Source organism: Hemiscyllium ocellatum (genome assembly GCF_020745735.1).
Source record: "Hemiscyllium ocellatum isolate sHemOce1 chromosome 27 unlocalized genomic scaffold, sHemOce1.pat.X.cur. SUPER_27_unloc_4, whole genome shotgun sequence".
NCBI classification, from domain to species: Eukaryota; Metazoa; Chordata; class Chondrichthyes; order Orectolobiformes; family Hemiscylliidae; genus Hemiscyllium; species Hemiscyllium ocellatum.
Genome location: NW_026867509.1, coordinates 798,941 through 871,029, shown reverse-complemented (window position 1 = coordinate 871,029; position 72,089 = coordinate 798,941). Strand labels below are relative to the sequence as shown.

Sequence of the window (72,089 nt, the reverse complement as noted above, 5' to 3'; positions counted from 1 at the left end):
CCATTAAGAAATCGGGATCGAACTCACATCTGAACAGCGGTAAAACAATGAAAGACGTTTTGTATCGATTGATTAATGAGTCAGAGCCACCGATGAAAGTCTCAGTCACATGACATTTCTTCTGGTGGCAGGGCGTAAATGAGCATTTTCCATCCTCTGTGGAAATGCCTGATCTGGATATATAAGTCGTGTAAAGACTAATGAGTTCCTCTGCTCCCACTGGTGACATCTGAGAAAAAAAGGACAGGTTCCGAGGTCGAAAGTGAGTCATAAAAGAGATATTCCTGACTCTCCGTGATCGAATAAAGTATAATCTGCTTCTTCAGAATAGGGAATGCACATAGAACTTGGCATCCCTCAGGTGTTACTAGATTCTGCACACTCAGAATAACTCTTTCGTTACAGAAGATGTGTACCCTGTTGATGAATGTCATGAGCAGTCATGGGAGTGTCTGATCAGCAGCTACACGACAATGTCGAAAATTGCACAGGTATGTCCTGTACACAACAAAGAAGGATAAATCCAACCTGGCCAATTACCATCCAAACAGTCGCCTCTCCATCATCAGTAAAGTGATGGAAGAGGTCATCACCAATGCTATCTAACAGCACTTGCTCAGCAACCGCCCTCTCAGTGACGAACAATTTGGCTTTCACCAGGGTCAGTCAGCTCCGGATCTCATTACAGCCTTGGTTCAAACATGGATGAAAGAGCTAAATTCCAGTGATGAGGGGAGAGTGACAGCCCGTGACATCAAGACCGCATTTTACCCAGTCGAGCATCAAGGAGCCCTAACAAAACTGGAATCATTTGATATCAGCGGGCAAAGACGCCGCTGGTTACAGACACCCCTGGCACAAAGGAAGATAGTTGTGGTTGTGGAGTGTCAGTAATCTCAGTTCCAGGACATCTCTGCAGCAGTCCCTCAGGGGAACGTCCTAGATCTAACAATCTTTAGCTGGTTCATCGACAGATCGACGATCTGTCATAAGTTCAGAAGTGGGATGGTCGCTGATGATCGCATGGTGTTCAGCATCATTCGAAACTCTTCAGGCACTGAAGCAGTCTGTGCTCAAATGCAACACAATCTACAAAATATCTGTGCTTGGACCGACAAATGGCAAGTAACATTCGCGCCGCACAAGTGGCAGACAATGATCATCAATAATAAGAGACACTCTAACCACCGCCCCATGACGTTCAAGGGTACTACCATCACAGAACTCCCCACTGGCAACATCCTTGGTTGCCATTGACCAGAAATTCAATTGGACTCACCGCATGAACACAATAGCAGCAACAGCAGGTCAGTAACTAGGGATACTGCGACGAGTAACTCACCTTCTGACACCTCAATGTCTATACAATATTTAAAAGGCACAAGTCACGAGTATGATGGAACAATCCACTCTTGCCTGGATGCGTGCGGCTGGATCAACACTCAACAAGCTTGACATCATCCAGGATAAAGCAACCCACTTTATTGGTACTACATATACAAACATTGAATTCCTCCACCACTGATGCGCAGTTGCAGCAGTATGTACCATTTACAAGATGCACTGCAGAACTACACCCTGCATCCTAAGAAAGCAACTAGAAAACCCACAATCATGTCCATGTAGATGGAAAAGGGCAACAGGTACTTGGGAACAACATCAACTGCAAGTTCCCATCCAAGCCACTCATCACTCTGACTTGGTCCTTCACAGTCGTTAGGTCAAACTCTTTGAATTTCCTCCCTACCAGCATTGTAGGTTATCCTACTGCAAGTGTACTGCAGCGATTTAGAAGGTAGCTCATCACCACCTTTTCAAGGTCAAATAGGGACGAGCTATCAATACTGGCCAGCCAGTGACACCCAAGTCTCACATGTGAATAAAGAATTATTAAAAGAAATTCACAGTCTATAAGAGTGCTCTGTCTTTGTGTCAGTACACCATTTGTACAGTGGTACACGTCACTGTGTGACAACTCAGGACCACCAACAACGATAGTGGCGTAACTTCTTGTTGAGTCAGTAAAGAGAAGCAACTTGCAGTCTTAGTCAGTCATAGAATAGCACAACACAAACAGTCTGAGCAGCCTATAATTTTTGTGCTGACTGTGCGATGATGAAAACATTCTTTTGTAATTGCACCCTGTTCAACTCCACTGCAGCCATTGTCTCCACTTTGTGCATTATACTTTGTTCATTGAAGTCATTATTCGATTGCTAAGTAGATAGAAAGATCATTACAACAATGAATAATTAATGCCCATACAATGAATGACTACATTAGTTGCATCTGTCTTAAAGCTGAACACATTGTCGAAAGATTTACAAAAATCTGCCAGAGTTGAGCTGTAATGAGAGGCTGAACAAGCTGGAACTGTTTTCTTGAAGCTTTGGAGCTCAGGGTTACGTTTTAGAAGTTCATAAAATCATGAGGATCATTGATAGGGCGATCAGGCCAGATTGCTTCTCCCGGAGGGAGCAGCCCAGTCATAGAGGGCATAGGTTTAAGGTGAGAGGAGAAAGACTTCAAAGGGATTTAAGAGGCAACTTTTCCACGAGGGGTATTGCAGACGTATGGAATGAACTTCTCAAGGAAGTGTTTGAGGCTGGTACAATGACAAAATTCAAAAAGAATCTGAACGAATATGAATAGGAAGGGTTTAGATTGATATGCACAAAATTCTTTCAAATAGAGCTAGATTTGTTTGGGATATCCGGAAAGCATGGACGAATTGAACCAAAAGATCTTTCAGTTCTGTACATCTCTGTGACTGTATGACGCGAAATTGTGCACTTCCTCTGAACTCAATTATGACTGGCTGCCACTAGAAGGCAGCAGTGGCATGAAGATTATTCACATGCATATGTAATCAGTTTACAGTGACTGTGTGGGGACATAGAGTGTTAACTTTCTATGTCTATAAACATCAAGCAGAATTTCATCAATAACTGTTAGAAAGCAATAAAGTATGGGATGTATGGGCAAGCTATTGGACATTAAGTCCATTTGGAACTCTGCTTTTCACTGGCATTATGGATGATTTAATGATCTGAATATCCATTTACTGCCTTACTATTATATCCCTTGGCTCTCTTATTAATTAAACATCTGTCTAACTAGCTAAAATATTCAAGGAATTGTTCATTTAACATTTGGCCAATTACCCTGTATCCATGTTTGGATGAAGGAATCAGTTGGATTTTCCAAATTTGCCTTCATTGCAGCAGTGTTTCAGTAACAGACCAACGAATTCACTGAAGTGACACAATATATTGTTCAAAACACACTAATGGGAGTATCTTGGCATTTCCAATCACAAGGCTCTAACTACATATTATGAGAAGTTCACGCCCAAATACCTCCAGATGGAATGATGGGATCCATGAACAGTAAGACATAATCTGAGCAGCTGGATTGCAAGCCACTGACGTTGCCACGATGCCACCGACTGTCAGTCTAGTGAGTGTGCACCCCAATGATATTAAGAAGGGACGGCTAGGATTTTCAATTGGCGGATGTGCAATAATCATTATGAAGTTCAAACTCGGAATGGTATGTATGCTTTGGCCTGGATTTTGAAGCTTCTGTTGCTCAGGTAACTTTGATTCTTTGTCCTGAATTGGAGAGTTTGTGAGTTTCGAAGATGATGCGGAAGGGGTCGTGGACGGAATTTGTTGACAAAATAAATCGGATTAACCTGTAAGCCTGCAATTCTGATAAATAACTAATAACTTTACAAGAGCGCTGTTACTTTTAAAGTATGTATAATGTGAATATTCCTGATGATAACTTCACCTCAAGAAACCTCACGAAAACTGGCGAGTAAATAGCATTAAGATCCCAGAGGAACCATTGTTAGAATGTATCGACTGCATGGAACTCTCGTAATGCTGTTTTAAATGGTGCCCTATATCTGAGACGAGACAAACATCGCTGGTTTGTCTCGTCTCTCTCTCTCTCTCTCTCTCTCTCTCTCTCTCTCTCTCTCTCTCTCTCTCTCTCTCTCTATGTCTGCCTGTCTGCATCTTTCTCCGCCCCCTCCCACCCTCCATATTCAACTGATTAAGTGCATACTGAATCAAGCAGATGAGATTTTGTTTGATTCTTGGAGTAGAACTCCATCTTCCATTGTAATTAAAAAAGAATCCCCAATCCTCTCTCTTGCCTCTTAACCTCTCTTTAAGTTTTTGAGTAAAGCATGGTTGGCTCAACTCCTTACTAGTATCATTCTTCTTCACTGTGGTACTTTTGCTGTCAGCCATGAATCATTTTCTTAAGTAACTGCCATTGCTATTGACAACCCATTCCCGTAAATACTGTACAGTAGTTGAATGGTATGGATGGGTCCTTGGAGGACCAAGTGTAGTTGCTGGGTCAAAGGGCCTGTTTCCTCATTGTAGGGATTATGTGATTTGGCTGTAATGAATTTCAGCGATCGACACAGAGACAAACATGTCCAGCTCAGTTCTGATAATATAGGAGTCTCAGAATAAACCGCTCTGATTAAAGATAGACATTACCACCAACGTAACTGTTCACATAAAAATGTTGCTGTTGGGCGGCATGCTGACTCGGTCATTAATAGAATCAAAGTCTGGGCTCGACTCTATCCTCTGACGACCGACTGTGAAGTTTGATTAATTTCTCCGTGTCTCTCTAGGTTTCCTTCAAATGCACTTGTCTTCTTCCACAGACCAAATTATACCTGTTGGGTGTATTAGCCATGCCATATTGCCCATAGAGCCCGGGGTTGTGCAGTCTTGGTGAATAGCACGAGCCACTGAAAATACAGGATTAAGGACAGATGGAGTGGGTCTGGTAGAAATGCTCTTCGGAGTATTGTTATGGCCAAGAAGAGCCACATGGTCTGCCTCTCGCTGTAGGGCGTTTATGATTGTTAAATGCATCTGTTTTCTGCGAGTCTCCATATCTGACCATTGTTGTGACTGACGTCAGCTAGAAAACTAACAAAATGGCTGGGATTCCTCTTCGATGGTGAAACCATATTCAATTGCATGTCTCACGGGCACGAAAAAAAAGTGTCCTGTGCTTCAAATGCAACTTAGAAATCGTTAATGTCGTGCTGCTCATCGAACTGTCGAAAGCTTTTGAAAGCAATATTTCAATTGCAGAATCTTTCAATGACATTATCAGAACAAGCGTTTATTACATTTCCTATCATTGATTGCACTAAAACAATAAAACAATGAACTGGAGATCTGAACTAAAGCACTTTTTGCTGGCGAAATTCAACAATAGCGATCCTGGGGAGAAACCAATGCTGTCATTTCCATTTCAGTGACTGTCCATGACAAATTGAAGATACAAGTTCAAGTCAACCTTTGCATTCCATTTTCATACAATTTGGAATTTGGAGTTTCTGTGATTAGAAGCTCAATTTCAGTACGAACAATAGGCAACGAATTTATCAGAGATATTGAATTCTTAAAATTCCAAAAACATTATGTATTTTTTTTTACATATTTAGCATTTTTCAAAACAAACAACTTATAATTCAGGGGCCACAATATTTATCATGGAGGAGGGCGAACTATCCTCATGATAACATGGCTTTCACTGAAGAATGAATCACAGATATATCACATTTCAGTGATGGAAACGCGACGCACCTAATTTATCCAAATCCACCACAAGGTGGCGCACGTAACCCTTATGGATATTCACAGCCGAAGACGAGATAACTAACAACCAGTAACTGGCAAATGTGACTTAATGATGTGAAGTGGAAGTAAAGCCTCGTGTCTGATTACCTTGTACAATATTGAACGAAACAGAAACTAAAAGAATCACGAAAATAATCTTGATCTTTTTGTGGAAGGGAAAAGGTAAAGCACGACTTCAGGTGTGTTTGGGGTTTGGTGGTTCGTGCGAAATGGGCTGGAACTGCTGAGACTGTGAAACACTTCAACTAAATCGGGACTTAACCTCTAATGGCACGGATTATACGATCCAGAGAAATCAAAAAAAAACTATCGAGATCATTGTTGAGGCGTGTTAATGGGGACCATATCAACGTGAAAGACAACGTCAGAGATTCAAACATATCAATACAACAACCCTGAGATGTAAATGAGAGCGAATCAGGTAGTGAGTCATAGAAGAATGGTGACTGAGAAGAAAGGACAGAAAGTGGTGAATATCAATTGAAATGAGCCGGATCATTGGAAATCTGCATTAATGATCACAGGTACGGACCTTGTTTTAGCATATCTATCTTCGGCGCATAACTTGTGTTTTTTTCAAAATCCGTTCGTTTTAGCGAACACGGGTATCAAGGCTGTGGAATGCATTGTTCGTATCTCCATCAGAGAAGCAAGAACACACAATGGTATTCAACTTTAAGAGAGCTATCAAGATAGAGAGAGACAGGCAGGGCGAGACAGAGGGAGAGGTGTGAGTGCGTCGGGGGTGGGGAGAGTGCCACACACGGATCCTCTCTGATGGAAGGAAAACAACATAACAAGATTATATGTAACTAGCCAGACATGTGATGGAAGACACCAACACGTTCTTGAGTTAGCCTCGAAACTACTGGGGTATTCTCAAATGAAGATTTTGTTGCTGGATATGAGTCTCTGTAACTTGTTGTTCGATTGTTGAACCAGAAATTGTTGGTCTGTGAAATCCAAGCCACTACAGTAGGACTCACCCCTAACTGAACATGGAGGAAGAGCATGGCATTGATGGTCCAAAGAAGATGAAGATGAGCGAAATGTTGAAGGACAGTAAAATGGACCTGATGAGGGTGGCCATCTCTGGGCCTCCATGGTTTCCCTCAACATATTGTCTCATTCAGGCACAACTGGACACCAAGATGTATCTGACTGTCAAGGGATTGAGCAGCGGAATGAGGTGGATCGAGAGAATAGGCGTCAAGATGTGGTTCAGCCAGTCACAGATCCTCCATGAAGGTTATGTTTTCCATGTTTCTATGAAGTCACAGAATGAGGTCATTCTGTCTACTTTGTACAAGAGTCAGTCTTTAATTTAGAAAGGCAGGCTCTGGATGCAGGTAAGGAAACAAACCACTCCGATGAACAGCAAGACAGATTTAATGATGCAATATCTTCTGTTCTAACTCTGGCAGCATATCACCACGAAATGGTGGATGCTGAATAGCACAGTCAGCCAGGCAGGGCAATTTCGTCTGGTATAGATGATCACTGTGCTGTGTGCATAGCCGGAGGTCGTGGACCGAGCACTGTGCCAGAAGTCAATACGACACATCCAATTCAGGATGCACCCAATCACGATAAATCACTCACTGCTATCCCCATAAAATAAATGGTGGTACACCAAGAGAATCTACACCATCTGCCTAATTGTATGATAACCGTAATAGTATCGTCATCCCCAAACAATGTGGTTGTGGTAAATTTAAGCATATTATTGAACTGTCTTGATTAAACACTATATGTCATTCTATTGTTTAAAATAAAGAGAGATCTGCAATAAATTTCTTCATAATAATCATGAAATCTGTGAATGGAAATGTCGAACACAATGATAACAGATTATTCCATCTTACACCAAAAACATTGAATTGCAATTTCCAGCATTGAAATAGAAATTAATTTTGTATAGTTTATCTGATTAATATTCAGGCAAAGCAATCCAATCCAGTCACATGTCAATAATCTAATAAACCACTGTTCTCCACTTGTTCAAATTAGCAGGTAGAATATAATCGTGCTGCTTTTTGCAAATGGGTGCAATACACTACTACTCAACATTTTACATTCATATATAGCAAGTACACCACCCTGTTCTTTGCCAACATTCTTGTCTCAAGGTTGCTGCAATGCTTCAGTGAAACTCAGCGCAAGTGGTCAGCACAGCACCCCGTTTTCTGCTAGGGGAATTGGTAGCTCCCTTGACTCAATATCGAATTCAATTGAAATTTCCTATGTCCGAGCCCCTTACAGCATACACCAGGCATTTTTATTATTTAGTCTACGATTGCACACTACCTATTGTTTATTAGTAACTGTCTTCATTAACAGTATTAATCTTCCTATCCAGAACCTTAAGCGATTCTTTAGTCTTTCCAACAGATCGCTCCCTCGGTTGGTTCTATGCCCATCTCCTATTTAGTCTTTGACCACTCCCCCAACGTGGCTTTTGCATAAAAACTGACGTTTTACTAGCTAACATCAATTCCGAGCAAGGGTGACCAGAATGCAAGTGTTAATTCTGATTTCTCTTCACAGAAGCTGCCACACCTAATAGCTTTTACAACAATTCCTGTTTTTGGATTGAGTAGAACAGCTGGGTAACAGAATAGCCAAGGCTCCGATTTTAAGAAAAACAACATGTTTGAACGAAAATGAAAAAAAAAATGTGACGGGCTTTGTAATGCTTTGTTAACTCTGAACTGCCAGGAATACACTATAGTCAAAGGAAATATTGAGTAACAAAACCTTCACTGCAAGTAATGTAAAAGGGCTGGCTGGGATCTTCGCAATGAATGATCTGATTTTGTTTCTTCGGATGCTCTTATCTAGTTCTTTTGGGTATTTATCGACCTGTTCTCAGAGCAGTAATTGATGATCTGTCTGTTAATGAACATAAACAGCTCTAACTGGGCAATTGTCTGTCACCATACATGAGATATGTGTTCCCTGTTAGTTCTTCATCCTCATTAGTTTATTTTTCCACGATCTTTTCCACAATTGAAGGAACATAAGAGTGGTTGGTAATCTCACGTCCAGATATAACTAGCACATTAATATGCTTCATGTAAGCCTTTCAGAGGCAACACATCTCCAGAAAAATGCTTATAGATTGCTCATCTGGTCTACATCAGGGGCTCACTGTGTTACTTCTTGTGGTATTCGTTGTCTTTCGTATGACTATCAGATCACATTATTCCACTGAAATGTAGACGACATGAGTCATTCCAGTTCACACTTCGGGAGAGATTTCCTACTCATTTTAATCTAATTGGGCCTGATGAAAGAGATAAGATGCTTTAATTTTTTACGTGAATCACCCAGCAGAAATTGTTTTCCCCCTCAACTCCCCCTCCTGATGTATATCCGAAGTGCTTGAGGACTCCAGTGATGCTGTTGCACTGTAAGAGGTATGGAATTAAAGGAATTTCATGCTAATCCACCTCCTGAGGAATCTTCTGAACATATTACAGGATTCTCTGCACGAACATTGTTGTGTAAAAGGTGTTGTTGTAAGACCTGTCTGATGGGGACGAGCTCCCTTTGAACGAGTTCGAGCTCAGGTGTCAATAATGTCCTCATAACAGAAATGCTTATGTTGTCTGTGTTGGGCTTGAAGCAACAGTACAGTCATTTTGGATGTTAAAATTGGCATACGAATATCATCAGCACACAATGAACAAATATCGAAAAAAAAATGACAATTGAGGGAAGTCCATGCTCGAGACTGAAATACCAAAGTTTTACTTTGTGAAATGTAAATCAATAACAAATGTAAATGGACAGTAAATTTCAGAGGTATATGAAAACAATAACATGACTGAACATACATAAATGTAGCAGGCATTAATTTATTTAAAAAATGAATTTTGCAAGTTAAATTAAGAATTCAGACGATTTCTCCTGTATTTTCCTTGCATGATCTTGTTGAGTGCTTTTATTGATTTCATTAATGATTTTGTGATTCTCATCCTGGGTGTTGTATTATTGACTGAGTTTATTGGTCCGGGAGGTCCCTCACGTGGACATCACTTGGAAGTCTCAAAGTAGGTTTTTGTATAGGGACTGAAGTATTTACAGCAGTGTAGGTTCCAAAGCACAAAACGGCACGCGGTGTTGGAGAGAAGAACTCGAGCGACTTTGAAAGGAAATACGTTGTTTACTTTGAACAAAACAGGAGAGAACCTGTCTTGAAAATATTGCGAGGTTTCTCCCTTCCCCCGAAACATATGCTTTCACTAAATATCCCACAGTGTCCCCAGGATGCTGAATGTATCAGAACACAGTTCGAACAGAAGATGTCGACTTACTGCAGTTCAGCGTTATATTCTGTCCTTCCAGGACTATGAATTCGTGCAGATCCTGGAATGTTGCATCTTCGCTATTAGTCCCTGCAACAAAACACAATCTATCAAACATCTGTCAGAAAATATAACTCATGTAACATGCATTGAATATTTAAACATAGACTCACCAAGCAGTACGGACATAATTATTAGTAAGAAGCGTATGGGACACATGACACGCCTTCTAGATTTGTACAGTAATAATTGAATCTACAAATATATTGAGAGTTAAAATCCGATATAGAACAGTGAATTCAGATCGGGGCATATTTCACTCATGAGGAAACGCAGGGGGTTTTCTGAAGAAATAAGATTGGTTGATTGCTCAGATCTGATGAAGGTCATACACCAATCACGTTTGCTTGTCGACGTTCTTTGGTTGTTTCTCTTTATCTATGTTCTGACTTTCCCTGCAACTGCAGACTTCCCTTCTGCTCAATGCCTGTCTGCTTCTGTCAAATGCACTCTCTGCAAATCTATTTACATACTCGATCTGAACATCAATATCCTTCTACCATGTTGCTGGAACGATAATGCGTAGAATATCCAATTTCCCCGATTCTCTCATTTCAACCAGTACTCCATACATGGGAACAGTTACAATGGACGAAATGCAATCATCCCACCTCAAATGTCGAACTAACATGGAAGCGACTGCAGCTAAATTCGCAGCATCGAGAAAGAGAGTGAATCCGGTTCTTATCTACATAAGTTAATTTTGCTGTAAATGAAGACCATAACATTATCGCGACTTTGGTCATTTTACTTGCTTTAAACCACTTAAATTGACAAATGTTTTTGAACAATTAATCAAAAATGGGGGGAAATTAGCTTACAGTTTGAATTTCATATTATTAATCAGTTCATTTTTTACTGTACTGAAGTATGTCCAGATGGCAAGAATGAGACATAAATATCCAGGAAAACATACCAGCAACTTGCAAATTTAGAGATTTTGCACGAAAAAATGGTTTCCCTCACGTTATTCAAAGAGGGTTCTCAATTCTTGTATTTGTCTCTTCACTGCAGAAAATCGGGGATTATTACAAGTTCAGAAATCCACCCCAGGTGGATTAATAATTTGACTTCATGGTCTGGATTTTGAACACAGAAACGAGGACTTTGAATTTAGTTAATCAAATAAACATCTAGAATCAACGCTAGTATTTGAAGGCAGATCTGGATGGGGATAAACCGTATTCGATTCAAGTGCTGTGTTGGAAAAGAAATTTCAAGTTTTCCTTAAAATCGACTTAATTCGAACATTAGATCCTCAGATACAGTGAAAATGAAGTTTTCAGTGTAAATTCGTCTTTTTTTTTCCGCAGTGAAGAAAAAAAATATAGGTAAAACTGAACCCAGCGGTTCAATGTTGATTCATACTATCAGAAATTCATACATTTCAACACTTATGTCATGTTTTTCCTTCACATGATCCGTGTATTTTCTTGGAACAATTCGACTTTCAATAATTGAGATCTTCTTAGAAAATAACGACTTGATTAAAAATGAAATGCTTCTGACTTGGCGAAAGATCTGTGATTCATATTTGTTTTCTGCAAATGACAATTTCCTCAGACATCAGAACATCAGAAAGGTAGCAGTAAAACAGCAGAACTGGATAGATTGCTTCACCTCCACAGACCACAATGTCGAGAGGAAGACAAAAAACAGGTGGGAAAGCATCATGATTTGGGGAGGAAAACAAAGGGAGGCTCGAATGATGTGAAGAATGAAGAAGTGACAAAAAACAAAAGAGAGGAACAGAGACACGGTCATAACACAATACATAGTAGAGATCAAAGTGTAGCCAAAGGTCAAGTAAAACGGAGAGAGGGAGAGTGAAAATCTGAAGTACAGATGTGAAAGGCAGAGGCAAGGAAGGAGATAAAGGAAGAATGCAACATCACATGGAACAGAATTGGTGTGACAGTGAAAACTAAAGAGCAATAGGGAGAGAGAAAAATAAAGAAGTATAGAGCCCGAGAATACCGTGAAAAGAGAACCAAATTTCAATTTATATAAAGGGAGATAGACAAAGAAACACGGAGAGAATGAGAATGTACCTAGAAGAAAAAAGGTAATGGAAAAAGCGTGAAAAATAAAATGCACTGAAAAGGGAATGTAGCATTCTACTGGTCAGAATGGGAAAAACACAAATTGAAGGAGACTAACATTGACTGACAGAGAGGGATAGAGAAAAGCAGAAACATAAAGAGAGATGGAGGGTGGAGGGAGAGAGAGACACAGAGAGAAAGAAAAACATGACAAAACGTCAAAATTAGAAATATTATAAATCGGATTTAAGGAGATATTACAACAGCACAATAGATAACCATAGAGCAAAAGGGGCTGAGAAACATAGATCTGGAAATAAAGTGATCAAAGCTTACAGGAGTAAGCGAACACAATAAAGAGATCATGAAGTTCCGGAAAAAGTGAATAGTGGATTATGAATACCTGTCAGGAGACGCAAAAGAGGCAGAAAACAGTCAAACATCCACAGAGAGAGTATAAACGAAATGGAACAACCTACAGATGAAGAAAAATGTAACTGGGATAACATGACGCTTAGGAGAAAGACGTGAATAAATGAAGACGTATCATTTGCAACAAGGAAGATACTTTGGAAGGATAGAAGAAACGGATTGACTATGTTTCAAGACCAAACAGTGGATTGAGTCCACATCCAATTCGCTACTTCAACGAATCACTTCAACATCATTGTAAAATAAATGCTATATTGGCAATGTTTTCTGTTTTGCATGTTTCAGGACAGATTCAAAAAATGAAATGAAATGAATAATTCGTCCCACTGCAGAATTCTGTGTCAATATTGCTCCGTTTCACCACGCCTTTTGCTAACGTCAGTAATTTCGGAACAAGGAATGTAGAGCTGATGGCTTTTTTGTGCAAAACAATTAATTTGCCACTTGCTTGGATGTTACCCTGTGTCCCCATCAACAAGAAGCCAATTAGCAGAGTGACAGATATCAGTACATATTTCATTTCTCGACGAATAACCATTTCAGGTGGAATCACTTTCTGTTCAAATACATTATCATTTCCCGGCAAAAGTGTTTGGGTTTATTTTTAACTTTATCGTTACCACTGTAGCTATCTTAACTGGTGCGTTGAAAAATATTTGGCAGTTCAGCTCACTGATGCTTCATTTATGACATGGAATCAGAGCACATAAATGTCCATAAATTGAAGTGAAATGAAGAAAACAATTTGAACACTCCTGAATGTCTGAGGCGAATGGCTCATGGACGGAGCCCAGCAGATCGAATTCAAATTTGGTTTGATAGGCACTGGAAAAATTAACGTATTCACATTCATTTACAAGTCTCAGTGGAGAACTGATCATCGTAGAAGCCAATGAAAGTACACTAAAGCAAATTAAATTGTTTGTTATAGAGTATGTTGTATTTAATACGTTTCTGCATAATTCTCAAACTAAGTATCGCAGTTCTCTGACTGATTATGGATGAGAAAGTTACAGTGATATGTCAATGTTTAACTTAATAACCTTCTTTGATTTTCTAGACCATTGGCGAGGAGACCCTGTTTCTCAGGCGCCCGGGGAGACCTCAGTAAATGTAAGAGTTGATAATCAATTGTTCTGCAATTGGTCTAATTCAATCAATGATGTACGTTACCTGTTTTGGTATCTTCAATATTCAAGTAGATGTTTTGGGACAGAGGAGCACATAAAGTGGGAATACAGAAGAATTTCAAGAACAAAACGTTTTTCAATGAAGTTCAATGAATCTAATCGAACTGTGCTTCTAACCGGTAAGGCGGCACTGCTGACAGACTTGTCATGTATGACTGCACACTACGAGCCACATAACTGCAGGATCATAGAGAACTTGTACACAAACTGCCAGGCATGTCAGCGAATGTACAGATTGAGGTGTTGACAGGAGGTTAGTTAGCCGTCAATCCCACGTTCGTGACGATATCATGTTCTCCTAATTCAGATAAAGTAATTGTTTATTTCTGCATTAATATGCATTTCTATTTTTTTCAAAACAACAAAGTATGCAAATGTAGTCATCATCATGAACAACTAAAAATGAGGAGCCAACTGCAATTTATGTAAGGAAATGTTGGAGTGGAAATAGAGACAGGCTTGATTTCTCAGCCAAGGGATCACAGGCACCAGTTAAACTGCAGTAAGAGCAAAACGAATGTTTGTGCAGCAGTCCACCATTTATAGTTGTTTATTGAACAGGTCCGAATGGCATAAAAATTTGCAAGCATTGGCTGTGAAAATCAATACAACAATTGGATATGAAACAGAAGTAAGCCTTAGGCCCATGTATTCTGCTCTTCCATTCCAGTGAGATTATCGTTTATCTGAAAATCCTCAACTCCACTTTCGTATCTTTTCTCCATAATCCTTAATTACTTAGTCATTACAACTTTGTCTGCCTAAGCCTCTACTTCCATTTGCAATACTTAATTCTGCCTGAGAGAATAAGTTTCTCGTTGTCTCTGATCAAGCTGGCTGTCCATTTACTCTGAGGTTGTGCCTTGTGATCCTCGACTCCCCCTCTCCAAGCGTTTATGCTTATACCCGATCAAGCACACGAAGAATTTACTATTTTTCAATCAAATCGTATCTCATACCTGCAAACTCCAGAGAAATCAGTTCCAATCAATATCTTCTCATAAGACATATCTGTGATCAACCTCGTGATATCTGTCTTAATACATCAATTGCCCATATGTCTTTGGAAAGATTGCAGCATCTGTCCCGGAAATGGAAACAGGAAATGTGAAGTCAGGTGTGATGCTGCAGATAGAAGCACACTGCCACATTTACTTTCATGGCACGGAGACAACGTGGTATCAACCTGTTCATAAAGTCGACAAATTAAATTCCAGGCGTTTGTCTTTTCTAGTTTCTCTTTATCCCAGTACCTGCACGATTCCTGATGCGATTGCAGTTTGGACGAATGCACTATGTACAATGTGGATGTTCCTTAACTGCAGTTAGTCTGTACTGATTCCCCAGGCACAGCTGTTTGGAAAGCGAGAGAAGAGAGGATATCTTCTGAGAGACTCGAACTGTGTAGAATCAAATAATGCAACACCCAAACATTGTACATATGTAACCACACGTTACTCACACACAGACAAACAGACATGTAGGCATGCATGTATAGATATGCACGCAAATACACGTGAAAACATACACACTCACAGAGGCTACAAATTCAGGCATGCATGCACAAACACAGACATATCGATGCACATATAGACAGACATGCGTGGATACACACATACACAGACACACACATAGAGACTCAGTCTGACATAAACATACAATTGCAAGCATGCATGCGCACTCGCAGATGCATACACGCAGACATGAAGACACGGAGTCTCTGAACTTACTGAGCACAGCTCTTGTACATTTGTGTTAGCAAAAGTCGAAAGGAAAATGAGAAAAAATGCACTTATGCTGAATAAGACAGCTTTTCATTAACATTCCGTCGTCTTCATATCGTGGGTTTTGGAAGAGAAAACCCAGTTTCATTGTACTAGTTTATGTTCTAAAATGCATTACCATTTTCCCCTGTTAATTGAACATGCTTTCTTTCGTCAATAAGTTTAGTCTGCAATGACCACAGAGAGATATGAAGGAAAATTGAAAGTGTTCCATTCGCGTGCCGCTGCTTAGAACGAACTGGAATCAGGGAATGGATAGTTTGCGGATAGAAGTGCGAGTTTATTCTCGAGGCAGTGTACTGCGAACTGAGCTTATTCCAAATAATTGGAATTACCCAATTAAATGTCACTCAATTTAAAAAAACATTTTCACAATTACAATTAAAGATCCCTTAGAAAAGTGATTTAATGCAGTTATTTTCAAGAATTAGCTAGAAGTTGACGAACGGGCTTGAAGAGCTGCTCACAGATTAGTTTCACACTGTCTGGACTGGCTTCAGTTCCGCACTCATGCGTCTGTCTGTGTTGAGTTTGTACATTCTCCCCCTGTCTGCGTGGGTTTCCTCCAGGTGCTGTGGTTTTCTGCCACAGTCCTAAGATGGATGTTTGGTGGATTGGCCGTGTTAAATTGCTCAATGTGTGCAGGGAAATGTAGGTTTGGTGGATTAGCTACAGGGAATACATGTTGACAGGGACAGGATCGGGAATCTGTCGAGGTGGGACGCTCTTCAGAGGGTCACTGCTGACTAGAAGGGCTGGATGGCTTGCTCCCCTCACTGTAAGACGTCTATGATTCTATGAACAGTGATTAATGGATACAAGAAGACTAAGAACAAAGTTAACTCCACTGGTACCACAAAGCAAACTGAACGTAAGATAAACTGGTCAGAAAAGTAGCAAGAAGCTCACAATAAACACAAGCAGAGATTTCAGAATTCTGAAGAGAAGGGTTGAGGCTTTATGGAAATACAAAGTTCAGATCCATTTTCTCTCCGTTCCCAGGCATTATGCTGCATTTGCCTTTTATGTTTATCACTTTAATGCTTGGAATACAATATAAAATAATTTTGTCAGATTTACTGATCAGATTGTTACATAATGTTGAAAAAGAATTCGATCTTAAAGATATAGATGAAATCTTTCCAATCTTTCACACTTGCATTTTCTCTCTTTGGACTAATTTTAAATCGTCACAAGCTGCTGAAAGTTTAGTCAATCCACACGTCTATTCACTCAGCCCCAATCCATTCACTTCATCCGAATGATAGCAGTAGTTTTGTACAAGTCTCCCCCTGTTTCTGTCACCGTGTCTCTCAGCCCGCAGTAATAAACAGCGCTGTCAGACAGCTGCAGCTCATCGACGGTGAAATTTCCCTCGCTTTTTGAAGTGTCCAGAACTGCAGAAAATCAATCAACAACGTCTTCTGCTTTAAAAACGTCTCCTGACTTTGGTATGTAAATCACGAATGTGGAAGATTGTCCACCATCCTGATGGTACAGTTGTTCAGAACAGAAAGCAGAAGAGATCGATTATTTGAAATGAATTGTCGCCGAGTTTCCTTTCATCTGTGTCTCTGCAACTGGCTCCTGTGAAACCCAGTCCATAAAATTAAGGGGTAAATGTAGGGGTATGAGTGGGTTGCGCTTCGGCGGGTCAGTGTGGACTTGTTGAGCCGAGGGGCCTGTTTCCACACTGTAAGTAATCTAAACAAATAACACCTGCTGGAATTTATATCCGAAAAATCTTATGTTTTTACTGTTAAATTTCACAATCAATGTAGCAGAGCCTGTTGCAAATGGAGCTAGTGCGCAATTAAAGAACAATATGCCATTTTCATCTGCAAATGTGCTTTCTTACATTTTGGGGAACTTACCAGTAAGGAGAGCTGCAGCAGTGAAGAACGAGTAACTAATAATCATGGACATGCTTTCAGAGCTGGTTGCAGGTTTGAACAGAGGGATCTAAGATGACTGTTTCAGCTCAGCGTTTAGATGAGGAGTCACATCGGTCGTGCTGCATGGCTAGCAGCGTCACAGTTGACATCCACTCAAATTTCTGCTGTTTTGTCTCACAATCCATGAGGTCTGGGTAAGGAACGGGCAATGAGCTGAAATTGTTCTCACTACAATGAATGGCACAGAATAACGTTTATCAGAACTCTCCGCATTGATCGTATTATGCAATCATGTATCATAATTATTATTAAACCAAATCGGGGCCGAGAATTGACCACTGCCTGAGTGAGGCAACATTTCTAAGACATGAATTAAAGTGATTTTTTTTTCGTCGTTTAACAGAGTGAATCCTTGAGATGAGGCAATGACTGGAAACATTTAATGTTGTGCTGAAGATGGTGGCACAGGTTGCCTGTTACAAATGCTTGTCACTGATCATGAAGAAGGGATTTTTCTTTTAACAGAATGTCATAGATTCAGTACCAGTGAAAACGATCATTAGGTCAACATGGTCTTAATATGAGGTTGCTATTATGTTGATAGTTCACAGTTTGAATTTCAGATCTGATTCACTGAGCAAAGCTGACAATTGCTGCTGCTTGTACATACTGACTATGCCGGTGGGGCCCAGTAAACGGCAATTCTGTTGAGCCAGAGACATGAGATCCAGCGACATTTAAGGGGATCATTTTATTCTCTTGATCCAAGTAAATTCATCAGAGAATTCTGAATATGGCTTCCACCTTGATTCGGACTTTAACTCTTCAGTAAACATCTTGAAGATCCCCCACGAGAGAGATTGTGGAAAAAGAGAATCTGTTCTCTTGCAATGTCATTATAGATCAGTTTTCGGGTCCACACCTCCTTAGTCATTAATTCTAGCGGCTCTTAGGAGACTGCATGTAGGCCATTCGTTCATTGAAGAACATGCAGAATATCTGAAAAATATTTTTTGCGAATCTCAACCGAGAATTACATACTGATGGGTTTAGTTCACCGAACAGCATGATCATCATTCCGAGTAAAACACGGAGAGTACACATGATTACAGTTGACCTTATAAGCAGTTCACCTTTACAAATATTTTGACTCTTCTAGTCTTCAGTTAAGGATGTAACTCGAATCAGAGTCAGTTTCGAATTCTGGAAAGAAAATACGTTTCTCTACTCTGATTGTCTGTTCTCTCTGACATGGCAACTATTGTGCACCAAAGGTTCACTTGCTGATGAGTAAACACAGCTGACTTTGCCCAACCACTTTCTGCTGTTTCCAATTGCTATCTGTATGCGTCTCCTTTCCTTATTTCTTCTTCTTACTTTTCTGAGTCTTCCTCACTTAAACTTTCTTTCCTTCGATTTCAACTGTTCTAACAAGCGACAAATGCATTATTCTTATTAATTAAGACGAATCGATAAGTACCACAAAATCTGCCTCATTTTCAATTCAGGAGAAATGTCCTCCAATTTATTCACGCCATCAATTGTTACTCAGTGGAATCCCATGCTTATTATAAGTTGCTGCACATTTCCAAATCGCAATTATCATTTTTACGCTTTTGTGGACTATGCGTGCTACGGCAACTACAAACATTTGATTCGACTGAACCATGTTGCTAAGTTCACCATTTCAGAAGGCAATTTCGAGTCACGCACATGTGATTGGAGTGACATGCGTGCCATTCCAGATAGGGAGGTATCTCCCTTCCCCATAAGTCAGAATCTGGACATTCTTGTATTTTACAACAATCAGTCATGGTTATCATGGTCACCATTCTTGGACTTTCTTTTCCATTCTAGAATTGTGATTTGAATTAAAGTTCCAACAGCTGCCCTTGTGAGATTTGAACACTGGACAAACTGGTGCATTGTCCCATTGGCTATCTGTCGCACTCAACATATTCATGAACAGCTGAAAAGTATGTCGTCCCGGATTGAGATTCCCACTGAAATGTTCAAAACTTGGAGCCGTTCAGTTATATCCATAACGACTGGGTCTGAACAGATAGTGAGTGACTTGTCATGAATATCGACAATAACAGTGTAGTTCATACTGTACAGCTGTACAGGGTAACTGTGACCTATCGTCGACTCTTGACTCGTTACTGCTTTGGCCCCTTGTTCTGATTGGGACACTTTATATATTACTCATCTTTAAAAGTAATCAGCTAACGCCCAGTTAATCATAGAATATCTACAATGTGGAAACTGGTCCAACAAGTTCACAATGATCATTCGAAGAGTTACCCACCCAGAACCATTCCCCACATTTAGCCCTTACTAACGTACCTAACCTATACATCAACGAACATTATGGGCAAATTAGCATGGTCAATTCAACTAATATACAAATCTCTGAGTTGTGTGAAGTGACCAAAGCACCGAGAGGGGCCCTACGCAGACGTGGGGTGAATGTGAAGACGCCAGACAGACAAGGACTCAAGGCTAGAATCGAACACGGGTCCCTGTTGTTCTGAGGTAACTGAGCTAATTATTGAGCTACCCGCTGTATCACTTGCTAGCTAGGAGGAAGGGAAGATAGTTAATCACATGGAAGTGGAAACGGGAAATGTGCACAAGGATATTTAAGATTTAAGTAAAGCAGACCTCTTAACGTGGAGATGACCAGAGTCAGACAGAGATTAATGTTCAAGGTACACGTCTCGATACCATGAGCAGAAACCGAAAGAGCAATTACCGTTTGTCACCTGGAAGCAAAGAGTTTAAATCAGAAGTGAAATATTATTTGATCGACTTGAACTCAATTGCGCCATCTATGTTAAATTTTCACCAAGTCACTTTTTGAAGAAGAGGCACCTGATCTCTATTACGTTTTCAGATAGCGCTGACCCGTGGTCGCAATGAGATGGATGAGACGCCAGAGCCTGTGAAGTGGACTGACCAGAGCTGGAAGTGGGATGGTAGGGAATATTGTTCCCATCTCATCATTAGTCTCTTCTTACTTTAAATCTCACGATTTTTCTTGTGGAAATAATGGAGGCAAGTTCCTGATGTTCATGGGTGAGTTGTACCCGGAGGCTTGAGGTTTGGGGCTGACAAAGTGCATGGTGTGCGAGAAAATCGTTGTCATTGGCGGGGTGAGTTGCTGTGCCTGGTTATGAGATACAATGTTTGAATCATAGGATTCTTACAGTGTGAAAGCACACCATGCTGCCCATTGAGTCCACACTGATCCTCTGAAACAGCAGTCCATATGCAATAATAGATCAGCATTCCTCATAGGTAACCCACATAGCCTGCTCATCCTTGGATTGTGGAAGGAAACTGATATACTAAGAGGAACCCCATACAGACATGATGAGAAGGTGAAAACCCCACAAAGGGAGTCGTCAGAGAGTGGAATCAGAATGGAGGTTTATGGTGTCATGAGGCAGCAGTGCTAACCACTAAGCCACCGTGGCTCCCGAGTTTACAAGCTGTACGAAGGAGTCATTTATTTGACAAAATAAATGGAGCTACAGAAGAAAATTAATAGATTTTATTAATATTTTTAAAAATGAAGGCATATATATGTATATATATATATATATATATAATTTCGTAAAGCAATCTGATACTGCTATTCTGAAGAAAAGTTAAATCATTCACTTGAATGGAATGTGACTGTTGAAAATATCCAGCTCAGTTGTGATTAGTTCCAAGATTAATAGCTTCTGAATTTTAACCGAGCTGAATCTGAAGATCAGACTGCACATCTTCAAATGTCTTCAGTCAAATTTGCATAGTCTTTTCTTACCTCATGTACCTTGCTGTGATCTTTGTACATCATGTCTGTCTCATTCTGGTGGCAGTTAATTTAAAATTCTATCCATCCGGCTAGGCCCGAACACGAGAACCATACTTTCATTAAGCATGATTATGCCATCAGAAACATATTCCAGTTTCTGCAACAATTTCTATTTTTCGTTTGTATTTCTCTTTTATTTTCAATGAAGCTTTTGATATTTCATGCAAGCATTTTTAAAAATTTCTCACGGTCTTCAAATGTAATATTACAATCTTCAACTGCAACGCTCTTTATTTTCCAAACTCTTTGTTAATTGATGTGAGCTTGAGCAAATATGTTGGTTTTGTGGAAAAGGCTATGTGCTGTGCGATGCCAGTTGCACTTAAATCAGTCAGTGATTGATTCCCTTTGTGCCTCGTGCATGTGCGGAAATATTGAGTGAGCAGGCAATGGATGTAGTTAGGTGCTACATGGTTAATTCACGATTTAGGAGGAGACGTTTTACACTTGTTCCTCTCAGTGTGTTCTGCGATTGTCACAAGAGGGAGACAATTTGAGTTGGAGTTGGAGTGACATCTTCACCATTTGTTCTCTGTATCAGCCGTCATACCTTCTGTATGGGAACTGACTATCCCTTTTCAAGCTGTTTGCATTCGCTGAGATGCAGCTTCTGCCTTCCAGTCTCACTGAAGTAGTGGCGACACAAGCTAGTGAACTGACTGCGTGCTGGGAGACCTCTGTAAATTGCGACAGCGAGGTTTATGAATATCATGTTTCAATATCCAGCAGTCATTTGACAATGCAGTTTTTTTGTCGTTTGACTTGTTTTGGGCACACTGCACCGATGTTGGGATTAAAGTGGCAGTAGTAACATGCGTGCGAGACTGCATAAATGTCCTTTATAGTATCTTGACATCGATAACACTCAGAATTCCGGGCAGAATTTATATTGATTGAAACTTCCACAGGTGTTGAGAATGAAGAAGAATTTGTGAAACTTCACTTCATAATGGAGCTTCAGAAATCTCACCTGTTTAACTGTCTCGCGGCTGCATTTATCAAAGCCATTTTGTATCACTGTTCTTTTAGAAAGATGATGATCAAATGCATTCCCAGTGATGTGCAAAATTGTCAGCTGGCGATGCGATCTGTTGGGATATTTGTGGAATCGCAGGCAGACATACTCAATTCAAACTTAAACCATGAACAAATCAACTTAACCTCGAATCAAACAGTCAGCAAACTGCTTGTAGTGAAAGCTCAGAAAATGAACTTCAATCTCCATTCCTTCTGAAGTGCAGGCCAACGTTCTGTGTAATTTCCCTGTTCCCCATTGTGTCAACATTCCAACTTTATGAGACCGATGCAATAGGAGCCACAATAATGTCACCTCCTCCATCCCCGAAAATCTCTGCACGTTTCTGAAATCGTCATCAATTTGCATAATATTCACCTTTGCTGTTATTTCAGATGTAATATTTCAGCTGCCAAGCTTTTGCCCTTTCACTCTATTTCCTTCCACAGTCTCGTTGTTTCATCATTACAACCTGTGTTCCAATTATTTTTCTGTCACTCGCCAATTTGGCGACAGTAAATTCTCTTTCCTTATTCAAATCATTGGTACATGTTCTGAAAGACTGAGGCCCCAGCATTGAGGTTTGTCGCACTGTAGCTCAGATTCGCATTCTGTCAGGGCACGCACTGTCTTTTTTCAAGCGTTAGTGTACGAATAGTTAAGACACTGTCTCTCCATGCTAATATCTGCCTCTGATACTTTGACTCTTATTTTATTAAGTATTCTAATTTGTGGTCCATTCTCAAACATGATCTGGAAATGCAAATGCATTTTCGAGCCAGCCCTTTTAGCCATTCTGCTTGTTCTCTGCTGGAAGAATTCCACCAAATTTGCCAGGCAGATTTTTCACTTCATTTAGCTCTGCTAACACTGTATGACCAGCTACTTGTTACTAAATATTCTGGTGTTAAGTTCTTTTTAATATATTCTAGCATTCTTGGAATCACAAAACTGCAGATCACATGGAAAATAAAGTGAATAAGGGCATTTGATGTGTTAAACATGAGGACTGGGTGGAATGTTGCAAGGATTTGTGAAATGCTACATCAATCAGAATACTACATCAATCGGATATAGAGCAATAGTGGGAGAAACATGATAGTTAGGTAGTATAATTACGTTACGTACCAATGGCAGCATAATCAGGTTAATCAAAGCATGTGACATGTAAGTAAATGTTAGCGTGATGTGATTGGGTCAACCTTGGGCTAAAGTCCATTGTGGTTGATGTAATAGTAAATATCTAACTGTAGCATAATAGAGAAATATTAAGATTGGAGTAGGGAGACCATTGCGGCAGACGAAATAATAAATAATCATTGTGCTATGAATTAAGTTTGACGCAGAAAAAAAAATATAGTGCAAGGAGTAGAGAGATAACATGGACTAAAATCATTAGTTTGTTGCATAACTGCTGAATGATATCCCTGACTAACACAATTGGATATGCTGATAAACTCGAAGAAAGCATGATAAAATAATGTAAAATAATGGACACCGAGGTTCGGGGGCAATTGAGAATTCGCTCCCTGGTTGTCATGACTTTTGTTTGCAACTAAAAAATCATTTTCTTGTAGAACTCTCCACGTCCCCTGGTAATTCTGTACTACAATCATTGGCCAATGGCTGCATTTGCTTTCTTTCCCCCATTTTGAATAAAGATCTTGAAACTGAGTCCAGAAGAATATCAACAAATAACGTTCGATGCAGTTACAGCTCGCAGAAGCGATGTTCAGAGATGCAACCATTTCGTAATAACTGAAGATGAGAATTAAAACAATGTGCACTGAGAAACATTTAATTGTTAATTCAGGATAAATTGAACAAAGCCTTTTAAAAGTATTCTGCAGGGTTTTGTTCTCGCTGCTTTGGAGCTGCAAGTAGTCAATGCAGAGTATTTTAAAATTAAGATGCTAAATACGTGCAGACATTTGTAAAATCTGTTTCTTCTATGTTCCTCATTTTTAAATAGACTGTTCCATACACTTTTCCATAAACTGACATATTTCTTTTCTTTTAAAAATAGTTTTCATTTTTATTTCAGCCCTGGAGTATTTTTTTCCCCAGGAGTGACAGCAAAGAGTTCACATTGACCTTATGCGTGATGTGATGCTGCCTTCAATTTAAGTTGCCCAATGATTGAAATCCTAGGAGTTTCAACCTGCGCTAAAGCAATTGTGAATTTTGGTCATCAGAGGGTGACACTGTATCACTCGAATCATAAGACAGAGAAATCAGGATAGAGACTGTGATGCTCAATAATTGATTAACATCCTTGCAGACAATTTATCTTCCACTGAAACTGCCATCCCTTTTTGTAAAAGGTTTAATTAGATTTCAGGACGCTGCAGGCATACATTTAGGAATCGGGAACTGATATCTCACCTGGCATGAAGTCAGACAGAAAAGAAACATTGACGGAAATATATAAACATGGAAACAAACTTACAGAGACACCAAAACAAATGTGGGCAGCAACAGAAGCATTCAAATATGGGCATTTAAACTAGAATTTGAAAGTGCATGTTTTGAAGGATATGCAGTTCTCAGCAATCGTATGTTGAAGGGACAGCTCAGGCCTGCAACACATCAGAGAGCAAGAAGTGCCTGTTGCATTAATTTGCATATATTTCAATGCAAGAGGGCTGACAGGTAAGGCAGATGAATTTAGGGCGTGGATGGGGATGTGGATTGTAGGTATGGCAAAGGGAGTTTCATGACTGGATGCTTAATGTGAAGTAGTACAAGTGTTTCAGGCGGGACGGAGGTGGTGGCAGAAGGAGAGTGCCAGTTTCATTTTTAATTAAGGTGAATATAACAGAGGTATTCAAAGATAGAATAACTGAAGGATCATTCAGTGAGACGTTGTGGAAGCAACTAAGGAAGAAGAATGGGATGATAACGTTATTTGGATTATAATATTGGCCATCAAATGTTCAGCAGGCATTGGAGGAACAGATATGAAGGGAGACTGTGTAGACTTGCAGAAACAAGAAGGCTTTCACAGAGCTGAGAACATATACCAGTACAGCACAGTGGAGACCCTTCGGCACTCGAAGTTGTGCCAAACTTTAATCCAACTCCAAGATCAGATTAACCTACACAACCTTCATTGTGCTATCTTCCATGTGCCTATTGAAGAGACTTTTAGATATTCCTAATATATTTAACTCTACTACCACTGCTGGCAGTGCAGTCCACGTTCCCACCACTCTCTTTCTAAAGAACCCAACTTTGATATCTCCCCTAAACCTTCCTCGAATTACTTTAAAATTATGCTCCGTCGTGATAGACATTTCCACCATGGGCAAACAGTCTCTGCCTATCTACTCTATCTATGCCCCTCAATGTCTTGTATATCTCTATCACGTCACTTTACACACATTTTTGCTCCAATCAGAAACGCCCTAATTCCCTCAAACTTTCTTCATAAAACCTCCAGTGCAGAAATCAACCTTGACAATCGCTTCTGCACCTTCTCGAAAGCATCCACAGCATTCCAATATTGAGGCGACTAGAACTGAATGCCATATTCCAAATGTGGTCTGACCAGAGCTCTATAAGACTGTAGCATCACCTCGTGGCTCGTAAACTCAATCCCACTTCTAATCGAAGCCAACACATCGTACCCCCTCTTAACAACCCTGTAAACCTGGTTAGCAACTTTGGGGGATCTCTGGATATAGAAACTGAGAGTCCGAAATTCCACCACAGTACCAGCAATACTACTTTTTACCCTGTATTCTGCATTCAAATTCGACTTGCCAAGGGGAATGACTTCACACTCTTCCAGGTTGAACTCCACTTGCCAATTATCAGCCCACTTCTGTACCCTGTGGTAACAGAGGAATTTGGCAAGCTTTGAGAAGATTTTTAGCTCAGGTAAAGATTCTGGATGTAAGTGTGCTCATTGAGCTGGAAGGTTCATTGTCATATGTTCCGTTACCATACTAGGTAATGTTACCAGTGAGCCTCCAATGAAGTACTGCTGTTATATCCCACTTTCTATGTATGAGTTTAGACTTCCTTCGTTTGGTAGTGTCATTTTAGCATGGTGAAGAAAGTAGAAAGGAAGGAAGGAACACGTCTGTCAGCCATTTACCGACGTGATTTTAAAAAAGAGTGCTTCTTGTTTTGGTTTCCAATTACATTAGTATCATGATTTATTGAAAAGATGCAAAGTTATAATTTACTTCTGATTCTGATCTATCTTCGATTAGTTTCACGTTTGATTTTGAACAATTGCAAAGTTTTCCTTTCATGCAGGATTCTGGTTTCTTGGACATGCCGAATGCATGTAAAATGTATATGAAGGAAATTTGATTCTGTCCACGCAAGCTGGATTGAAACATTTCTCTCCAAATTATCAGTGTTTTGACTGTCGTAAGCCTTGACTAATGTCAATTCAGCCACTTCTTACAGAACAATATTAAACCTGTATAATTGGAGTCATGTAACCACATAGTTATCAAGTCTGATATAAAGCACTCTCAGATATTCACACTTTTAATTTGCAAAGTAACAAGCAAATCGTGTTTCACAGATTCGTTTCAAAATAATCAAATAAACCACAAACAAATAAAAATCAAAAGAGGCATTCCCGTGCCAACAAGCAGGAGAATGCAATTGGAGTAAGTTCTAAATGCGTGGTTTTTCAGTCCATGAAATATTATGAAACCTGACCCGACTGTTTTCATTCTTGTAATCTTGCCTTCATTATCATCACCACCATATATCGACATCACATGCGAATAGTGCAGTGCCTTCTAAAACTGCTGCAGTACATAGAGTCATAGAGATGTACAGCATGGAAACAGACCCTTCAGTCCAACCGTTCCATGCCGACCTGGTATCCCAACCCAATCCAGTCATACCTGCCAGCACAGGCCTATATCCCTCCAAATCCTTCCTATTCATCAACCCATACGAATGCCTCTTAAATGTTTCAATTGTACCAGCCTCCACCACTTCCTTTGACAGCTCATTCCATACACGTACCACCCTCTGTGTGAAATAAAAAGTTGCCACTCAGGTCTCTTTTATATTTTTCCCCTCTCGCCCTAAACCTATGCCCCTTAGTTCTGGACTCCTAGACCCCAAGGAAAAGAATTTACTATTTACCATATCTATGCCCCTCATAATTTTGTAAACCTCTATAAGGTCACCCCTCAGCCTCCGATGCTCCAGGGAAAACAGCCCCAGCCTGTTAAGCCTCTCCCAGTAGCTCAAATCCTCGAACCCTGGCAAACATCTTGGGGAGGAACGAGCAAATGCCAGCAGAAGACTTCGTAGGAACAGCAATATTGCGTGCCATTCGTGGTATTAATGCCTTGATTTGTGCCAGGTATTCCAGCCAGTAGTCACTGTTTTCATTTAGCTTAGCAGGCATTTGGTATATCTTACTGTCTGATCTGTCCTCTTTCAGAGTGGACCACCTTGCTGGTGGAGTCACTGTAGTCATGTGCCGAGTCGGTCAGTGGATGAGTGCAACAAACAGGGTCTTTTGTCAATTGTTTCATTGTCACAATTGGCTGAAAATTTGAATTCATATTTATGAATTAAATTAAAGTTGCTTTCTCTGCCATGGAGAGATTCGAACCTTAGTTCTCAAGCATTATCCTGGATCCATGGATTTCCAATCCAGGAAAAATACCACAAAGAAATCGTGTAATTAATGCATGCATGCTTTATCCCTGCTCCGTTCGCCACATCACTGCAACACACTAATGGACACTTTTTGGGACACTCTCTTGCTTCAGACAGACACATACACACATGCACATGCACACGTGCGCATATGCAAACACATCCTCACAGCCTAATGTTCCTGAACATAAATCTAGACTGATTCACTATCACCAAGCCTGAGTCACTGAGCAAATTCAGCAGCACGAGCATTAGCCTAATTTTCCGACAATAACCTATAGACTTTGCGTAATGATGAAAAGGAGGATTGTAGGTTGATTGATTTGCTGAACTAATCTGGTATTACTGGGTTATGTTCAACAGCAGGAATCTTGCTTGCTTTTGCCATTCCATATCATGCTTAATGAGGCAATATTAGAAGCAGGACTTGGGTCGATATTACATAATAAACCAGGAGCCACTGTGAAATTATCAAGGGAAACCAAACTTATCATGCTGCATTATTTTCCCTCATTCATCCGGAAATGATGGATAATGAATTGAAGCAGGATTTGGATTGGTGCCTCACAATATTCCAATGGTAATGCGTTATGTAAGAAATTTGTGTGATTCCCTGGTAATCAATGAATAATGATCAGATGCTTGAACTGAGTTGATGTCAGATCATAGCTACGCACCATATTCTGAACGATTTCACGGAGATCATCCAACTTCTTTTACTATATTTCAATTTGTTTGTTGCTGATTGTTTCTGCTGTACTGCAGGCTGTAAGCAGGATACTCATTACACTTGATTACCTGAAGTGCTGTTACTTCTGTGCCAAATCATGCTGATTATATGCTAGGTTTTGCTAAACGACGAATTATTTTACCTAGAAAAAATGCTGAGCAACATGTAAATATTTTAATCATTTTCTGATCACATTAATGCAGACAAAATCTGAACAAATACTCAAATTGGAACTTTTTTTCCAAGCTGATTTATAATTTATTTTTGTTTTCTTTTCTTGGCAGACACCGTACTGACAATTTTGATATTATCTCATGGAAAATACGGTCTGTCCAAATGTATTACCCAATACCTTTTTACGATGGCTGCAGCGGATCTAACGGTTGTAGTTCTTGACGTAACATTGAGTCATATTCAAACTGTTTACAAATCATAGTTGATTTTCCTGTAATTTGGCCGTGTGTGCAATATTCATGCTATCCTGGTTTACGTAGTCACTGATTGTTCTCTCTTGTTCACTGTCTCTTTAACTTTTGATAGATGTGTGGCTATTTGTTGACAGAAGTTGAAGTGTAAATACTGCACCAAGAAGACAGCTTGGGAACAGTTGACTGTATTGAGTTGCATCAAAGGCAATTTCTGGTACTTTGTGCTCATGGATGTTTCCTGGCTGGAGAACAACCCTGGTTTTGTGGCAGAACGACTGAAATTCTTGAATCTTCTATTTGGGCATTAATAGAGTTCATTCGTACATTATACTCACTGCAGTTCCTTTTGCCCTACAATTCTCCTGTTTAATTATTTAAAAATCCAACATACTTTGATGAGCAGAAAAGCCCGGAAGAATCTGCATCGTCAGAATGGCGAGGAAATGCAAGAGACCCAGACATGGAGATCCAAAGGTAGTGTATAGTTTTACTATTTATTATCTCAGGGAATTTCATCCTGTGATGGACAACTTTCATGTGATACCTTTTTTTTTATTTATGAAGCTATATGGTTACCATACTTCGTACGGGAAATTGGATTTAAGCACCATATTTTGAGTTGCTGTACAAATACTTGCATTTGTAACTCAGGCTAAGTTGAGAGAGCAGTTCAAGAATATGTTGCTTTGTCCATTTAGAAACATTGCATTATTCATTCAATTATTTTCATAACTGATGCACTTCAGCAGCAGTACTCAAACTTTTTCCAAATTATTTTTGATGCACAAGTCCCTTCGGATTAGTGTTATACATTAATAGGAAAATTGACTGCCACATTGCATCAAAATAAACACATATTGTCAGTGGGTTACATATCACAGAAACAGCCACACAACATATTTAGCTTTGGTAATGATGATGATGATAAACATGATGATAATAATAATAGTGATCTGAGTAGTCTGTGGTATTACTTGCTGTACACATTCCCGTGAGTTGAAGGGGTGGTGGAGTTGATAATCTCGGGGCTCATAGCAGCTTTAACATCAGTGAAAACATTTGATGAGTGGTTCCAGCTGACATGCACAAATCGTGGTAAAAATCGATCACAAAGCGAGCTCCAAGTGAGTAGCAATTTGATAATAACAAGATCCACGCTTTTTGGAGATTTTCAAAGGAAAATGGGGCAATTCTTTGTCATCTCCTTTGAAAAGTGGCATTGAAATTAATACTGAAAACAATTAATGTTGGAGATCGCAGCGAGTCAGACAGCATCTATGGAGAAACAGCAAGTTGACAGTTCGGTTCGAGATGACTCATCATTAGAGTAGAAGTGGACTGTGGAGGGGGCAGCATCTATGTTATATTTACGGGATTGGGAGTTATGCGATGTAGAGTGCTTGTTAAAAAAAGTTATATTTCAGATTAAGCGATAATAACATCGGAATGGCCAGAGAATTGTGTATTTAACTGGCAGACTTGAAAGGGCAGACATTACCACTGAGTAGGGGTTGGGGATGTGGAAGGGGCGGTGTGTGGGCGGGGGGGGGGAGCGGCAAGAGAACATGGTGACAGAGAATGCAACAAATAAAGCTGAAAATAATGGCGCTGGTTCACATTTTCTATGTGTTGAGCTCAGTATTAAGTCCAGAAACACAACTATCTTAATGAAGACTTCTACCATCTCATGGTCACTCTTCCTCAAAGGATCACTCTCCACAATGTTGCTAATTAATCCAATCTCGCTACGCAATACCTAATACAATATGGCTTACTGTCTAATTGGTTATTTGACATATTGGGAGAGGAAAAAAAATCCTTCATACATTCAGGAAATACTCGTCCAGCGTATTGTTGCCAGTTTTCTTGGTCTAATCAATAAGTAAATTGAAGCAAATGCAATAGATATACGACATCCATTTCCAATTTCCTTTACGATACAGTGCCCAATATCGGAACAACTGTTTGGTAGCTGCACATAACGCAATTTCTCTTTGGTATTCTACATTTCCACCCATACAGCTTTCACATCGTGTTGGCTCCCCTTCTATTTTACTAGTGTGATAATCGAATCCACCTCACCTCCCTTTAATGTCTTTCCTGAAAATTGAATACTCCTCGATGTTGAGTTCCCATCCTCAGTCATCCTGGAGGCAAGTGTCTGTGATCGCAATGATATCACATGCATAAGTAAATGTTTACGCGGTTAATTCATCCACGTGATTGAAATGTCAATCGCATTGAGGTACAGACCTTTCAGGTCATTTTGGTTTGAGATATATTGCGATTTCTGAATCACTGCATAATGTTGCTCATTTTTATTATTGTCTTTCGTGTCTCTGCCTTCAACTTTCAATTTTTCACATTCTGTCGTTGTTTCTGTCCGAACTTCACGTCCTTCCGAATTGTGCATTGTTTCCCATTCGCCTGCCATAGTATTTTAAACGCTACCCAACAGCAATAGAAATCACTTCCCCATGACATTGCTTCTCGTCCATCCCAGGTGCAGACCGTTTGGTTTATGCCGGTCCTATCTTCCCCTGAACCGGATCCAGTGTGGCATCAGTTTGAATCCCTCCATCTTGCACCAGCCTCCAAGCCATCTGTTCCTTTTAGTTATCTAGTTATTCTCACTCTGGCTTGCATGTGACACGAGTAGCATTTCCTGGATGACTACTTTTGAAGTCCTACATTTAACTTTCATACGTAACTCCCTAAATTCAGCTCATTGGACAACATTCCGATTTTTGCCTGTGTTGTTGGTGCCTATATGTATCATGACAGCTGCAAGTTCACTCTCTCCCCAGCTCCACGTCCCCCCACCCAACTCCGCGAGGCCTCAGAATGTCCTTTAGCCGCTTGGAAGCTTCCTTGACGCCTACATCACGGAGGCAGCATACGATCCTGAACTTTCTTTTGTGGAGGCAGAAGCATCTCCCTGTTCCACTAACAAGTTCCTCCCCAATCACTCCAGCTCTGACAGGTTTTATCCTCCCTCCTGTGCAAAATGACCAGCCATCTTACCATAACCCTGACTGCTGCAATTTTTTCTTGGTGAACCATCTCTCCCACCAGTGTCGAAAACTGAATACTTGTTCTGAAGGGAGATGACTGCAGACGACCCCTGCACTGCCTTCGTGCTCTTCCTCTGCCTGTTGTTATAGCCTAGGTCAGACCCCCTCAACATATTTTGAGAAGGTAATCTGGAACGTAGCGTTTCCTTATCTTAAGGCAGATGTGAGGTGATGTTCCGGGTGTGATGCAGCTGACTGATCCACATGGCTTGAAGCAAAACAGAATTCATTTAAACGCTACAGTTGAAACACAAACAATAGGAAATAGAATTTAGTAGATCTTAACTTTTGGAAACTTAAATGACCGACACAGAAAATTAGCTAAGGAGCTGTTCCATTTCCTATAACATCTAAAAAACACACATCACGGCAAAAGTTAATTTCATGCACAGAGCCTTACAGGAGAAGAGATTTCAAAAGGAAAATCAGTCAAGCATCATCTCCTGAAGCATTGAACATTATTCACTGCCTCAGCTTCTGTTGTTATACCGAAAACCAGCAGCTTCTGACTGATACAACAATAGGAAACTTATAAAATCTTGAACTAGGAGAACAGAACACTCTCCTGCTTTTGTTACACTAGGATATTTCCCAATATTTCTGTATCTCTGACCATTTTTAAAAATAATCTATGGACAAAATAACTTTTTAAAGAGACAGCTTTGCCACACTTTTGATCACTCTTCCTAAGTGTTTTTTAATCTATAGTGTCACCAAGTTACTAAACGTGCTAACCATAGCTTTTTCCATCTCGCTGAAGCTCCAAAGTGAGTCCACCCGCATCTACCGAGCTATCAAAGTGTCAGACAGGGGCTGCATCTGGGCACACATCCTGCACATGAAGGAATCAGGGATATGGGAACTGTCCTTGAATTACCAAATTGCACTGGAGGCGCATAGGATCTCCTACCATGATTTAACGCTGAAGTTAACAACAGGAGCAAAGTTAAGCAAAAGGAAATAAGTAACTTTCATGTCATTTCGTAAAACAGGAAAAGTTAGCGTCGGTGTACAGGAAACAAAATGTAATCATGCAGTGAGAAATACAAATGAGTTTCGACTCATCAAAGAAAACAGAAGCATCAGCGACAGAAAAGGCAGTTGTGATAGTAACTTGTGATGGTGAGTTAATAACTGTTTGTAGAGGTGCCTGTTGTACTTAACGAGGAGTCTGAGAGCCTGGTTTATGTCTGATCTGTGCTGAAGTAATCAGTATTCATGCAGTAAGTAATCAGGGTTACTTCGATATTTTCAGCTTGAGCAGTCAGAAGCTGATTGTATTCCCAGAAGAGCTGGACGCTTCAGTGAATAATTCTGAGTTGCTACTTTTTGTGAAATCTCTCTTGATGTTGTTCCCTCTTGTATTGGAGAAGTACATGAAAAAAAAACTGTCTTTGAATTGACCTCTTTGCCAAGAGGTGTGTTGAGAATACAATGTAATAAATCAGAACTTAATGTAACAAAATAGAATAGAATAGCATATTCGTTATTGTAACATGCAATCCTTTGCAAGAATTTAGTGAAAATGTTTTTAACTATCTGCCTTCTGAAGGCGACATCTTAAGTACAAGTACCTTGGTAGAAATCTTGCATACAACAGAGGTATACAAGTAGTTGCATTACTTTACAGAGTTTAAAACTAAGATCGAAAAAAGAACATATTTAAAGGTTTGACATTACAGCAAGATAAGACATTATAAATACACATGACATCGTTGCACCTCAGCATAGCGCATCCACGTTGATTCTAATCTACCAGCCGTCTATACTCCACTGCAAGCCTCCAGTCCGCTCCATTCTGGCACTCAGTTGCTCCAAGGTAAGTTCAAGTATTGCTTTCCCCATGCCAGTCTCGGTCCAGATCTCGCTAATACTCACGTGACCGAGGCGACCTCCCGTGCTGCTCTAGGTCTCACAGCTCACGTGATGATCAGAGACTTGCATCCCTGCGCTGCTCCAGGGATTCTGTGTCGTTGCTACCTACAACGATAATTTAGAGCTTGCAAACCAGATTCTCTGTCAGGCCTCGTTGCTCTGGTACTTGTGACGCATGCCTGCTGCTGCAAAACGATTCGGTTTTGGGGTTCAAGGGAGAACAAGAAAAAAACAGAGAAAACTAACCGAAGGAAAGAGAAAGAATAGGCGGGGTAGAAGAGCTCCAGCAGGAATGCTTTTCTCGAATGCCGTCTTTCCAGGGAACTGTTATGGTAGTTACTGTGTTCGAACAATTAGTTAGGAAATTGTACTTTATGTATTAAGCGGTTATGTTTTTCACTCGTTAAGTTATTCTAAATAATGTTTTCTTTTGTTTGCATTTTAACTTCATGACATAAATTAGTTGTGTTTTGTTTAATGTTGTGTTATTTCATCAGTCTCATCATATCTGGAACAATGAGTTCGCATCTATTTTTACAATAAGAAAATGTTAGGGTCTTGGCACCCTTCTTAAGATATTTTTACGTGCTCTCCTCTCGTCCATAAGAACTGTAACACCGGGAATGAAGAGCTGATATTATAAAAAAAATTCAAATTCCGCGTGTGTTCAAAGAGGCAGGATTAGAAATTCCTTATTTAGTGGATTGGTGAAGAATAAAGAACGACCAATCCATCAGTTCAATAACAGCACAGCTCGAGAAGAAATATTTTTGTTACCGAATCACATCAGACCTCATTGACAGTCGATTGCATGGAGTTCGTGGAGGTGATGTCAATTTTAGAAAAATTACAAGGGGGAGAACGGAAGAGAAGAGCACAATGCCTTGGTGAAACTGGTTTGCTGTGGTTAGAGCGGTGAACCTTTATTGTAGAGTACAAAGTTCTGTCATTCTCCAGTTGACAGTTGATTCGCCCACCCCTGTCCTGAGCATTGTACATAATGTAAAACTCGTGGAGTTTCGTGGAGCACCGGACAGAATCAGGAAAATTTTTTTCGGGAATTTAAGTTTTCCAGGACGTAGAAGTTGCACATGCTAGTGAGTAACAGTAAAACCACAACAGAACCTGCACAAACAGAATCTAACTGACAGTTGAGTCTTCTGAGCAGTTTATCATGATGGTGTAAAACCTCAAACTAACCAAAGTTATTTTATTCAAGGAATAAAATATGACAAAATAAAATTAACTTCTAAATTCAAATTAAGGTGAAGTGGAAAAATCTACTCCCTTGAAGGAAGAATACACCTTCCATGACAATTAAAGTAATAAAAGGAAATGGTTAGTTGTTGATGATGGAAACTCAGCTGAACTGAATCTATCGTTTTCATCTGATTTTTCTGTGAACATTAAGAAACACAGTTTATGCATTCACATAAAATCTTGCTAGAAAGTACTTGTCTAACTGGGAGTTATTTCTCTCCAAAAATGTAAATACAAATTTAAAATCAAATATTCATGCATTTGCCATGTTGTTATTATCACTGCTATCTAGAGCAGTGTTACCCGGACTCTTTCTGCTTCTCCAGAACTCCACAAATTTGAAAAAAAATCTGTAAGTGTTCATTGAATCTGCTTTCTCTATTCTCTCCCTGCGTAGAAGAGAACAAACCATCTTCCCCAAGTACCAGTTTTCTAAGACAAGTATTGAAAAATGTAGAAAGTAATATCTAAAATTAATTTTCAGGAAATCACAAACTCATTCATAAAATTATAATCTTTCCATTCTGTACGATGGATTACCACACAATGAATGAAGTTTCTATGCTGCAGTCCGAGATTTCAAGTTTCCCATATCCCTCAACTGCAAACCACTTCATTTGTTTGTACAGCTGTCTCTGTTCTCTGTATTGCTGTTGCTGCAATCGTCAGGACGTTCAGGTTTTTGTACAGCTCTGTCTGTGTTCTGTGTCACTGTGTCCTAATCGTTAGTCTGGTTACGTTTTTGTACAGTTCTCTCCGTCATTTGGATCATAGTGTATGCTGAGCGCCGACTCAGTGCACAGTAATACACAGCAGAGTCACTTTGTTGTATTGTGGCGATATATAAACGAGTAATTTTCGCTGCAGAGTCAATATCAGCAGAAATTCTTCCTCCAGCTGCATTTTTGTTATTCTGCTGTCCTGAAGTGTATCTCTGAAGCAGGTATTCCAGAGCCTGTCCTGGGGCATGACGGTACCAGTAAACTGTGTACTGACAGAATCCTGAATATTTACAGCTTAAAGTAATGGTGTCAACTGCAACTGAGGTTTTGACAGTAGGGCTGTGAGACACCAGGGACGGGGAATCTGGAGAACATATTAAGAAAAAAGGTTTTAGAGCACTGGTTGTGCTGGAAACCTGGAAATCGTGCAAACATTTCTGTCATTAAGAGATTTTTTCTTAATTTAACACAGCTTTGACACGGTCTTCATCATAATTAACAAATTAATATCCAGATGCTGCAATTTCTTGCTGTTGGCAGAGTGCGTTGTTATTACCAGATTCAAACATCAGAATGCATGATAAGAATTCAGAATTAAGACTAAATTTCAAACGGAGTTTGCAAATGAACTGCAACAGGGAAGGATCCCAGGAGAACGGGCAAAAACTACAGAATGGGAGGAATTGGTTTTATTTGAAGAATCTACACATGCACTACCGATACTGTGTTGTCTGCTTCAATCGATTTTATTAAAAATCTTCTTCTGTATTTCTGTTAAATGTACATCTGGGAAAAAAAAATAGTTCATGCTCCTCTTCACTCAGATGTTCACTCTGCAGATTTACATAACAGACAATTACCCCCGCCATGTTACATCTTTATGGTCAGTAAGATCCAACAGAACGTCATAAAACTCATCAGCAGTTATTGACCTAGATGAACGGTAAGTATCTGTAGGCCACAGTATTCGGGAAGATAATTAAGAACAGTACTGGCACAGCAGAAGATCATTCGGTCTGACGTGCACATACTGTGTCTCTGAATGAGGAATTCAACGACTACCACTTCCCACTCTCTGCCAGCGGCTGACACACACTTCCTTCTTAGATAATTATGCAATTTCCTCTAGAACACCTTGGCCAAGTTTGCCTTTCTTGCAGTCTCAGGAATTACATTATACATCACAAACATTGAAATTAAATTCATTTTGCTTAAGTCGTCATTGATTCTTTTATCTATTCAATGTGTTTGTTTCAGTTCTGGAGCTTTCCACCAATTGGAGCAGTTTGACACTATCTGCTCTGTTCACACTGTTCATGAATTTGATTAACTTCATTAAGTATGGAGGAAGCGAATGGTTTTGGGCCCATACTAAAACTGTTCGACAGGACTTCCCTGGTATGGAGGAGTTTACCTGTGAAAAATGTTTGGGTAGAATGGGTTTGTTGTCACAGGAACGCAGGAGATTGCAGGGCGATCTGACAGACGCCTGTAAGATTGTGAATTGCATGAAGAGGATGGAAAGTATGAGTTTTTTTTCCCAGGGTGGAGGGATGAATTCCACGGCGAAACAGGTTCAAGGTGCGAGGCGGGAGATCATAGAAGAGGTACGCGATCCAAGTTTTTCACACAAAGAGAGGGGAGTGGCCAGAAGGCGTTGCAAAAGGAGACGATGTAAGCAGGCACAGTAGCAGATTTCAACAAGTACCTGGACGAATACACTGAAAGGAAGGGAATGAAAAGATACAGATCATGTGTGGAGAAAGTTGTGGTATGGAAGGGAAAATGTGTCAATGGAAACTCAGAGAAATGAAGGCCCTGATCTTGTGCTGTATTGTTCTTTGTTCTCGATTTTTTTTCACACTTCACATCTTGAAGAAAAGTAGACAGAACATCTTCAATCCATCTCCAGCTCCAAAGTCCTTGTACCATGAAATAATTCATGTACATGTTTCTGCATGCTCTCTCCTGCCTTCCCATCCGTCCAAAATGACGTTTCCCACTAACTAATACAATGTTCTCGTCGATTTCAAAGCGTGTTCTTCAGATTTAACAGTCTATTTGCTTTTGGACTGAATGCCCCTCTTAGTACAGCTTATGAGACTGATTGCATTATTTTGCAATTTATCACGACAGTTTCATTATTTTATGCCTGTATGTCAACGTTCTGCAACATTCCATAACCACACTGTAGCACCAGGCTAACTTTGGAACTATTCGTCTTTCCATATACCAGGGAACTAATCTCGCTTGATTTCACTTCTCTGATAATTGCTTCAAATAATTTCATTTCAAAATCTATAACTCTCATTTTGTGACATTGGCTTGCTGTTTCCCATCCTGTGAATTGGTCCCAAAGTCGCACAATTGACATTTGGGTTCAGGCATTGCCACTTACACAGTAGATTTTCTGTCACTGAGAACTAGATTATCAGAATATCTGACAATTTCAAGTGCTTCACTCCATTGATGAACAGTTCTACACGATTACTGGCAAGGTGTTCTCTGAAATTTGCATCACATGGAGACATCAGATCAAGAATAGTCCATTCAGGGCAATTGACTGCATCTGTTTTTGTGCATTCTAAATGCCTTCTCCCTCCCGAACTGTAACTAACACGTTTCTAACTGATTCCCGTTTCCTTACATTCCCTTCCAGTTTTCTTTCTCTATTTTGCAATGACGCCATCACCATAATGAACCATTCGTTCCAACCACTCCACTTGTCAGCCAGCTTCATATTCTGAACTGTCTCAGTTCAAATAAATTCCCCTGAATATATCTATCTATTGTCTTGGCGCTTCATGTATTGTAAGGCGCTTTCGCATTGAGTGATATACAATTGGACCAATCTCCACATGCATTTGGTTTCGCTATATGGTTAATGTAACACAACCCCCTTTAATACTATCGATAACTGTGAACCTGGGCTTGCAATTGAAGTTCAGCATCATAGATTCAAAGAGATGTGTAGCATGGAAACAGACCGATCAGACCAAGTCGTCCATGAAGACCAGGAATCTTCAATTAATCTAGTCCCATTTGCCAGCATTTATCCCACATCCCACGTCAGCCTTCCTATTCAAATGCCTATCCTGTTGACTTTCAAATGTTGCAATTGTAACTGTGTCTGTTCCTTGCTGTGGCAGTTCATTCCAAAAACACTCCACACTCAACATGAGAAAGTTAACGTTTATGTCCGATATAAATCTCCCACCTCGCATGAAAGCGATGCTCTCTAATTTTCGACTTCCTCACGCAGTGGAAAAGGTATTGACTATTCACTTTATCTATTCTGTTCATCATTTTGTAAACTTCTGTCATGTCACAACACAGATTCTGAATCTCTAGGGAGAAAAAAAACTCAGTGCATTATGTGTCCGCTTTTGCCTCAAACTCTCGGAACATACGTGCAAATATCTTCTGATTCCCTTTTAAGTTTCACAATATCTTTCTTATAGCAGGGATACCAGAATTGAACGCAGTATACGAATGGCCTATCCAATGTCCTGTTCAGGTGCAACGTGACCGTCCTACGTGCTATATTTAATGCACTGACAAAGAATGGGAACCTTCGGAAACTCCTTTTTCACTATACTGTCTACCTGCTACTCCAATTACGAAGAAACTGCATTACACCTCTTTATTTGTCAAGGCTCACTAGGTCCTTACCACTAAATGTAGATGTCTGCCCTTATTTGCCCTAAAAAAAGGTTGCATCTCATTTTTCATCGATTCGAAACACTGTTTGCCATTCCACAATCCATCAACCATCTGACCAAGATCCAGTTGTATTCTGAGGTAACTTATTTTGTCTACTATATCACCAACTTTGGCGTCACTTGGAATCTTATTAACTAGACTTCCGTTATTCAAATTCAAAAATCAGTTCACCCAGCACCGATCCTTGTGACACACCGCTGGTCACAGTCCCACAGATCTCAGAGCAACACTGCACCACCACCCTCTGATCGAAAAATAGATCCGCTTACTGTGAAAGGAAGAAGCAAAACGAAACACAAGGCCTTAGCAACCCACTGATATTAAAGGTTACTTCGCCTCTGCATTTAGACTGACTCAACAGACAGTGGATAGTTATGTCTCTTGTTTCCACGACTGTTAAATTAACGAGTTCAGTTGTATAAGAGGGTTGTTCAAGGGTGGCATGAAATCAACCTGGAAAAAAATGTCGTTATTAAAGAAGGACTTTGGAGACGTCTACAGTGACAAATCGGGCAACATCTTAAAACCAGACATCACTTGGAGGGGTCCTTGAGTGCGAAAGTCAGAAAAGACCATGAATTATCAGATTGAAACGAGCCAGTTTATCAAAATCAGTCATTATCTAGATTCGAGTCAAACTGTTAAATACTGCGTTGATTGTCTGCTTTCTATGAATTGAAAAGTTGAACACAAAGGGAAAGTTGCATTCGTTTCTAATTTGGTTGTTCGTGCTTTGCCAGGAAATTCGAGATCCCAGTCGAAAAGAGCCACCATCAGCATTTCAAATATTAACATTTACGATGGGTGGGTGCCTGAAGTTATTCGTTTCTTTCTAAGGGAGGCAAGGGATGAAATTAATGCGAATATTTAGGCAACAGAAAGAAACATCAGAAAGGATAAAATTAAATTCAGTCACTGACTGCCCAATTGTAAAATTCTGCCAGGACTAAATCTAGGAAATCTGTAGCCTGCTCTAACATGTTCTCGGCTTTGTGCCACTCCAGGTCTCAGACAAATCATTGTACAACAAGGTGCTCTTTCCTGATTCCTCATTCCCATTGCCAGGATCAGACAAAAATCCTTTGCACATAAGACAGCTACTTTGTTCGCAGTAACATCCAATTCAACATGTGGGCTTGGGGCTTAGCAGTTTGATAACCTGAATCCATTTATAACAATTAACATTGAGAGTGAGAGACTGGGATTATGCTTGCATTATCTTATGTCTTTTTTTTTAATAAGAATGATACAGATCAGGTCAACCAAACCTATTGTCTCTTGTCTCGGGTTTTACTCTCAGCCCTGACTCATACTGCTAATTCTGCTCTCAGATCTAAAATTGCAATGAAAACTTACCTTAGAAAAATGTTTATTTTAAATGAAGTTATGTTGAGGGAATATAGATCACAAGAATACAACTACAGTAAGTAGTTTCCTGCACAGTGTTGAACACGGTCTGTTTTGAATTCACTTACCAGCTGTGACAGTCACCATTGTCCCGGATCCATCCACTGCTTCGTCGGAGTACCACAGTGACAAGGTTCTCGGTCACACCTTTGCAGAAAAACTACTGATACACCAATCTCTGGGGTAAAAATCATCACTCGGTTCTACCTCATTATCGAGTTGCTTTGAGTCAGTACACTCAATTCCAATTTGGATATAATACGTCAGTTCAAGTTGTCCTTGAGGAAATTCGAAAATCTCAGAGACAAGGCACAATAACCTGAACTGGAGATTAGCTCTTCTCAAAAATTGAGTGCAATTCAAAAGATCCAGAATAGAAGTCAGAAAGTACAATAAAACCAAACCAGGACGCCAATTTCTTCTAATGCATACGGAGCGACGTGCCACAGAACATTGATTGTAATTGGACATGATATTTGTTTAGGTCTCATTCACCGTGTAATCCCAGTAGTCACACAATGTTTCTAGTCAGCATCAAATCTCTCGGTATGAATCAGAAGCGAATTTTTTTTGTTTTAAAAGCGGCTGCAGGTCCCAGCATCAGAATTGGATCCCATCTGTTATTAGTGACGCTTAAGAGGGATCAGTCATTCCCAACACGGATTAATTAACAGCGATCAAACAAAAGACATCACTAACGAACGTTTTCAGCATTAACAAAACTCAAAATGATAACAGCGACAACCTAGTTTTGGTATAAACCGGACTGTGGAGTTGGTGGTCAGAGATGGAGACGTGGGGAGTTCAAGGCTAAAGGGCTTCGGAATTTCATTTACATCTGTGATAACATGCGGAGAGTTTTTTGGTATGGTGGGAGGCCGGGTCAAATCACTGTGTGCTATCTCTATACCAGGCTTTACAATAATATGTGGCAGTGTCTTTAACATTCACATCCTGAACCTGCAGCGAAAATGTCTTTTCTGCTGTGTTCGTCCTCACAACAAACCGTCCTCCTGACAAGATCCGCTCTCGTTTTGCTCCAGTCTCTGTTTGTTTGAAGAACTCCCCCCGCTCTAAAGGACGTGCAAAGAAGCCACCGTAGAAAACGCAGTCGATGCTGAAAGACTGGCACTCTTTCTTGATGTCCGCTGGTGGGGACTGTACCACTGACTGACAAAAGGATTCTGGAAATTAAACGGAGAGATATTAGTCCGCACAAAGGAACTGAACCAGAGGCAATGCCGATTTTTTTTTCATGGATTCGGGAAGCTTTGTACTAATTGTGCACCATGTTGGATTGTTGGATCCGTACTAACCGAGTGTATAGGTACACAGTAAAAGGACAAGTATAGCTCCCATCGTGCTGCTGCCTGGTGTAGCAGATGTTTCATGCAGTCTGGAAGCTGACTGCTCCTCTGGGAGAAGGCAGCTCAGAGCTGGACTAAAATGAAGCAGAATGATCAAGTTAACATGCAGATGCAGCTGTTCTTGATCCGGATGTGAAATCATTGCCAACGTTACACTGACGTACAGGGGGTGGGGTTGGAAACTGTTGTGTGAGTAGAGGCTGCATCTACGTCCACCCAGAGAGCTGAGCGGGAAAGTTGGTCATCTGGTTTCATTTGTGCTTTTCTTTGAGCTTGAAATGTTGGTCCAGGGACTCGCGATATATTTCACAATCTGGAAACCCCACTCGCTACATTCCATTACTAACACGGAGTCATTAGTATTCCCCTGAACTGATTGGCATGATTTTGGTACAATATATAATCAGGAGGAGAGCGCCTTGGACTCAGTCAATCCGTATCTGTCTGACCTCTGAGTCTTAGGTTCACATGTGAGATAACTCAGTCGAATTGTCAACATCATGAAACACTGTTTGGAAACATCTTCAAGTATTCATTTTATGAAGGGTTTCATATCAATGTACAATTTGACAGTTGGATTCATCAATTCAAGCCTGTCGTGACGTTTAAAAAGTCCAAGATTTATCTGAATCCTCCGCAATCCCATCGACTGACAATTAAGATCCATGCTTTTTCAAAAGCAAAAATGTATTTAAATTTGCCTCAAAATATTCATATACCTGCTGTAGTGCCTGTAGAGAAAGAGAGTTCCAAAACCTCACAGACCTCTGCGAGGAAATAAATCATCTTTATCTGTGCAGTAAATGATTGAATCCTCATCATTCACCTGGGATTCCGATTTCAAGATTCGCCGAGAGAATAGAACATTCTTTATATACTTGACTTGTGAAAACCTCCCAAGGTCTTATATTTGCGAGTGAAATGGACTCTTTCTCTTCTGGCCTCCAATGAACAAGTCTCAACTGTTCATGCTGACTTCGCAAGTCAACCATTCGAGACATTGCTTCAGTAAAATTTCGGTGTACTGCTTTCAATACATTCTCACTCTTCTGAACTAAAGAGTTCAGTACAGTGCATAGAATGACAGTTGCGTTCACACAAATAAATGTGAATCTGAAGCAGAACTTTCTGAATAAGTTTCTGTTCAGAATAGAATGTGAGAAAGTGTTCCCACTCCTAAAATATTCGATAGCCAGCAGACACAGATTTAACAGTACGTGGGCCACTAGCCCCAGAGAACAGTATGAACCAATAGCCCCGAAGCGGCAAATGGGCCACGATCTCTGGAACTGCGTAAGGTTTGTCGGTTTTGAAGCAGGGGAACAGAACAGTACGTGGAAGCAGTCCTACAGGAGCACGCCAGCAACCAGCCACAGAGCACTGTATGGGCAGTGAGTCACAGGCAGACACTGGTACGGAGGAAGCAGTCCATGAATTACTCTGGAACAGTTCAATGCCGATATGTAATGAACTGTGGCTTAGAGCAGAGCGAGGATTGCTGGTGGATGGTGGACTGAGATCTGGTGCGTTAGGTCCAACCACATACAGAGACACTGTGGTGAGCTGTTGTGACATAATGTCTACTTATATTTTTAAACGTGTTCTTCAACTTGGTATAATAATGCAATTACTTGTATTTGACTGTTGTATTAAAGATTTGTACTGAAAACGTGTACCCCTAATATTTCGTCATAGGAAGACAGCCATTGCAAATGATTTTCACTGTACTCTTGCAATGTGCACGTGACAATAAAATGATATTCTAATCTTGTAATATTCCGGAAGAAGCATTGCAAAAAAGGATGACATAAGCTCTTTTTCACACAATGAGCCATATGTTTATGGATGAAAAGCCTAGAAGAGGCTACAGACAGTTTTAATTCAGATACTAGAGAGGGCATTGGATATTAACATAGAACATAGAAAAATACAGCGCAGTACAGACCCTTCGACCCTCGATGTTGCGCCGACCCAAGCCAACTTAACCTCCACTAGCCCATTATCCTCCATATGCCTATCCAATGCCCGTTTAAATGCCCATAAAGAGGGAGAGTCCACTACTGTTACTGGCAGGACATTCCATGGACTCACGACTCGCTGAGTAAAGAATCTACCCCTAACATCTGCGCTACACCTACCTCCCCTTAATTTAAAGCTATGCCCCCTCGTAATAGCTGACTCCATACATGGAAAAAGGTTCTCATGGTCAACCCTATCTAAACCCCTAATCATCTTGTACACCTCTGTCAAGTCACTCTTAAACCTTCTTTTCTCCAATGAAAACAGCCCCAAGTGCCTCAGCCTTTCCTCATATGATCTTCCTACCATACCAGACAACATTTTGATAAACCTCCTCTGCACCCGGTTCCAATGCCTCCACATCCTTCCTATGGTATGGCGACCAAAACTGCACGTAATACTCCAGATGCGGCCGCACCAGAAACTTATACAACTGCAACATGACCTCAGGACTCCGGAACTCAATTCCTCTACCAATAAAAGCCATATGCCTTCTTCACAGCACTATTTACCTGAATGGCAACTTTCAGAGATCTGTGTACATGGACACCAAGATCCCTCTGCTCATCCACACTACCAAGTATCCGACCATTAGCCCAGTGCTCCACCTTCTTGTTCCTCTTACCAAAGTGAATCACTTCACATTTCCCTACATTGAACTCCATTTGCCACCTTTCTGCCCAGCTCTACAGCTTATCTATATCCCGCTGTAACCTGCCACATCATTCGTCACTGTCAACAACTCCACCGACTTTTGTATCATCCGCAAACTTGCTCACCCAACCTTCTAGCCCCTCCTCCAGGTCATTTATGAAAATGACAAACAGGAATGATCCCAAAACAGATCCTTGCCGAAAACCGGTAGTAACTGCACTCAAAGATGAACCTTTACCATCAACTACTACCCTCTGTCTTCTTCCAGCCAGCCAATTCCTGATTCAAACCTCTAACGCACCCTCAATGCCCTACCTCCGTATTTGTTTGCAGTAGCCTTTCTTTTGTATATCAGAAAAGTGCGCAGGTTATGTGCGAAAGTTTCATGAGTTTGACACTAAGCTGTTGAATAGCCGTCTCTGGTCGAGTAACAAAACATGAATCTATTGCTCTATGAGATCCATTGGACAAAAATGAAAATATTCTATCAATTTTCCTAATTATTTCCTGCACGTCATTCCTAATCTGCCATTCTTCATGGACTGTGACACCCTTCTGCATCTCAGAGCTCTGCAACTCTTGCCATTTAGATAATGTACTTCTTTTTTATTCTTTCTACCCTATCGGACAACTTCAAATATTTATGTACATTGATTTGTTTTTTTTTAGATCTTTCTGCAATTGCTGAACCTACCTGCATTCGTCTTGTCCTTTGTTTTGATGTTAATCAGCTTACTCGGCATCTTTTTCTTGAGAGTCACTTATGTCACATTTTCTCTATACTCAGATCCAGGTGACATTTACCTCACTGAACTGAATTTCAGTAATCCGGACTGCATTGTTCTGCAGGTATCACGGTGGCTCAGTGGTTAGCATTGCCGCCAGGGACTCGGTTCGATACTAATCTCAATTGACTGTCAATGTGGAGTGTGCATATTTTCCCCGTATTTGCATGGATTTTCTCTGTGCGCTGCAGTTTCCTCCCACAATCCAAACATGTGAAGGTTTGGCGAATTGGCAATGATAAATTGCCCATTGGTCAAGGGGTAATTATAAGGTAATCAGGTTGGTGAATCTGTCTGGGTGGGTTACTTTGCTGAGAGTCGTTGTGGGCCTGTTTCCACACTGTCGTGATTCTCTGTGTGAAGGCGATAGCTATGCTTCAAGATGTTCAATATTCACAGGTACTCACAGACAATCTTAGCATTGGGTTATGCAAAAAAAACTTGCCAATCTGTCGATGCCAATCTGCAGAACATTATATCTGAATGCGACTATTCAGAATAGATCTGCATGCTAAACTTTCATTGATAGTTGGATTGTTTAAAACAGGAGTTAAGCACACTCTTGTGTAAACAATGACTGAGCAATTAGATGCTATTGCAGAAGGCCATTTTGCAGTCTTCTGTTAATCTTCATATTATCGCTTCTTTAATCTTTGGCACAAGACAGCACAAGTTTAAATTTTGATCCGATCTCGACATTAAAGGCCACCGTTTTAAATCCAACAATGAAACTGATATGTCAGCAGCTTAAATTCAAATTCTCAGCAACAACTGTTGCCTTTTTTGTGGAAAATACTTTATCTTTGTATTAAACTATAAACTTTGTTTGTTCTCTGGCCTCCAGACACTTGCATTGGCTCTAATAGCTAGAACACATCATTTGACAGACAATGGTAAATTGTTACCAAATTATTTAGGTTTTAAATAGATGTAACCACAAAGTTACTCACTAAAATCTAGGATTCTAACGTATAGTTATAAATAATATGTTGTTGTGTTACTCATATAACTTGAATAATCATTACTCTATTTAATTCTCAAATCCAACTTTGTCAAATCCCATGAAGGAAAAACATTATATTCCTCCAAATCAAAAACTTCATTCGAGCAGCAGCTGCAATTATTTGTCACCTGAAACAAATGTAATTAGTTCAAATCATCAAACCAACTAATAGCCTCGCTGCAGCCTGGTATTATGAATAATAGAGAACATTTTAGGACATTGCACAGCACACTCAGAGCCTTTGTTAAAAATGCACAGAACACCAGCATTTGTGGGATTTGCCATTTATTTTCCTATCCAAGGAGCTAACGGAATGCCAGGTAAAGTACTGTCGAGAGTTTGCAGGTGAGAGGATCATTGTTTGGTTCTAGAAATGCTGCAATTTTACCTGAAGCACATCTGTATGTTCTAGTTTAACATGATTTTTTTTCTTTACGTTCCATGGCATGAATTCAGTTTCACATCATCACTGTCCAATGTAAGGATATTAATTCGCCAATTGAGTTTATTTTTGGTATGAATGTTATAAATGCACTCCTTTAAACGCGGAATTTCTTCTTGTTAAGAAGAAAGTACTTTATCAAAGTGTTTTCTCAGCTTCGACTTAATGCTATCTTCTTGTGACTTTTGCCATTTGAATGTTTGAACGGTGTCGCTGATTTTACGAGAATAGGACGAAATATATGTACTTCTACCGTTTACGCGGACAGAGACATATTGAATAAATTATGACACTGTTGTCGTAATTTCATGACTATTTAAAGGCCGTCACTGACAATGCAGGTGAATTACTGACGTAATATTATCATTGTTATTATTATGCAAACTTAACTAGAATGTGACATAGCCACTGTCCTGTGGTGAATTGGCATAATGTCCCTACAGTTTAGATTACCTACAGTGTGGGAAGCAGCCCTTCGTCCCAACAAGTCCAAACCGACCCTCCGAAGAGTAAACCACCCGGACACACTTCCCTCTGACTCATGCACTTAACAGTGTGCGTAATTTTTCATAACAACCATCTATGTCCGAATTCCAAACGGACCTTATTTTTCAGGTTTCAATTAAAGTCAGTTGTATTTTATTCAACAGGAACATGGATACCTGCTTCAGTTTATGAGTTCCTGCATCAAGCTATTTATGTATACTCAACCCAGATTAAATTCAGATTAGTGATTAATTGAACACTTCTGGAAATGCTCAACATTGCAAATGAAGTGTGATATTTACTGACAAATAGTATACAGTCATATGACGATGTACTTTCGCTGGGGCCCACATCAATCTAAACCTTTATAGTATGCTGTCTGTTACACTACTGCCTGTACTACTGTATTTATTCTGAACTTTATCTATCATCATGCGTTTTAAACTCCGAATTGTACACTTAACCGTATAAATATATCACTTGCCTTCTCTTCCTATAACTCTGCACCTATTATGTCTTCATTAAAGGGGAATTCATGCCTGACAAATTTAAAGAAATTCGTGGACGGCATGGAGGTAGGAAAAATAAAACAAAATGAGGAGATATAATGTAATTGTAATTTCGGACGACGTTTGATAAGGTCCCACATTTTAATGAAACAAGAGACTACATCGTTGCAGTGATCTGATAGTGAATAGATAACTGGATAACTAACAGAAGACCAGATGTTGAGCAAGTACTTTCCTTAGTTTTGTTATTTGCTGATGGCATCATTAAATGATGTAGTCAGTGAGCATGGAAAGGAATCCCTAAAAACTAAAATGGCACCCCACAGAAAAACAAGCCAAGAGGAGCCCTAATAACAGTGCTACTGTGCAATAGCACAGATTCGTCAGCAGGTTGTAACACTGCATTATTTTAGTTGGAATAGTAAGCATCAGGCAGAGAGGTTTTGACACTATAATTCATTCAACCTCCAGTCTAAGCATATGTCATTACGTGCAGAGTTGAACACCCAAGCATAGACATATTGATGTGGACATACACACACGAAATAGAAAAGCGAAGAGGAACTACCAGAAACAAGTCTCCAAGTTTTCTCTTGGTGTATAAACAGTTCAGGACTGATGTATGGAATCATGCCAGCTTGTTGTATTTTGTCAGTACAGGGAAGATCGACCGAAGGATCAGTTCCCATGCTGGCCAACGAAGACATTATAAATGCAGAGCACAGCCAAAGGCCAGAAAAGTGGTATTTTCACGTGGACGTTGGGGGCAGGAATAAGGTGTAAAATTAATACTACTGCACCTATATTTACAAATGATGGGATTACCTTCTCAGCCATTGTGATAGAGGACGAAATTGTTTCACCAAAAGAGTTCAAAATTTAGAAAAGGCTATACTTGGATAGACTATTGAAACTTAAATTTGACAAGACACTGGGATTGAACGAGATACATTGAAAGACATTGAAGGAAATCATGGCATAAATTGTCGGGGCGCTGGTAGTATTCTTTCAGTCTTCCATGGCTTCGAGGCACATCAGCAGCCTCGACACGCTGACTTTGTTTCTCTCTCCACAGATGGTGTTAGACCTCCTCAGCCACTTCAGTATGCTCTGTTTTCATTTCAGAAGAATTGTTTAATTTATCGATTTGAAAGCGCCCTCTGATAGACACTGACTGGAATTCTCAGTGCAGGGTTTTTGACAGGGTTCTCAATATTTCTGCAGATGTGTGGGCTCCCTGGCACAAAGATGTATAGATATGAAAAACTGGAGGCCGGAAATATTGAAAGCAATGGGTTTGTTTACATTCATTAAAGTTTCAGCGCACCTTCCTGTTAAAACTGGAGACTTGTCTCATCTTCTCGTGTTATATAGTTCCAGTAAATATTTCAGACCTACATGGTGATACCTGATTTACAAGGACATGTTTGTAGTGGATTAGGTTGTCAAATAACGGAAGCCCAGATTTATGATATCTCATTCTGAATAGTTAATTTAAATTGATCTTGTGACATTGAATCCGTGCAATTCGGTGCTGTAATACAGTTACGGCATGTTTCAAAAGGCAAGTAATAAATAAAATACCTGCTACGTGCAATACGTCTTTTGTAACAAATTCACCAGGCAACGACGCAATTGTCTTCATTAAGGATGATAGGGAACACGTGTCTGTTTCCGTGTTCTGGCTTGGGGTAAACGCTCCTGCTTAATTTAAAGCCAACGACACAGAAAAGATTTATCCCGTGTAGTAATCTGTAAACTATCGAGTGGCCAAGAACTATTTAAAGTTAAAATTAACAAGTTTATTTCTTATAGAATAACAGAGAAAAATTAACTCGTCACTATTTACAATTTCCTTCTCTGACCTATTGTTTACTTTCCCTTCTATAATATTAGTCCAATAAAACTCCCAACGATGACTTGCAAAATAGCACTTCTTATCTCAAAACTAGGCAGCTGTAGGTTCTTCTTTATGAGCCTTGCTGTGCTTTCTTTATTCCTTGTTAGGAATTCCTGCGTCAAAGATTACTAATTGAAAAGGTATTTTTAAGGTTTTTACTTTTTCACGCAGTCTGTTACATGCTAGGACTTGGCAATTGTCCTCACAACCGTTCAATGTTCCTCTGATCATATTCCTCAGAGTATTGGATTGTCTCATTGGCCTTTAAGATTGTCACTATACTTAATTCAAATCTGATTGGAATTTGGCTTTTTTTTTGCGGAGTATAATTTAACCTGATTGGCCAAATTCGAGTTTGTTTTTGTCTCCAGGCAACACGATAATCAAGTCGTTCAACTAAGTGTTACATACATTTGTGCCTCATTGAGGAGACTTGGTCTTATATCGATAAATCTGCTGCTTTTAACTATTTTAAAGTACACCCACATCTTCATAATACCTCTTCCCTTAAGAATAAAATGAACCATCAAAATAAAAAGACGGCTTCAGGTTTTGTACCTTCAGAATACATTACCCTAACATGCCGATAACGTTCATATAATGATACCTTAATTTGTTCCCTATACCTATACACGTACACAAAACATTGAACAAAGATAAATCTCATCTTAACTCTATCTGTTCAATCCACGATTAAAAGTCCTTAATTATATTCTTCTGACGCGACATCTCCAATTTTTAAAGTAAAAGTCCATAACATAAGACTCCAATGACATCATATTCTTACCTTCAAAACGTTCTAAGAATGTAATCGGATTGTGGTCAATGTACACAATCGTCTCCGACACATTGTTCGTGACATGTACATTAAAATGCTGTAAGGACAGTACCAAATTCAAAAGTTCCTTTTCGATTTTGGAGCATTTCCTCTGGCGGATGTTGATCTTCTTCAAAAATGAAACAATCCCGTCCTCATTTTCCCGTGGAGTACAGCTTCAACTCCAGTGTCACTAGCATCAATGGCGACTTTGTTTTGAACAGTGTGGTCGAGCTAAAACTGGTTTGGTGGTTAATATCAATTTGAAATGATCGAATTTCTTCTGGCATGATTCTGTCCACCGAAACTTTGCGTTCTTCTTCAGGAAATGCGTTAGCAGTACATTTATACTGCTAAAGTTTGGAACAAACTTCGAATAGTATCTGCTGAGTCTGAAGAATCGAAGTGCCTCTTTCTTCAAGGGTAGTAGTGAAAATTCCTCGATAGCCTTCTTGTTGCGTTCCATGGGGTCAGCTTTCCATTACCAATGTTATGTCCCAAGAACGTCACCTCTGTTTTCTTTCATATTCCGTTTAATTTAGGTTATTCACCAGGTTTGTTTCTGGTAGTTGTTCAAAGAGCTCTGCCGACTGTACCATGTAATGGTTCCAGTTCACTACATCGTCCAAATCGACTGCACAGTTTGTTAACCCAGCCACAACACTTCATGGGTCTTTGGAATGTGTCGGGTGCGTTCTTCATTCAAAAGAGCATCACTTGAAATTGATATAGCCCATTTGAGTTTACAAAAGCAGAAATTTCTTCAGCCAACTCTGATAAATGTACCTGCCAGTAACCAGGCATTAAGTCCAACTGTGTGATGTAACTGGCTTGTCAAAATTTCTCGATACAGTCCTGCAATCTAGGAATTGGATATGAATCCGATTTTGTAACAGCACTGAACTTCCAATAATCCATGCAGAGTCTTTGAGTCCCTTCGGCTTGGGAACTAAGATGATCAGCAAACTCCACTCGCTCTGGCTTGGTTCGAAGATGTTCTCGTCGAGCATGGCCTCCACCTCCACTGGATCTGTCTGACTTTGAGAGATTAAGACGACAGGGGTGTTGTTGTATTGGAGTAGTATTCCCAACGTCTGCTTTACGTACAATAGCATTAGTCCTCCTCATCTGATTCTTACACATATCCTTATAATGTAGTGGTGATCTTTCAAATCCATTCTATGTTCCTGAGACAGAGAGATAACTAATCAATCCCACTTCTCAAGGACTGCGTCATTTTTGAAAGTCTTTTGAGCCACATCAAAATCCATGTCGTCTGAATTTGATTTCTCATTCCGCGGGGCAGTAACTAACACCTGTTTCTTCAGTTCACTCTCTCTCATGTAATACAGTTTCAAGTTTTCATATGACCTTTTTTCCTATCTGGCATCTTTACTGAATAGTTCAAATGACTCAACTTTTTCTCAATTTGATACGGACGACTAAACCTGGCTTTGAAAGGATCTGCCACCATTGGTAACAGTACTGACACATTATCCCCTTGGGAAAATTTCCGAGTGTCAAAGCTTTAATCTGCCACGTGCTCCGTTGTGCACTGTGCCATCTTTAGATGCTGTTCAACTAATCTACCTACGTGATTTAAACTCTCCCTCACATCCGATACATAATCTAATTGTGAGATCTCCGACTTTGGACCTGTCAATTGTTTCCTTAATTAATTTCAAATGGCCTCTCACTTCATGACCGAATCTTTCGTACCCCAGGTGACCTGCAACAGGTAGTTCTTGTGCTCCCTGTAACATTTCCTGTCTGTATGCTACCGGCAACACAATCTGGTGCACCTCGGCCAATTTGTCCTCTGCACTAACCTGCCGTGGTCTCCATTTATGTCTGAGGATTCCATCTTTCAAATAATAACCCTGTATAATATTCTCTGCCTCCTTTTCAGGGTACGCATTCACATAGGTATCTTTTATCATCTTGTCTTGCTGTTGCAATCTCTTTGCCTTTCAGAACTAAACACCTCCGTCTGACCTTCTGCCTGTTCAGGTTTTCCCTGCAACATTACCTCCAACCGGCGATCCACTAAATGAACCTCAACTCCTTCGTGTTTTTCTTTATTTTTCACTTCGTGCTGTGAGTTTTGATAGTGATCTCTGTTTACCACACAATCTGGGAAAATACCAAGATATTTCGGGTTTTAAGTCTTCAGTCTCTTGGTCTTCTTGGGCTTCTCCACAACAAAGGCTAACACTCCCACCTTAGATCTTGCCAAGTCATTCCCAAGAACAAACTTACTTATTGAAACTGACATTCTTTCAATTGCTCCCACTGCAACTTCCCCAGTCTCCAACCTGGGCTTACACAATGGAATGCGAAATTTCTGTCCATCTATCACACAAATGATCACATTCTCGGGTAACAAATTAGATAGAGTGCGTATGTGCTCATCCCTTATAATCAGCGACTGGTTAGATCCTGTATCTCTCAAAATTAATCTTCTTCTCCTTCTTCCCCTGTTCTTTCTGATTAAACTTTACCCGCAGAGGCGACTTCTTTGTCGATATAAGGTATTAACTCCATACTCAGCCCCTGTCTAGGTTGTGCACTCTCGTGCACCTGCTCGGCTCTTCTTGGGGTATCCTTTACTACCTTCACCAATGACACTGGCTTAGATTCTTTCACCACATCTTTTCCCACAGTGCCCATTATTACTGCCCTGTGTTGTTTCTTTACATATCCCGCTTTAGTACAGTGGAACCATCTGAGGCCTTTCGCCTCCTTTCCATACTCTTCGGCATTTTTTTTATCCTGTGCTAAAATCTTACTAGTTCTCTCTTCTCTTGGTTAAGTAGTCAAGGCTATCTGCTTCTCCCAACTTCTATCCCTCACAGGACGAAATTCAGCTGAAGGCTTGTCTTATGCATCAGCATATATTCGTCTAATAATTCCTGCCTTTCTCACTTTCTATCTTTCTGTTCCTCCAGGTGAATTCTTACCGTCTCAGGAAGTGAGTTTTAAAACTCCTTCTGCAGGATCATGTCTCAAATGCCCTATCTATTTTCAAATAGCACAGCCATGGATCACAGAGTCAGAGAGACGTACAGCACGGAAAAACGTTCGGTCCAACCCATGCCGACCAGATATCCCAATCCAAACTAGTCCCACTAACCAGCACCCGGCCAATATCCCATCAAACCCTTCCTGTTGATAAACCCATCCAAATGGCTCTTAAATGTTGTAATTGTATCAGCCTCCATCACATCCTCTGGCAGCTCATTCCATACACGTTCCATCCTATGCGTGAAAAAGGTTGCCCCTTAGGTCTATTTTACATCTTTCACCTCTTACCATAAACCTATACCCTCTAGTTCTGCACTCCCATATCCCAGGGAAACGACTTTGACTATTTATCGTATCCATGCCCCTCATAATTTTGTAAACCTCTAGAAGGTCACTCCTCTGCCTCTGACACTCCAGGGAAAACAGCCCCAACTTGTTCAGCTTCTCCGTACAGCTCAAATCCTCCAACCCTGCAACATCCTTGGAAACCTTTTCTGAACGCTCTCAAGTTTGACAACATTTTTCCGATAGGAAGGAGACCAGAATTGCATGCAATATTCCAACAGTGGCCTAAGCAATGTCATGTACAGCCGCAACATGACCTCCGAACTCCTGTACTCAATATTCTGTCCAATAAAGGAAAGCATTACAAACGCATTCCTCACTAGCTGAAAATGTGTTGCTGGAAAAGCGCAGCAGGTCAGGCAGCGTCCAAGGAGCAGGAGAATCGACGTTTCGTTCATGAGCCCTTCTTCAGGAATGAGGAAAGTGTGCCAAGCAGGCTAAGAAAAAAGGTAGGGAGAAGGGACTTGGGGAGGGGCGTTGGAAACGCGATAGGTGGAAGATGTTAAGGTGAGAGTGATAGGCTGGAGTGGGGTGGGGGCGGAGAGGGCAGGAAGAAGATTGCACATTAGGAAGGTGGTGCTGCGTTCGAGGGTTGGGACTGAGACAAGGTGGGGGGAGGGGAAATGAGGAAACTGGAGAAATCTGAGTTCATACCTTGTGGTTGGAGGGTTCCTAGGCGTAAGATGAGGCGCTCTTCTTCCAGCCGTCGTGTTGCTATGGTCTCCCGATGGAGGAGTCCAAGGACCTGCATGTCCTGGGTGGAGTGGGTGGGAGAGTTGAAGTGTTGAGCCACGGGGTGGTTGGGTTGGTTGGTCCAGGTGTCCCAGAGGTATTCTCTGAAACGTTCTGCAAGTCGGTGGCCTGAATCCCCAACATGGAGGAGGACACAACGGGTGCAGTAAATAATGTGTGTGGAGGTGCAGGTGAATTTGTGGCGGATATGAAAGGATCCCTTGGGGTCTTGGAGGGACGTAAGGGGGGAGGTGTGGGTGCAAATTTTTCATTTCTTGCGGTTGCAGGGGAAGGTGCCTGGAATAGAGGTTGTGTTGGTGGGGGGTGGGGACCTGATGAGGCAGTCAAAGAGGGAGTGGTATTTTTGGAACGCTGATAGGGGAGGGGAGGGAAATATATCCCTGGTGGTGGGGTCCGTTTGGAGGTGGCGGAAATGACGACGGATGATACGATGTATGTGGATATTGGTGGGGTGGTAGGTGAGGACCAGTGGGGTTCTGTCCTGTAGGCGATTGGAGGGACGGGGCTCAAGGGTGGAGGAGGGGGAAGTTGAGGAGATGCGGTGGAGATCATCGTCGATCCCGTCTGGGGGTTAATTGCGGTCTTTGAAAAAGGAGGCCATCTGGGTTGTACGGTATTGGAACTGGTCCTCCTGGGAGCAGATGTGGCGGAGACGAAGGAATTGGGAATATAGGATGGCATTTTTACAGGGGACAGGGTGGGAAGAGGTGTAATCGAGGAAGCTGTAGGAGTCGGTTGGTTTATAGCAAATGTCCATGTTGATTCGGTCGCCCGATATAGAAATGGAGAGGTCGAGGAAGGGGAGGGAGGAATCTGAGACGGTCCAGGTAAACTTGAGGTCGGGGTGGAAGGTGTTGGTAAAGTAGATGACCTGTTCAACCTCCTCGTGGGAGCACGAAGCAGCGCTGATACAGTCATCGATGTAGCAGAAGAAAAGGTTATCACCTTCTTCACTATACTCTCTACCTGCAACTCCACTTTCAAGGAGCTATGAACCTCCACTCCAAGATCTCTTTGTTCCACAACGCTCTCTAGGAACTTACCATTAAGTGTTTAAGTCCTGGTAAGATTTGCTTTCCAAAAATACAGCACCTCGCATTTATCTGAATTAAACGCCATCTGCCACTTCTCAGCCCATTGGCCCATCTGATTCAGACCCTGTTGTAATCTGAGGTAACCCTCTTGGCTGTCCACTACATCACCAATTTTGGTGTCATTTGCAAACTTACTAACTGTACCTCTTATGCTCGCATCCAAATCATATATATAAATGACAAACAGTAGAGGACCCAGCACCGATCCTTGTGGCACTCCACTGGTCACAGGCCTCCAGTCTGAAAAACAACCCTCCACCACCACCCTCTGTCGTCTACCTTTGAGCCAGTTCTGTATCCAAATCGCTAGTTCTCCCTGTATTCTTTGAGATCTAACCTTGATAATCAGTCTCCCATAGGGAACTTTGTCGAACGCCTTACTTAAGTCCATATTGCTCAATCTACTGCTCTGCCCTCATCAATCCTCGTTGTTAATTCTTCAAAAAACTCAATCAAGTTTTTGAGACATGATTTCCCACGCACAAGATCATGTTGACTATTCCTAACCAGTCCTTGCTTTTCCAAGTATATATACATCCTGTCCCTCAGGATTCCCTCCAACAACTTGCCCACCACCGAGGTCAGGCTCACCTCTCCATGGTTCCCTGGCTTGTCTTTACCGCCCTTCTTAAACAGTGGCACCACATTTGTCAACCTCCAGTCTTCTGGCACCTCACCTGTGACTATCGATGATACAAATATTTCAGCAAGAGGCCCAGCAATCACTTCTCTAACTTCCCATAGAGTTCTCGGGTACATCTGATCGGGTCCTGGGGATCTATCCACCTTTACCTTTTTCAAGACATCTAGAACTTCCTCCTCTGTAATCTGGACATTTTGCAAGCTTTCACCATCTATTTCCCTACCGTCTATATCTTCCATATCCTTTATCACAGTAATTACCGAGGCAAAATATTCATTTAGCATCTAGAACATAGAACATAGAACATAGAAGGATACAGCGCAGTACAGGCCCTTCGGCCCTCGATGTTGCGCCGACCGAATCCTACCTAACCTATACTAGCCCAATAACTTCCAAATGCCTATCCAATGCCCGCTTAAATGACCATAAAGAAGGAGAGTTCACCACTGATACGGGCAGGGCATTCCATGAACTCACAACCCGCTGTGTGAAGAATCTACCCCTAACATCTGTCCTATACCTACCACCCCTTAATTTAAAGCTATGTCCCCTAGTAACACCTGACTCCATTAGCGGTAAAAGGTTCTTAGTATCTACCCTATCTAAACCCCTAATCATCTTATACACTTCTATCAGATCTCCCCTAAACCTTCTCTTCTCCAATGAGAACAGCCCCAAGTGCCTCAGCCTTTCCTCATAAGATTTTCCTACCATTCCAGGCAACATCCTGGTAAACCTCCTCTGCACTCGTTCTAAAGCTTCCACATCCTTCCTATAGTATGGCGACCAAAACTGCACACAATACTCCAGATGAGGCCGCACCAGAGTCTTATACAACTGCAACATGACCTCAGGACTCCGGAACTCAATTCCTCTGCCAATAAAGCCCAGTACACCATATGCCTTCCTCACAGCACTATTTACCTGGGTGGCAACTTTCAGAGATCTGTGTACATGGACACCAAGATCCCTCTGCTCATCCACACTACCAAGTAGCCTACCATTAGCCCAGTAATCCATCATCTTGTTATTCCTACCAAAGTGAACGACTTCGCACTTAGCTACATTGAATTCCATTTGCCACATTTCCGCCCAGCTCTGCAACTTATCTATATCCCGCTGTAACCTACCACTTCCTTCCTCACTATCCACAACTCCACCGACTTTTGTGTCATCCGCAAACTTGCTTACCCAGCTTTCAAGTCCTTCCTCTAGATCATTTATAAAGATAACAAAAAGCAATGGTCCCAAAACAGATCCTTGTGGTACACCGCTAGTAACTGCGCTCCAAGATGAACATAATCCATCAACTACTACCCTCTGTCTCCTTCCAGCCAGCCAATTCCTAATCCAAACCTCTAATGTATCCTCAATGCCATACCTCCGAAGTTTTAGCATTAGCCTACCATGGGGAACCTTATCGAACGCCTTACTAAAATCCATATACACAACATCTACTGCTTTACCCTCATCCACTTCCTTGGTCACCTTCTCAAAGAACTCAATAAGGTTTGTGAGGCACGACCTGCCCTTCACAAAACCATGCTGGCTATCCCTGATCACGTTATTCCTACCCAGATGTTCATAAATCTTATCCCTTACCATTCTCTCTAAGACTTTGCCCACCACTGAAGTCAGACTCACTGGCCTATAGTTGCTAGGGCTATCCCTACTCCCTTTCTTGAACAATGGGACCACATTCGCTATCCTCCAGTCCTCTGGTACTATTCCTGTTGACAACGATGACATAAAAATCCAGGCCAATGGCTCTGCTATCTCCTCCCTAGCTTCCCATAGGATCCTGGGGTAAATGCCATCAGGCCCAGGAGACTTATCTATATTCTTCCTTTCCAATATTCCCAAAACCTCTTCCCTGCATATTTCCAGGGCATCCATTCTAATTATTTGTGATTCCATATTCACATCAGCAACAGTGTCCTGTTCCTGAGTGAATACTGATGAAAAGTACTGATTTAATGTCTCTCCAATCTCCTCCGCCTCCACACACAACTTCCCACTACTATCCTTGACTGGACCGATACCTACCCTAGTCATCCTTTTATTCTTGACATACCTATAGAAAGCCTTTGGGTTTTCCCTAATCCTACCAGCTAAAGACTTTTCATGTCCCCTTCTCGCTTTTCTTAACTCCCTCTTTAGCTCCTTCCTGGCTACCTTATAACTCTCAATCGCCCCTACTGAACCTTCACGCCTCATCTTTACATATGCCGCCTTCTTCCCTTTCACAAGGGACTCCAATTCCTTACTAAACCACGGCTGCCTCACAAGGCCCTTTACACCATGCCTGACTGGTACATACCTATCGAGGACACGCAGTAGCTGCTCCTTGAACACTCCCCACATCTCATTAGTGTTCTTCTCTTGAAGCCTGTTTTTCCAATCCACACCTCCTAAGTCATGCCTCACTGCATCATAATTTCCCTGCCCCCAGCTATAGCTCTTGCCCTGCGGCACACGATTATCCCTCTCCATCACTAAAGTAAAAGTCACCGAGTTGTGGTCACTGTCCCCGAAGTGCTCACCTACCTCCAAGTCCAACACCTGGCCTGGTTCATTACCTAGAACCAAATCCAATATAGCCTCCCCTCTTGTTGGCCTGTCGACATATTGTGTCAGGAAACCCTCCTGCACACATTGTACAAACACCGACCCATCTAATGAACTCGAGCTATAGCTCTCCCAGTCAATATCTGGGAAGTTAAAGTCCCCCATAACAACCACCCTGCTACCTTCACTCTTTTCCTGAATCATCCTCGCAATATTATCCTCTACTTCTCTAGGACTATTAGGAGGCCTGTAGAAAACACCTAACAGGGTGACCTCACCTTTCCTATTTCTAACCTCAGCCCAAACTACCTCAGATGGCAAGTCCTCTTCCATCGTCCATTCCACTGCTGTGATACTGTCTTTGACAAGTAATGCCACGCCTCCCCCTTTTTTACCCCCATGTCTGATCCTACTAAAACATTTGAACCCTGGAACGTGCAACAGCCATTCTTGTCCCTGTTCTACCCACGTCTCTGTAATGGCCACAACATCGAAGTCCCAGGTACCAACCCACGCTGCAAGTTCACCTACCTTATTCCTTATACTTCTGGCATTGAAGTATACACACTTCAATCCACCTTTCTGGTTACAGTCACCCTCCTTAGAGATCGCTGCATTATTCCTAACCTCCCTACACTCAAGGTCCTGTACCCTAAAGCTACAGTCCTGGTTCCCATGCCCCCGCGGAGTTAGTTTAAACCCTCCCAAAGAGCACTAGCAAACCTCCCCCCAAGGATACTGGTGCCCCTCAGGTTCAAGTGTAGACCATCCTTTTTATAGAGGTCCCACCTTCCCCAGAAAGGACCCCAGTTATCCAGAAACCGGAATCCCTCCCTCCTGCACCATCCCTGTAGCCACGCATTTAACTGCTCTCTCTCCCTGTTCCTCGACTCTCTATCACGTGGCACGGGTAACAAACCAGAGACTACAACTCTGTTTGTTCTAACTCTGAGCTTCCAACCTAGCTCCCTGAAAGCCTGCCTTACATCCTCACCCTTCTTCCTACCTATATCGTTGGTGCCAACGTGGACCACGATCTGGGGCTGCTCCCCCTCCCCCTTAAGGACCCGGAAAACACGATCAGCGACATCACGTACCCTTGCACCTGGGAGGCAACATACCAAACGTGAGTCCCTGTCGCCCCCACAAAACCGTCTGTCTGTACCCCTCACTATCGAGTCCCCAAGAACTATCGCTCTACCTTTCTCCACCCTTCCCTTCTGAGCAACGGGGCCAGGCTCCGTGCCAGAGGCCTGAACCTCGTTGCTTGCCCCTGGTAAGTCATCCCCCCCACAAGTATCCAAAACGGTATACTTGTTCTTGAGGGGAATGACCGCAGGGGGTCCCTGCACTGGCTTCCTCCTCCCACTCCCCCTCACTGTCACCCATCTATCTTGAACTTTCGGAGTAACTACTTGCCTATAGCTCCGATCTATGACCTCCTCTGCCTCCCGAATGATCCGCAGTTCATCCAACTCCAGCTCCAGTTCCCTAACACGGGTTTGGAGGAGCTGGAGATGGTTGCACTTCTTGCAAGTGTACTCAGCAGGGACGCTGATGGCTTCCCTCACCTCATACATGTTGCAAGAGGAACATTGCCCTCTCTGCACTGCCATCCCTCTAAAAGTAAGCTTTCCTTAAAAAAACAAAAACCAACTAAATCTAAAGAAACAAACAAGGAAAATGCAGCACTTACCCGCTAGTCACAATTGGTCTTATTATTAGGTTAGAGGAGGTGGAAGGGTGGGAGGCACTACTCGTGTAGTGCCTCGGGTGACTCGCCTACGCCTTTAAATAAGGGGAGAGAAAAAAAAACCTTACCCAGGTAACCTAGCGCCCCCATGTTCTGTGGCTCCACACAAAGGCTGCCTTGCTGATCTTTGAGGGACCCTATTCTCTCCCTAGTTCCCTGTTGTCCTTAATATATTTGTAAAAACCCTTTGGATGCTCCTTAATTCTGTTTGCCATAGCTATCTCATGTCCCCTTTTTGCCCTCCTGATTTCCCTCTTAAGTATACTCCTACTTCCTTTATACTCTTCCGAGGATTCACTCGATCTATGCTTTCTACAGTTGACATATGCTTCCTTTTGTTTCTTAACGAAGCCCTCAATTTCTTTAGTCATCCAGCATTCCCTATACCCACCAGCCTTTCTTTTCATCCCAACAGGAACATACTTTCTCTGGATTCTTGTTATCTCATTCCCGAATGCTTTCTATTTTACAGCCGTCTCTTTACCTGCGAACATCTACCTCCAATAAGCTTTCGTATTTCTTGCCTAATACCGTCAAAATTGGCCTTTCTCCAAATTAGAACTTCAACTTTTAGATCTGGTCTATCCATTTCCAGCACGATTTTAAAACAAATAGAATTATGGTCGCTGGCCCCTAACTGCTCCCGCAATGACACCTCAGTCACCTGCACTGCCTTATTTCCCAAGAGTTGGTCAAGTTGTGTATCTTCTGTAGTAGTTACATACACATGTGAATCAGAAAATTGTCTTGAACGCTCTGAAGAAATTCCTCTCCAACTAAACATTTAACCCTACGGCAGTCCGAGTCGATGTTTGGAAAGTTAAATTCCCATACCATAACCATCCGATTGTTCTTACAGACAGTTGAGATCTCCTTACAAGATTGCTTCTCAATTTCCCTCTGACTCTTAGGGGTTCTATAATACAATCCCAGTAATGTTTTTTTCCCTTTTTTATTTCTCAGTTCCACGCAAATAACTTCCCTGGATGTATTTCCGGGAATATCCTCCCTCAGCACAGCTGTAATGCTATCCATTATCAAAAATGCCACTCCCCATCCTCTCTTGCCTCCCTTGCTATCCTTCTTCTCGCATTTGTATCCTGGAACATTAAGCTGCCAGTCCTGCGCATCCCTGAGCCATGTTGTAATTGCTGTGATATCCCAATCCCATGTTCCTAACCATGCTGTGAGTTCATCTGCTTTCCCTGTTATGCCCCTTGCATTGAAATAAATGCAGTTTAATTTATTCATCCTACCTTGTCTCTGCCTGCCCTGACTGTTTGACTCATTTCTGTTCTCAACTGTACCAGCCTCAGATTGATCTCTTTCTTCACAATTCCATGCCCCCCTCCTTCCACACACACCTTACTAGCTGAAAACCTCCCGAGCAGTTCTGGCAAATTTCCCTGCCTGTATAATCGTCGCCTTCCAATTTAGGTGCAATCCGTCCTTCTTGAACAGGTCACTTCTACACCAAAAGAGATTCCAATGATCCAAAAATGTGACTCCTTCTCCCATACACCATCTCCTCAGCCATGCATTCATTTACTCTATCATCCTTTTCCTGCCAAATGATTCTTTCGAACTCAACTAAGTCTGACCTGGTTTCTTCTGTGTGTTTCTGAACTACTGTCTATATGCTTCTGGCATCAATTGATAAGCACTTAAAACAGCCTGTTTAACCTTTTCATAATCACTTGACACCTAATCTGACAACGCAACATGTGCCTCACTAGTTCTGCTTGCCAATTTTCTATGAAATGGCATTACCCATAAATCATCAGACGACACCATTTACCTAGCCAATTTTTCAATTTTTCATAAAATTGTGGCAGTTTTGACATACTTACATATGTCACTAACTTCTGTTTTAATCTCCATCCTGTTAACTTGATTTTGCTAACTGATTCGCAACTTCTCAAGTACAAATACTCTCTCTCTCCTTCTCTCGCCCTTTCTTCTCTCTCTCTTATTGTTTTTGTCTCCCTTTCCTCTATCTGTGTATTTGCTCTGCCAAGAACTGCCTCTCTCCTTTTCCTCTTCTTCTCTTTCTTCTGTCTCTTTCTCTTCTTTTCTCCGTCTCTCTTTCCTCTCAATCTTTATGTTTATCTTCTAACTCCATTTTCCACAATTGTAATGTAAGGTTTTTCTCCCTTTACTGCATTTGTCTGTTTCTCTGACATACCGAGATGTTTGAGTAATTCCCTTACAATTTCTTACAATTTCAGGTTTACTTTTGTTCTTGGTTAAATCAAAACTAATGTTTTCACTAATTCTAAAAGTATGGCACTTTTCATTCATTCTAAACTTTCTTGACAAATCTGAGAATCATTTTCAAATCCTGTAACATCGTTAGCAACTTTAAAAGCCATTTCTCTCACTTTTAATTTAATTAACCACAGGTCACCGACATTTTAAAAAAAATGTCCCCCCTGCGTTTTATTAATATATCTCGGCCAGTAACCTGCAACTGCTTAAATCTGTTGGGAGTTTTCTTACTCCCAAATCAATTCAAATCTGCCTAAGCAAGTTCACATCACGGACCGGAGTCGCCAATCTGTTACGTCATGGAGTAAAGTCTCCTGCTTAATTTAAAGCCAGCAACGCAGAAAAGATTTATCCCACGCAGTAATCCGTGAGAATTCGAGTGGCCAAGCAGTATTTAAAGTTACAATTAACAACTTTATTTCATAAAGCATAACAGACAATAAGTAACTAACCGCTATTTACAACTTCTACCTTTAATGTATGTTTTACATTCCCTTTTACAATACTATCCCAACAATTTTCCAAACCAGGATTTACAAAATAGCACTTCTCATCAAATGCTAGTCAGCTGTAGGTTCCTGTCTTCGGATCTTCCTGTGCATTATTTTTTCCTTGTTAGAAATTTCTGCGTTGCAGGTTACTGATCGTAGAGGTACGTTTAAGACATTTTTTTCATTCAATCCATGACATGGTAGGACTTGACAATTCTCCTCTTAACTGTTCAATTTCCCACCGGTCTTATAACCCCCACCCCTCCCCCAGAGTATCGGAATGTGTCAATGGTTTTAAGACTGTGAATATTCTCAATTCAAACTTGATGGGAAATTGTTTTCATTCGGGGTATAATTTAAACTGATTGGCCAAATTCTAATTTGTTTTGGTTTCCAGGCAACGAATCAAATTTTTCGACCAAGTGTCGCATACATTGTTGCATTATTGACAACATGTGCTGTTGTGATCAGTCATTCTTCTACTTTTAACTCTCTTGAAGTACACCCTAGTCTTCATACCATTTAGAATTGAACAGAAACTATGCGAATTTCATTCGACATTAAGTATAATGCAGATCAGCATCAGACTTTGCTCACTGAGAATATGGGACATTCCTTCGAGGCAGGATTGGCTGCCCTGTCAGCGCTGATGGCAGCTACGTGATAATTAATGAGAATTATTGACATTATCTTCCTCTGTTTATTACTTTGTCGTTCTCAACATTCCTTTTTCTTTTCCTGTTTGTCTCGATCTCTGTCACACTGGTGAACCAAGCTCCACTTGAAATCGACATCCTTTTTGCTGTAAAAAACGTTACAACAAAGGCAGGATAAATGATGGTTGAAATGAACACAGAGTTTGACAGCTTGAACAAATATAAACCAGAGTCTACCAGCAGAACGTAAAGAAACCATGCAGAGTTTTTATTTATCATCCATTTCAAAGTCAATCCATAAATGTTGCTTGTTTGTATAACACCAATGGAGCAATAATGATGAAGGACCATAGCGACTGCACCCTGTAATTAAAATTATGAAGCACTGAATGAATGTCTGAAGAAGACACGTAGTTAAAGATGCATCAACGACAGCGTTCCAGAATTCTGAGACAGAGAATCAGTGAAAAATATAATAATATCGGATCTAAAGTTCTTAAATGACGATAAATATTTCATTTGAAAATTTGAGCAAGATTAAATCTTTGTGACGTATTCCATCCACTGGTGCACAATTAGAGAGAATGGGAGGGAGGGAGTTGGGGGAGGGGGAGAGAGAGAGAGAGAGAGAGAGAGTCAGAGATAGCGCCATTCCTTTCTCTCCTGATTTCAGCAGGCGGCCAATCCATGAGAGTGACATTAAATGTTGTCTGTTGATTACATCCTATAAAAAATCAGGCTGTTGAGAATGTTGCTCACCATTCTCGCTATATATGAGGAGAATGTCAAACGCTCCCCTTTGCTCCTTCAGCTCCATCGCTGAGATCCTGGTATCGCCAGCAACTCCTGGATTGGAAACAATAGCCGAATTGACTTACGTCGTTTGCATCTTCATTGCCATGAGCAGAATGTCCTGCAATCACATATTCCCATTTGGAGCTCTAATGTACTTCAGATTGTGTGAGTTTTATTTTTCAAACAGAAACCTTCTTATATAATTCCACAAATCCTTGTGGTTGAATGCTGTTTCTTTTGTTCTCGCACTTTTCTGTGAGGAACAGAGCTCAAAATCTGATCAGATGTTGTCCCTCGAAAGAGGACGGGTTGAACTTCATTGTAAGCTCTCCAATGGTACTGTGGATATGATTGATTGGTGCTGACAATCATCGACTCGATATACGAGGGCAATCAGACCACAGGCTGCTACACGCTGTCTTTTGACCGTGGGAAGGTCAATATCATCTCGATCGGTGAGACTGAGGTCAACCATTTCAACATAAAGGCTGTAAGTGTCGGTCAGCGGGTAAGAATGACACTGCAAGTAACTCACCATCTGACTACCAAAGTCTGCCCAACATCCACAAGACACAATGAAGAGTGTGGTACAATACTATCCATTTGCCAGGAACTGTGATGCTGCAACAGTATCCAAGAAGTTTAAAAGTATTCATGACAAAGATTTTCGGTTACAGCTGTCAGAGGAGAACAGATTATCAATAAGACGAAATTGCTTACTGTGAAGTGATGTTAATTCTCTGCGAAGGAAATGGTTATGTTACAATTGAAGAATAAGGGTGGTATTGGGAAAGTTCAATTAGTTCACTTTCGAAGTCGAAAACCAGCAAGTGTCAGAGAACAACTTATCGAGTTACCTGATCTCATGAATAATGTTTGCAGACATAAAAGAACCCACCATCATCAGTAATAGGTTTCATGGTTCTCTCCAAGCTGTTTTTATTTCTTGGGGTGAGAACGCCCTCTGGTGAGCACTAATTGGAATTCTCTGGTTGAGTATTTATACCGTTTTCGATGCAGCTCGACAACAATGTGGGTTCCATAGCACAGAAATACACAGCGTTATTAGAGATGAGAATATTGCGGATTTTTAGTTCCGTGATCTTGTCAATCAGTGATGCGGTTATCTCTTTGCACATCACTCCCAATAAGCTGAAACATGTATTGTGGAGTCTGTTCAGGACATTTACTGTACCAGTACACAAAAAAGATAGAGTTGCTCTTCGTCACATTGACGGTTAGTGTGAAATTCTTTGCCTCTCCAAGCGTCTTTAGAGAAAAAGGATGTACCACTGTATCATGCTCGTCCATTCTAACATATAAATAGTAAAAAACGACAATCAGCATCAGCCTTATGTTGATCAACATAATGGTCAGTAACACGTCGACCAACACTAACATTCGTATTGGAACAATCATTTTTTTTTTCTGCGATGGAGCTACTTACTGAGAATGCATACAATGATGAAGAACTGTGTGTGGCAATTTCTCCATTTTGATTTCTGACTCTGTATTTCTGCAATGCAGGAAATTCTCTGTCAGAGCAGAAAGTCAGATCTGGAACTCGCTGCGTGGCTGATCCTACCAATAAAAAGTTTGGCAACGTGGTAGCATTCTCTTCAAGAACACAATTGGTTCAGAGATAAGGGGAGGAAGAGAGGCATAGAACATGAAATAGAAGCTATGGGCGGAGTTACTGTTGACTGAATTTGACGACGTGTGTGCTGACTCTCAGCTGCTCTCGGAGCTCATGGATTGGAAACAATGATGGCAGTGTCTCCAAGTCTGTGACGTGACCTCTAAACGTGGAAGATATTACTTATCATGGTTCAATAGTCTACATGCTTCGTTGTAGCTACAAGGTGCTTGATCTGGATGGAAGTTTAAACACGGAAAAAAATTCTGGATATTAATGCTATGTCTACAGTCTTGTTTTTTGGAATGGTTGACGTTGCAGCTGGGACGACCAACCTATCCACCATTTTTACTTCACAAACGGATATAATCTTAATATTACATTTAATTGAAATAAATTTAAACAAAATTCATGTTTATTTTTTAACTTTAGATCAGGCAAACTTTCTTTTATCATTTTCATATAGAAAACATAAATAATGAAACAAACATTAACCAAACAACATGATGCAATGTAGATTGTAAGTGCGGGGGTAAATCTTACTGTAAGAGTAATCCAGAGGCTCGGAGTAATGCTCTGCAGCTGGTTAGTCTGGTGGAAGAAATTGCAACTGTGTAAATTTCTAAGCCATTATGTTCAAGAGCGATTATGGAAGTGCAATAAATGCTTCTTTCCCAGCGTCACCCCACATCTCACGAAGGAATAAGAAGCCGTCTCATGTCGAAGGAATACATATTGTCATGACGATCACCCATCAAGCAAACAATTTAAATCCGACTGTCATCATTTTACAGGCGTACTTCAAAATATTTTAAGACTTATTGTTAATGGTACTTTGCCCTCGCAGCTCCCTGTGGCAACGTTCCAAAGATATACAATTCCCTGAGAGGAGAAATTCTTCTGCATTCTGCCTCAAGGCACCACTCCATTATTCTGTGATTGATCCTTTTGTCTGGACATTCTCCTATGAGTGCTAACTTCCTCTCAGCACGTACCCTTTCAAGTACCTTAAGAATCCTACAAGTTTCAACATGATCACTTTTCATTTTTGGAACTCCAGGATGTATGGTCCAAACTTGTTTAACCTTTGATCATAAGAAAATCTCTCCAGATCAGAGATCACCCCAGTGCACTTTCGCTGAACTGACTCAAACAAAATTATACCTTTCTTTTAACATCAGACTTCCTGATTACCTGCTGCCCCTGTGAACTAGCTTACTGTCCCAGAATGTCTTTGTGTTGTATCTTTCTACAGTTATTAATCCAATTAAATAATATCATGCTCTTTCGTTCTTCTTTCCAAAATGAACAATGTCACATTTTACCTCTTTACTTTCCAAAACTCAAACTGTTTGTGCCCTTCTGACAATTTCCTTTCCACCTGTTTTGGTGCCATCTGCAAACTTGGCTGCAGTGCATTCGCTTCCTTCCTCCTATACAATACACAATGTAAATATTTGTCGTCCAAGCACTGATACCTGCGTTACCCCATTAACCACAGGTCATCAGAACGAAAAATGACTTTTCCCCACTTGCTGTTTCTTCCCTTCATCGAATTCTTTGTTCATGCCAATATGTTACCTCCAACACCCCGGGGGCTGTTATTGCATGAGTTAATCTTTTTTGATGTGTCTTGTCGAACGTATTTTGGAAGTCAAAATGAACACATCTACGGATTCTCCGCTATCCAATCCAAAGTTTGACCCATTGTCACTTTCAGTAAGGCTTAAACCACCGGCGGTACACTCACATCCGGCCTCATGCCTCTCAGTCATCATTGCCTTTCATTTTTTTCTCACTTCTTTGCTCTGTTTCTGATCTTGCACATTGTCGTTTCCAGCTCTCTGATTTGGAACTGCAAGTACTTTTTAACAAAACTGAATCCTTCAATATGAATGTCACTAACTGGGATAGGATTTATTGTCGAAGACTCATTACCTCAGGGTAGAAATAATGTGTCACTTCTTAATCACACTTAGAAAATAATGAGATGTGATTTCCATTTCAAGAAACCAAGTGACTTGTTATATTAGAAAGCAATATTCCAAATGTATGCTTTACTTTTTTCAGAATTCATTCTAATAACTTTCCAACAATTCGTGTTAGTCCAACTGGCGTGCAATTTTCATTTTTTTACCTGCCTGTTTTTTTTTTAAAGTATCCTGTTGACCATCATTCAATTCTCTCGCACTTTTTCAGAGTTCAAGCATTTTTGGATAACAATTGCAATCACTCCTAAGAACGCTGGTGGGATAAATTACATTGGATTCGAAATAATTTTAATGGAAGGTGGTTGCAACTCTGGCAGAGGCACTTCTGGGATTTGAACACAGGATTGCCTGTTTAGTGGCCAAGCTCCAAGCAAGGCACAGTGCCACCATTGGGCTGTTTCTGCCAATTTCCTAGGACAGTTTGTCATAGGAGATAAGTATTTTTTTCTGTTGCAATTTTGTTGAGTGAGAATGTCAATTAGATTCGACTTTTGAATAAAAACGCCACATTCACTCTGAACAGTCACCAGTGAAAACGCACAGAAAGATGCAATCTCCAATTGCATTGGTTTGAAAGTGATATTTTGATCTGTTAAGCTAACAGGATGAGGAGATGCCCTCATAAAATGAGAACCATTTACCCCGTCAATTCCCCAAGAGGGAGCATCAAAAAGAGAAGGGAATGTCTGGATACTCTCGCCCTCTTGAAGGCCATTAAGCACATTAATAAAGCAAGAGAGAGCATCATAAAAAAAGCAGAGAGCCAATTTGGTTAATTGATTAGGAGTGATATCTGAGTCTTTGCAAACAATGCATAGTAAAGTCTGACCAATTGTCACTTTCAGTAAAGCTGAAACCACCGGCGATACACTCACATCCGGCCTCATGCCTCTCAGTTATCATTGCCATTCATTTTTTTTCTCACTTCCTTGCTCTGTCTCTGATCTTGCACATGGTCGTTTCCAGATCTCTGATTTGGAACTGCAAGTTTTTTTAAACAGAACTGAATCCTTCAATATGAATGTCACTCACTGGGATAGGATTTGTTGTCGAAGACTCATTACCTCAGGGTAGAAATAATGAGTCACTTCTTAAAATCTTGAACTCCTTGGCACTCTTTACGATTGCGATGGCAATGTGGATGGAGTTCCAGAAGTTAGACCTAGCGGCAAAGAATAAACAGAAATATACTTCCAACTCACAGTGCTGTATGCCTGCAGGATGCATTGAACGTGGCAGCTTTCCCACATACTTGTCCCTGCTGTTTTTCTGGATTGAAGCACCTCTCATTAGGTTGAATTAGCAGGTTAAGAATGCATGTGCTATTTGCATTCAGAAATGCGTTTGCATTTGGAAAATTCACACAAGAGAAAAAGGTGAGAGACAAAAATATCCAGATCCATACCTATGTTGGAACAACATTTTCAATGAGGTTTTACATTTTGTATATTTCAGCTAGACAGTGTCCTACCTGGAATTTCCTGGAATTGCTATTTAAATTTAAATCCGTGCTACTCTCACTATATCTATTGTGACTAACCAATTTTTTCGTGACAGGCCGAATGAGATTGTTTTTCCCTTCTAAATCCAATCTATTATTTTTGGTAACACTGTGAATTACCCCTTCAGTTCGGTTCACTCGAACATTCAATTGCTGGTTTCCAATTTCTCAGTACTTGCATTCCATATCTGAATGATGGAATTTCTGTCACTCAGCGGTATCCCTCGATCACACAGACCGACCCAGGCGATGTTACTGGCAACTTAACCTGCATCAATGATACGTACTCTTTCAACTGGTGCTGTCAGTAACTGGGCAAACAGCCTGAGTTCACAGTTTGGATGAAGAAAAGCCTTGCTACTGAATTTAATGCAGGTTTCATTGAAGCCTGGTCTATTGATGCTCTCTTACAGTCAGAGAAGTAGTACCAATTGCCCATCTTGTAGCTGCTGCAATCTGATACTTCGATTTATTATGTGCTTGGAACGAATGCCTGATACAATTCGTTTCTGGGTGACATCTACTGCATTTTCAGGGGTGCTTATAACAACGGTTCACACGCAGATGCTCCAGTGGATTCCTGTGATAGAATTGTTGCGTGAGTGGTTCATGATCACTGAAGAGCGTACTGATGCCACAACATTAACTATTACCTATCAATGTCCCAGATTGACTCTGCCAAAGACCAAAACTGAAGTCAATGGTCATTTTGGCTTAATTCGGTCATCAGAATTTTCTTTTTTTTCCATAGTGTTGAGTATATTTGGGACTTACATTGATAGATTAGTGTGCGTTAAAAGATGGAAGTGGTTTGGGATTCGGCCAGAAGCGAGGTGGATCAACTATGTTCGTTTCACGAGTGGAGCAAGTTCGATGCGCCAAGTGGCCTCCTCCAGCTCGCAATCTTTGTTCATGTGCCAGCTCTTTGATGTCATGGATCGAGAACAAAGGATCTGAAGCCGATTGGGTGATGACTGATGACTGTGACAAAAATCATTCAATCGGGATGGAGATCGGAAAAGACACATTTTTTTTTATTTCAGCTGAAACAATTGAGCCTCGTTTTGTTCTAACCAATCTTCATGTCAACTATTCATATTCATGTTCACCCCTGGGTAATATGTGTAATTTCTGTGTCCAACAACATAACCTTTGATCGTGAGTCTTGATTAGAACAGTCATTTCAATACCATTTACTTGCTATATCACTGCAGGTGTTAATTTTGCAGATCCTAACTCAGAAGCTGGTTACCATGACACAACTTGAAGGAGATTCAGTGATTGTTCGTTTCAGTTGTTTGACAGCAGTTAATATGTATATCTTGCAATTCTACCGTCATGAACCTGGTAAATCTCCGATTTTCTTAATCTATATCACTGACTATCAAAATGCCATCAGAGGAACTTTTGAGTTGTGAGATCTCGATTTTCTGCATCACTGGACACC

General features: G+C 40.8%; 1 protein-coding gene across 1 annotated transcript; it reads right to left on the bottom strand.

The window, feature by feature from the left end:
- Window positions 1-36,008: 36,008 nt before the first annotated feature.
- Window positions 36,009-45,925, bottom strand: LOC132808242 (uncharacterized). Its single transcript, XM_060822064.1, has 4 exons — window positions 45,877-45,925; window positions 42,035-42,326; window positions 41,211-41,278; window positions 36,009-36,376 (listed from the first exon to the last, which is right to left on the bottom strand). Exons 1-4 carry the CDS (start codon window positions 45,923-45,925, stop codon window positions 36,009-36,011), a joined length of 777 nt encoding a protein of 258 aa, XP_060678047.1.
- Between the last annotated feature and the right edge of the window lie 26,164 nt (window positions 45,926-72,089).

Excerpts from the sequence above, each read along its gene's own strand:
- LOC132808242 (XM_060822064.1), bottom strand. The coding sequence starts at position 45,925 with ATGCCGAGTAAGCTGATTAACATCAAAACAAAGGACAAGACGAATGCA. Across the intron at positions 42,327-45,876 it reads AAAGGACAAGACGAATGCAG|AATCCTTTTGTCAGTCAGTG; the intron begins GTAGGTTCAGCA and ends TTTAATTTCCAG. Across the intron at positions 36,377-41,210 it reads AATGGTGACTGTCACAGCTG|ATTCCCCGTCCCTGGTGTCT; the intron begins GTAAGTGAATTC and ends TATGTTCTCCAG.